The 72,089-nt window shown below is 40.3% G+C and overlaps 1 protein-coding gene across 3 annotated transcripts; it reads left to right on the forward strand.

The window, feature by feature from the left end:
* The first annotated feature begins 887 nt into the window (after positions 1-887).
* PAG1 (20S proteasome alpha subunit G1) lies at positions 888-41,231 on the forward strand. 3 transcript variants are annotated; one of them, XR_015688112.1, is made up of 12 exons: positions 888-1,045; positions 8,716-8,798; positions 8,992-9,031; positions 9,151-9,234; positions 28,267-28,340; positions 28,437-28,523; positions 28,641-28,725; positions 29,054-29,100; positions 30,127-30,192; positions 30,329-30,419; positions 40,457-40,593; positions 40,789-41,231. XR_015688112.1 is itself a non-coding variant. In XM_087664318.1 (12 exons), exons 1-11 carry the CDS (start codon positions 1,025-1,027, stop codon positions 40,529-40,531), a joined length of 753 nt encoding a protein of 250 aa, XP_087520444.1. In that variant the 5' UTR covers positions 888-1,024; the 3' UTR covers positions 40,532-40,542; positions 40,789-41,231. The 3 variants fall into 3 exon arrangements, 2 of the variants coding, with proteins under 2 accessions (XP_087520444.1, XP_087520443.1); XM_087664318.1 differs by having other exon boundaries at positions 40,457-40,542; XM_087664317.1 differs by having other exon boundaries at positions 40,457-41,231.
* The last annotated feature ends 30,858 nt before the right edge of the window (positions 41,232-72,089 follow it).

Raw genomic sequence — 72,089 nt, forward strand, 5'->3', positions numbered from 1 at the left:
ACCTAGCTAGTATATGGTGCCTCTTGAGTTGAAGCTCATGATGTTGGAACACTGTAAGGAAAAAAAGGAAAATAGCTTATTTTCCCACATAGGAAAATGTCAAAAACTTCTTGTGAAGGTCCTTGCCCACTACCTTTTTGACTCATACATGTTGTCCATTGGAGTTGGAGAAAGGATAAGAAAAGGGCATGAAAGTTTCAAATACACACCAAGAATTTTGGAAGCACCTTCCCAAGGTATTAATGATAACTAGGATGATCGGCACAACTTGTGATGAGTACGTGTTAGTAGTGAGAGGGGGAAGCTAAAAAAAGTCTATGACATTCTATCATAGGCGATGAGGGTGAAACTATTATGCTTGTTTCATATAGAAAAAGTTTCACTAATGGAATAGAATTCTCTATTTTCATGGGACTCATTTGTAGGCTCACCATGGGAAGGGGATAGTTTCAAGAAAATTTGTAGTTTTGGCCTTCCAAACTTCACGATAGGAGAGCCCTCTTAGAGAGGCTTTCCATGGGCCCTTTTCAAACAAGGCCTAAGAAACAAAAGGCCTTGCAACATAGCTTCCCATTCTAGGGGAAGAAGGGGTGTTAAATGCCAGAAGCACCATTAATGTAGCCTGCTTACCTCCAGTTTGTATGTTTATAGGCCACATGCCCTGAGAATGGTAAACAAACGACGTAAGTTTTGTAGCTTTTGCATTTTCACAAAATTTGCAAAATGTGCCAAAAAAGCCCGAAATCTGTGGCATTGTGTTACTTTTAGGGTCCAAGCGACTCATAATGGTCGTGGGGGAAGACCCTCTTAGTAGTTATAACTTGTGAAACCATAATCCTTGAACTACGAATGGTATCTCAGACAAAGTAAAGTTTCGAGTAAAGGAGACTTTGGGCCGAGACTATAAAACTGAGCAAACATAAAAACACCCTCTCCAAGTTTCCATTTTGTAACGTGCCATCGAAGTATTTGTTTGCTGCGGTGTCGATTTGCAGAACGCCGAGTATCATTCGAGCCCGCCATTATGAGCAGCATTGGAACAGGGGTATGGCCTCCTTCTTGCCTTCCGTTTGTGCGCTTGATCTTGTCTGTGATCGTATTAGAAAACAACGTTTAAGTCGATGGTAAAACACTCAGCTTTCACAGTGTCCGAAGCTTTGCGTGCTTTTAGATCACGTGTCAGACACCGTTTGCATCATAGAAGGTGTTGTCACCGAGCCATTCCACAGTGCTTTAAGCCATATGGTGAACCGCAGCAGTAACATTGCCTCTTGTTAAGTTATTGTTTCTGGGATGATCATTCGCAAGGATCCTTTACAAGGCATCTGTCACACATCCATCATGCCTGTTGCACAAAAGTAGTGGTTTCAGGCAAGGACGATTCAAAAGCAATCCAGAAGACTGCGTGTGTTTTGCTGCCTTGAATTGTAAATTGACTGGTTAGGCTGGTCACACACTTAACAGCAGACACCCACTTTGCAAGTATTAACCAATTAAAATACCTCTTTAGGGGTTAGGCGTTCGCAATCCTTTACACATTGGAGAGGACACGACCTGTTGTTTACATGTCAAACAGGTGAACTCCTTGCCCACTTTTGGATGGGGAGTCTCCCCCACCCAGTTTGCAAAGTGACAAGATTGAGTTTTTGATAGAAGTAATGTTGGTTACTTTTGGTCATTTTGTCCTTTGTCCCATTTTTGGGCCTTGTCCATATTTTTGGCCTCAAACATCACCCTAGAGGATCTAGTTTTGTTGTCCTAGGGATTTTGGGTTGGTCTTGTCTAGCTATGTGCCTCACCTATCAATTTGCCAACATCACTTCAATCATTGACTTCTTTCGTCTCTCGCCTTCTCTTCCCCATTGTCCTTGCTGCAGCTACATATTGTAGCATGTGCAAGGGCTGATCCTTGCATCAACTTCCTTTCATTAGTCAACTAGTTGCTATATTTCTCATTCTTGCCTCCATTGTTTCTCTCCTTGCTCATGTGCATCCTCTTTCGCGGTACCTCTCACAGAAATTACCTTGAGAATTATATTGAAAGTGAGACCTTGCAAGAGAAGATTGTCACTTTGTTCAAGTATATTGCACCATAATTTGATGCAAATGATTGTTGTGCGGAGATTACAACAAGAGAAAAAGACTAAAGAGTGCATGCCATGTAAACAAGAGCCATGATCTTTTCATATTGGGAAAGTTAAAGAAGGAACTTGCTGAAAAGCATTGAATGGAAATGAAGTATACCAGAATGGGGGAAAAAAGATCTCTTACATGTAAAGAGCAATGATTGTGCCATTGATTGGTAAGATAATAAAAAAGAGAGGGTAGAGGTGTTGGTAGTGTATATTTCATGGGTGTTAGGCGTATTTTTTAGACTGTTATTTGGGTGCTGGGAAGGTGGGTGGCTCTTTTATGGTTGGTCTATCTGTCTTGGGTTGCCTCCTCTCCTCCACTCTTATAGCATGAGATGACATTCATTTGGGGAGAGGAAGGTTGGAGGTACTGTTGGCACATCATATGTGCCATTACTTCTCATGTTCTTGGAGTTATGGATTCCATTGCCCGTTCATTCATTCTTTCAGTTCTTGTATTCTCTCTTTCATTGTTCGTTCTTCTTAGTGTTCTATGGTCGTGTTCTCACTCCGATTGCTCATACTAACATGGTATTAGACGACCCGTGCTGTTGGTTCTGTGCTTTGTGTGCTGCTGTTATTCACTATTTCAAGTCTCAAAGTGCTACATTTTACTCCTCTTGGGCTTGTTGCATACTTGGACCTGACTTGCTGATGGTATGAGCTGCTGAAATCTGCATCTTTCACTGCTAGAGCTCCTCTGCCATTCATTTTTCATCCTCATCTCTTTGTCCTCTCTTGGCTGCTTGTCCAGTAGTTGGACGACCTCTTTTTGGCTGTTTTCTGCCATATAGAAGGCTGTAAACTGTGTTTTTGGATTTGCTACTATCTTGGAGAGTTGGGACTGCTTTGATGGGGTTGCCACAGACCACACATTTCATCTATTGATCTAGGACCCTTTGGGACTTGCATTTTATGGCTATTGGCCGTGGACTTTGGCAAAGTTGGCGGTTTTTCTGATGTGATTATTTTCACACTTGCATTTTGCATCTTTAGCTGCAAAGAGAGTCTCAAATGTTGGTTGTGATTCTATTTTATATGTACCTTCTCATGCTTTGGTATATAGATTCCATGGCATGTTTTTCCTTCATCGAGTTCTTGTGTTCTTGCTTTCTTGTTCATCTCTTTCAATGTTTAGTAGTTGTTCTTTTGCTTTTGTGTTCGTATCACTTTCTCACATGGTATTAGGCAACCATGAACTTGGTCTTGGTGCACATGTTTTAGCTGTTAATGCCTTGATAGATGTGCTACAGGCTGTATTTGCTGGTTTTGACACTCCTTTTTCTCAGGGTCTTACTGGTGCACTTCACCATTGATTAGGTGACTCATTGCTAACTTGGCATTTGTGTCAAGTGCTATCCCCCCTCCCCCCCATTGTGATTGCTGCTTGACTTTTCATCTTGCATTTCTAGCTTTGCCAGTTCTCTGTCTCACCACTAACAACTGTTGCGTCAATGATCTTGCTAGCTATAGCTCAACCCATCTACTTGTCTTCATCTATTGTGTTGTGATTGTCTTGCTTGGCATTAGCTTTCTCTAGTTGTAGTGTTTGGTTTTTCAGCCATTGCCAATTTTTGCTAAGGTTGGTTGCTTTAGTTTTAGTTGATGCTACTTCTTTAAATTATTATCTTTTTCTTTTCTTTATCTTTTTTAAGAGAGGATTTATGTGTTGGTTATCATGCTCTGTATTGCACACTTCACTTTCTTTCTAACTCTTGTGCATATTGAAACTTTTTTTTTTCCTTGAACATTTGAACCTTTGATTTTGGGTGTGTTGATGATAAGTGACCCAAGCAATACTCTTTTCTTTTCTTCTCTCTTCATTTCACTTATTTAGTGGGTCTTTTGCATCGCAACATTGATGATAAGCTCAAAGGCCCTAAGTATCTAACTTGGAGTATGGCTATGAAAGCTTGATTTGTATAGTAGCAATTGTGTTACCTTGTTTTGGGATCAACTCATTGTCCTTGATGCCCATCTCCTCTCCCATGTGGTCAGGATCAAGACAATCTTGAGGAAGCAGTCCTTGATGTGATTAATGATGCCAAAGCATATTTGACACTCCAATTTGTCTCGAAGAAAGTCCTATTGTTTATCATTGCGTGCAAAACATCTTCTGAGGTGTGGGAGAAGTTGAAACTTATATTTGAGGCTCTATTGATCTATAACTCTCTACGGTTGGCTTGAGTCCATTCAATTGGAGTCTACCAACACTATTCAATTATTCCTTCTTTAAGTCTAGATATAGGACCAACATGTAGGTTGGCATAGTTGAGGCTAATTTGGTGGGCATTATCCTCCACAAGTTGCCTTTAGAGTATCATGGTGTGGTAAAGGTCTTATGAGCCCTAATGTTCTCACTTCAATTAGTTTCTATTGTCCAAAATGACCTCTATGTTATTGGAACATGATTTTGTGCTCGGGTTTCAAGGGAGGTTGTTTTCTCAATCTGGCCACATCGTTGATTGAGCATTCATCGCTTTAGAGACAAGTGATATGAAGAAGGGGTAGTGAAACTTCTTCATTAGTAGGCTACATTTATGGACTTCATCAAATTTGGCACTTCTTTTGCCACCCTTGGATCCATTTTGTCTTCTTTGCCCTTTAGCTACATTGAGGATTTGAGGGGGTCTTAGCAGTCATGTGTCTTGCTTAGTCATCTCCTACTTGTGAGCGTTAGTTTGAGCTAGATGGGGACATTAGGAGCTTTGATACTCAGTTTGTCATGTGTTTTGACGGAGGAGGCAGCTCTATTTAGAGCACACATTTCTTTTTCAGTTGGGTTTTAGTTGTGTTCACTTTGGTTGAGATTTATTTCTAGCCTTGCATTCTTTTTTAGTGGGGTTGGAAGGTGTTTTCATACTACATTTGGGGATTTCTTTTTTAGTCGAGTTTTAGTTGCGTTCACTCTGACTGAGATTTATTCTAGCCTCACATTCTTTTTAAGTAGCTGAAGGGTGTTTTCATATCGGACTTGGGGTGATCAATACGCTTTATTTTGTGCCAATGTTTCCTACATTGATTATTGAAGGTCAGGTAGCATTTAATGCATGGCCTGATGTTGGTGGGCCAATTTTTGGCATTGAATTCATGGCTTGATGTTAGTTGGCTAGTTTTTGGCATTTTTAGCTATTCATAGCCACCCCATCTACCCCACCACACCAAAAAAAAACAAACCACACACACAGAGTTGGTTGGTGATTTTACTTTTTAGGTTTCTAGACACTCTTAACGTTGGGACAATCCTCTATCTTTTCGTATCGCCATGAGTCATCAGGTTGATTTGGTGTCGTCATTGACACTTTGGGCTGCGTGCTAGGATTGACCAGCCCTCATTGTATTCCACTTTTTGGAGTTTAGTGCAGATTTTCTTTTTCCATTCTCTTCTTTCCTTGCAATCTTTCTCTTCCCTTCTCTTTCCATGTTTGTGTTCTCTCCCATTGCTACACTCTTATAGAAAGATCTCACTAGAAAGTATTTCTTTTTGCATGAGGCAACAAATTCTATGATACTTAATGTGTGTAAATGTTATGATAATGCGACATAGATACACAATGCTACCATGATAGTCTTGGCAAAGTCCTTGAAGCTTGCATAGTGAACTTGAAAAGGCTTATGCTAGTTGGTATTATTGGATGCCAAGGTTGTAAAGCATTGTCCACAAGACGAAGTTCATAATTGGATGAGGGGTGTGCTTGGACTATTGTACATTGAACTGAATACATCAATGGCTAAAACTTACAAAACAATTTGATTGATAAGATAATCAAGTCAAACTTGACATTCAAAAATGTCCCCTAAAAATTCCTTAACCTAATTGGGAAACAATGCCATCTGCCAAGCTTGCGATTCTTTCTCAACCAACATTGCAAGTTGTATATGGCTGCAGCTCACAATACTCTTGAAAAGTATGAGAAATGTGTTGGAAATGCTGATTTGTTTCAATTTGATATTCTAATTGAAGTATCTACTACTATTCGGAACTGATTAGTATTGCTAGAATTGAGATTGGAAAGTGGAACTTTACAGAAGGATTCCATTTCAATGTTTAAGGTTGCATAAGCATTTGATACTCATTGGTCAATTTGTTGTCTAGCTCTCAAAAGTCTTTGTATTCTTGAGATTGTTTGAAGTGGAGATTGTTAGAAGTTGGTTTGGATCTCCAAGAAGTTTTTTGGAGGTCGAAGCATCAAGTGTTAGTTGTGGAAAAGGCAAAATATGCTCCAAGTCTAAGACTAAGGGAGAGAAGAGTGAAAAGAGTATATCAGTAATATTACTTGATGTTAAATAAACAAGAATTAGCAGTAAAGCCATTTGGCTTGATCAATAGACAAAGACAAGCAAAACGCAAACCCTAAATGCAGAACACAAAATGTATAACTCAAAACTCAAACGCAGAGAGAAGAAACTCTGAAGTGAAGAATGCTGTAAATGAATGTAAGAGTGTGCAAAATTCTCAAGGGCAGAGCAATGTAGTGTTGGAGAGTGATGTCCACCGGAAATGGATCCCAAGTGTTGTGACCACTAGTTGGAGTGCAGAGTGTGGGAAACACCAAATGTTGATCACCACTATCAGGGAACAGAGGTGATTGTATAGGATGATGCCCAATGATGAGGGTTGCAATAGAAGGCTGCAAACGCAGTAGTGGAAGGGCCACATGGAGGAGGAAGAACATAACTGATTGTCGCTTGCAAGTAGGAGGGCCAAATGTAGGGTGCAGAAGGTTGCTTGATGTTGTGGAAGGGAATTGCCAATTGTCGCCTAGCTGTTGAGGGTCAAACGCAAGCAGGAAGAGGTAGTTTGATTGTTGACAATGGTTGATGGGACTGATTGCAGCAGGAGGGAGGGCGTAAAAAAGTGGGCGACAGCTGTAGAAGAAGGCGCCAGGCACTGGAAGGGCTAATGGAGAAGTGGTAGCAGTTGTGAAGGGTAGACCGCCGCATGGGTGAAGGTTAATGGCTGAAATCTGCACTGAAAGAGTGAGAAACCTGCATAAAGAGATTAGGTTGAATGGTGGGCAGCCCATTTATTTATAGATGTTGAAGGGTGCCCCAAAAAATTAGGGTTTTGGGGAACCATTGAAACTCTCTTGATTTGCGTACCAAATTTACATTTTTTATTAATTAAGCATGTTTTGGGGCTAATCAGCTGTAAAGTGTGTTCTAGCTTAACAATGGAGGCATCTTGAATTGATAGGGATTGGCTTTGGTTTTGGGATCTAATGATGAAGCTTAGAATTTGCTACTAAGGTGGGTACAACCTACATCAGACTTTGATTGTCTTTTGAGAAAGACAAGTTGGATTGGTTGCATGGTTATGCTTCATGTGCCCAATGATGTATATGTTTGCCACTTCAAAGCCTAACCCTAGGTTGTGTCACACACTAAAAATAGGTGGTTGTCAAGATTGCAGTTGACTTTTGAGAATCGGTGGACTTGGAATAATGACAATCATTGGAACACACCAAATCCTAAATCTAGAACAACAAGATGATGACACATGTTGAGTGTAGGCACTATGAACACGCAACCATGTCATTCGTGAGAAGAGCCCAAAGACTCAACCTCCATGTGCATAGAGATATCTCTATGAATATGTATGGCAAACCATGAGGGTTAGGATTTGGGTCGACTCATAGTGATGGGTCACAAAAATTGGTAGGTGCCCACTTTGGCGGCTAGTTTGCCTACTCATCTTCATTATATGAAGGTGGCATGTCATAGTCATTCGCACAAAGTTATTAGGGAGCTCTGCATGGTGTGCAAACTCACACATGCTGTGCACTAGCTAGGCCATCATCTTTAGGCTCCTCATGGTGGTTTGGGACATGGGTAGGTCATGTATGAGTACAAGGACACATTTAGTGACAAGCGTGCAGCTTGTGGCCTGGTTTGGGAGAGAGAAGGCATGTTTTTGTTTAGGCATGTTTTTGTTTGTCATGGAAGGGGAGATGAGTCAGGCCAGTATCCCTTTATGGTGTTGTGTGTGTGCGTATATCAGTGGAAATTGAAAAACTGGGATTTCATACCATGTTGTAGACACACAAGATTTAGAAGAGAGAGGAGATGCCAGTTTTACGGGTTTCTCAAGAGAGCAATATGGGGAAACAAGGGACTCATAGTAGCTGAACATAAAGTGTGTGTAGGAGCAAGTTCCTTTCTATGGTGAAGCTTTGAGTACAACCAAAGTACAACCAAAGGAACCCTGAAGTGCAAGTGCATGATCGAAAAGATTGCTGAGCGCCTGCCAATGAAAGAAAAAAAAAGGCTCCCCTATTGTGATTATGTAAGAAGTCCGTCCTATTTATGTGAGGTGGTAGGGGCTGTTTGCAAGTGTACGGTTATGGACTTAAACACTGTGGTGCTGTTCTGCCCATGTCCACCAACAGTTTGGAAGTTTGCACCAATTATTTTCTCCTTAGTTTAAGTATGTGATATGGTAAATTGCAGTTGCAGGAAGTGATCAAGTGCATGCTTGCTTGGTCTTCATGTGACCCGGAATGTTTGTTATAAAGGCTTTGTGAACAGAAGTAAGATTTGTATAACAAGAAGTTTTTGTCTTATAAGCCTGGGTTGAATGCAGTACGATTTGTCTGTAACGACATTTTCACCAGATGGACGTGTGTTTCAAATAGAATATGCAACGAAGGCTGTAGACAATAGCGGGTGAGATGTTATTTTTTCTTGTTGTATGCAAATGGTTAGCTCACATTGTTCTGTCAGTTTCTTTCCTTCATATGTTTTTTTGTGGCTTTTCTTAGATATACTGCTAATACTTTATCCTAAGGAAGACAGACTCTTATAAATCCTTTTTTGGGTAGTTGTGCTAATTTGTTAACATAGAGCTGTCATTTTACAGAACAGTTGTGGGGATAAGGTGCAAAGATGGAGTAGTCATGGTATCCCTTAATTGTGAATTTTACTTTTAAGTAATATGCTCATAGAGTATGATCATGTATTTCCCTGTAGGCTTTTTATTAGACCAGGACATCATGCTTATCTCATCATGATGGTTCAGGGTGTGGAGAAGCTAATTGCTTCCAAAATGCTACTGGAGGGTTCTAACCGCAGGATTCATTCTGTCCATCGGCATGCTGGCATGGTATGATTATCTTTATGCATGTTTTTCACCTTTGGGAGCTTTCCCGTTTTGGTGTTTGTGTGTAAGTTTGAACTTCTAGTTTTCTGTACCCATGAACTAGTTATTCCCTTCTGTCTTGCAGAATTGAGTGTTCTCTCTAGATGCTATCACTTCCCTTCTTGTAAATTCTAATCCCAATAATTATTAATGTGGCTTGGATGGTCAGGCCCAAGGCTTGATGCATGACAACTACTTCTCTGGCTGGTTTTTCATTTAAAATGACCATTTCATCATAGCCACCTTGTATTTTGTGGAAAATGGTTTTGCTTGACCATATTGTATGCTTGTTTGGTCAAGCTGGTCCCTGAGATAGTTAGGCAGGAACTTCTTGACAATGGCACAGTCAAGTCTTGCTCTTGCCGAGCTGTCAGCATTGTCACAGTCAAGTCTTACTCTTGCTGAGCTGTCAGGTATGGGTGTCTTATCAGAATCTTTGGCTACTAGCATGCAATCTTGCTGACCCATAAAAAAACATCCTACTTTCCAGCAGAGTAAGTGATGCACAATAGGAAACAAGAAAATATGTATCACTTTAAGGAGCCAAATGTTGTCTAGAATATAGAGTATTTGCCTAAACTGGTAGCTTGGAGTCTGTACCATCAAGAATGTGGTGACACACAGGGGATATTGCTGCATGTGATGGCTGATTACAAAACTACCCCACCATATGCATATGAGGAACAGTGCCTTGCTGTGCAAATGCTGACACCTAAAAACTAGGGTGTTGTAGGGCTCTTTTGCAGTATTTGAGCAGTGTGAGCTAGATTGCTTATTGCCATGTAAATTAACATGCTAATTAATGTGGTACTTTAAGGAGCTACAATTGTGCATATATTGTAGAATATACACATCCAAGTTTCAGGGGTGCATGACTATCAGCACATGTGAAGAACACTTGTGACCAAGGGCTTAGGTCGTTTAAAATATGGGGCTCTAGCCAATTAATTCATGTGCACAGGGCTAGAGCCAAGTAGCATGCACACACTTGCTAAGACTAGTGCCAATAAAACATGGTTTTGCTGTGGCGGGGAGGTGAATCTTGCATTTCACACACTCATTTCTTTTTTTTCGTAAAAGGTAATTGTATTAATTACGGAAAAAAGGTACAAGATTACATGATTACATGATTACAAGAGGCACGAGGGCCCTAGGCCAACGTGTGGGAAATCCCCGTCCTAATGCACTAAAAAGGTTACACCAATCATGGCAACGACCCAGAGGCAATTGCCATATGCCAGGGATGCAAATCCTCCCGAAGGAGCAAGTCGGAGTGCCGGATGAGATCTAACTGCCAATGCAAGAGCCCTTTAAGCCTGGCAATATGTCTCGGTACATTAGAGGCCGAATCAAAGAGAAAAGCATTGCGCATGGTCCATATGTGCCAGCATCCCCAGTATCTGAAAAAGTGAAATAAGATCTTCATATGTAACTGTGGCGGTGTGGGGTACTTTGGGTGCACAAAAACCCAATCGAAAGGAGTTAGTGAGGACCCCACCACTGCGCGCCAGATTTGCGACAAGAGTGACGAGATATTCTTGGCGAGCGGGCAAGAAAGAAAACGATGTCGGGCCGATTCCGCAGTAGTGGTGTAGAAGAAACAATTGCCATTCGAGATTCGACGCTTGGAAAGGGCCGAGGCAAGAGGAAGACCACCAATCATTACCCGCCAAAGAAAGGCCTTGCATTTGAAAGGTGCCTTATTCAGCCAGCCCTCCATCAGCGTTGCTTGCCACCATGACAACGATTTCCGCAGTCCCCAAACAGTATTAGCTTTCACACCCAGCCATTGGTGATCTTGAATGAGAAGATGATACACCTGATTAGTAGAGGCCTTTTCCAGACGCAACCGGCCTGCAAGGTCCCAGTCCTGCCAAGGACGATCCACAGCCAAGGCAGGAAAGGGTTGCCTACCTTGAAGCTCTGACAAAAGTTTTCCCCATAAACCATGGTATTTGTGCGGGATCCTGAAAAGTCTCCTAGCAGTCCGAAACGATGCGAGGACATTGCGAGTGGCAAGGGTAGCATCCGCAATCGAAGTCACACCTAAACGGGCCATGTTGTTGAATCTCGGTCTGAGCTGATGTTTGTCTTCCCATGAAAGTAATCTCGATACTGCCAACAATTCCAGCTGAAAGGAGTTAGTCTGCAAGCGGTCTCCCACTGGATGCCAACGAGCCTTTTGGAGCACCGCTTTCCAAGAGCCGACCAAGTGCAGTAACAAAGAGGAAGAGGGACTGGAAAATCGAGAGTCAGCATTAAGGACATGCCACCAGGAGGCCCGAAGTCGTGTGTTACCATGGCGTAGCCCGTTGTCCTCAAGAAAATAACGGGATATGATGGTCCACGGGTGATGATCCACACACATGGCACGAAAAAGAGACCAACGAAGAGCGAGCATATGAGTTTCTGCATCCAAAATCGCTCCACCACCCATGCATTTCGGGGTACATGTATGTGACCATGAAATCCATGAAATGCCTGCCTGCAGTGAATCCTTCTTCCATAGCATGAAACGAATGGGATGAGTGAGAGCCTTCAAAGTAGTAGGCGTCCACGGCAGCAATGGCAGGAAATACGTTAGCATTGGTAGCATAATTGTCTGAGCCACTTTGAGGCGGACATGGAATGGCCACACTTGCGACTTCCAATACATAAACTTCGCCGCCAGTTTTTGTGAAATCCACTCCAGTAGGTCCTTTGGCCGTACATCCATCCCCAATGGGTATCCAAGCTGCCTGACAATGGAGCCACGGGAAACCACCTGGCCCTGCCAGCCTAATGACTGTAAATCAGGCTCCGTGCAACTGAGAATGGCTGACTTAAAGGCATTGATGCGAAGACCAGAGGCCTGACCAAAGAGCGTCCAAACATCTAATGCCTTTCGAATGTTGTCCCTGTCCGCCCGCAAAATCATAAAGGTGTCATCAGCCAAAGATTGGCTAATGAAGTGCTGCCCCAAAGGAAGAGACAATCCTGCCAGCTGAGCAGAAGCCGCCATTGAAGATAGCATTGAAAGGACCGGGTGAGTCGCCAGGGCAAAGAAGAGAGGACTCAAAGGGCAACCCTGTTTGACCGAGCGTGCAAGGACAAATGGCTCCGTAACCCCACCATTGAGCATGACTCTTGAAGAAGCCGCAGCACTAATGGTGTAGATCAATCGGGACATCCGAGTACCAAAGCCCATAGCAGACATGAGATCAGCAATGAAAGACGAGTCCACATAGTCAAACGCCTTTTCCAAGTCCAATTGAATCAATACCACTTCCTGACTGGAGTGCTGCGCATAGTCAATAGCCATTTGCACATTTAAGATATTATGCAGAATGTTGCGGCCCTTAATGAAACTATATTGGAGAGGATGCACAATAGCTGGAAGGTGCTTGTGAAGCCGATTCGCCAGCACTTTGGAGAAGATTTTATACATCGAGCCCATCAAAGAAATTGGTCTCCAGTGTTGCAGCATGGACGGCAAAGGGACCTTTGGAATCAGTTTGATAAGGCCTTCTTTCCATGAGGAAGGCATGACCCCTGTGTCCCAAACCTGTTGAAACATGACCGCCAATGGTTTCACCAACTGCGTGGCCGAGTTCTCAAAGAATTCATTAGTGAGACCATCCCAACCAGGACTTTTATCCTTAGGCAGGTGCAACAAAACATCCATAACCTCCTCCTCGCAAAAATCCGCCTCCAAAGTGGCTTGTATATCAAGTGGAACCTGCTGGCGGACCAGATGATAGAAGACCGAGCGGGCATGCGTAACCTGGCTAGAAGGCGAGGGAGAAGAACCAAGAAGTTCCATAAAATAATTTCTGCACATATTGACAATGGTCTGCGGATCAGTGACCATGCGACCTTCCGAATCCTGGAGTCTAGTCATATTTTCGCGAGCCGGAGAAGCATGCAAGGCGCGAAAGAACTTATGAGACTGGCATGCGCTATCTTGCAATGTGTCAGTCAAGTTATGCAGCTTGGCCTGCTGATAAGATTTCAATTGAAACACTTGAATAAGATGGGCCAAACGCCTCTCTAGTGACAGCAGAAAATCATCATCAGGGGAATCCACGAGCAAGGAACGAACCAAAGCCAGTAAGTCCTCTGCTGCATGTCGACACCGCCGACAAAGAGAGGCATGATGAATCCCATACTGCCGAGCAACCCGCTGCACATTAGAGAGCAGTCGTGCAAATGAAGCCAAGCCCTCAAGGCGAAGTCCAATAAGAACCTCTCAATTAATTGCTGCATATAGCCCTGAAAAATTGGATGCTTCAAATAAGAGGAGTTGAAACGTAAAGGGAGCCTATCTAGCAACTGCATAAAAGGTGCAATAGGTTGTGCCCGCATCTCAAGCTGGAGGGGGAAATGGTCCGACAACGCATATTGCTGCAAGACCTTCATTTCCAGCATCTCGGGAAGAAAATCATCCCCTTGCATGATATACATTCGGTCCAACCGCGACCAAGTAGTTGCATATTGGGGGGAATGAAAAGTAAACCCTGAAAAAGAAGGGTGAAGCCACGACCAAAGATCTTGCTTAAGTACGCGCAAAGCAAAGGAATTCCACACCCGGCTTTCCGGCGTATCCATTACCGAATGCCTTGAAGTGGACTGAGAAGAGTCAACACACACATTGAAATCTCCCATCAAAAACCCCCTTCGGCCAAGTGACATGGAGCCCTGCAAAGTCGACCAAAGATCCCGTCGGGATGCGGGATCATTCGGAGCATAGAGGCCCAACAACCATAAAATCTCTCCTTCAAATAAGACTTCCATTACCAGAAAGCAGCCCTGCACATCATTTTAACAAGAACAGGCTGGTATTTCTCACGGACAATCATCAGCACGCCCGAATAGTGCGTGGCATGTGTCCCTGCATAAAACAGACTGAATCCATGACAATCCACAACTTTTCCTGCTTCACCGTGACTTTTGTGCTGAACTGCACACAATACATCCCACTGGTTCTCATGCAAGACAGTCCACATGGTATGTTGCTTATGGCGAGAGCAAATGCCTTGCACATTCCACGTGGCTATCTTCATATATCTTCAAAAAAAGGAAAGTCAGGAACGAGGCGCCTGTTGCCTCGATTTCACCTTTTCCGCGAGAGCATCCAGGACACCCTCATCCAGAAAATCAGCCAATGCTGCAAACGAATTCTGGCGACCTGCTTTAGAGGTAGAAGGAAAATCCACTGCCTTGGGAGTGGGGCGGGGATAACGCCGATCCCAGGGTGTAATCACATTACCTTTTGTATCAAACGCCAGCTTAGCAGGTGGGCCCTTGGGACCGTCTGTACAGACCACACACTCATCTCTCTCTCTCTCTCTCTCCCCCCCCCCCCCCCCTTTGTTCAACTGTAGGAGCCTAATTTACAGATCAGAATAACAAGCTGATATATCTAATCTATCATTCACATCAAAGCAAAAATACCTTTGGGATTCAGGAAATGATAAAAGAAATCAAATTTTTATTACCAAAAGTAAAATGAGCTCCCAAACTGATCATGGCTGCCCCAAAAAGTGCTCGCAGCTCAAAAAAACTGCCATGATTGGCTGAGGAAGTCAATTGCTGCTGTGGCTTGCTTGAAAACAACCATGAAGTCATTCAAACTGCAATCTTGACTGCTGTGGGGAATAAAATATCTTCAGGAGGTCAACTTTTTGTTCCTAGACAGTCCAACACTACAAGAAAGGAGAACCGCAATAAATAGGAAAATTCCCATAATTAATGGACTAACAGAGCTGCACTCCTTAGCAACAGAACAACAAGAAAGCTTAAGTTTCTTGTCCTAGCTATGTGCGCTGATTATCCCAGCAGAAACAATTGTTGAAAACAGTCTTGAATCTTCAAACATAAGTACGTCTTAAGCTTAGAAAAGGGAAAACAGCAAGCTGGAGAAAAATTGGTATTGTATGCAGCCCAAGGCGAGCTGAAACAATCAAGGATAGCAGCATCCAATCGGTTTTATTAAGGAGAGATGCCAATTTGGATTTTGTTTTTCGTTTTGGGCTTGCCTCTAACTATATAGTGTGTATCAGATGAGACAGTGTGCCGAATTCATGCACAGATGGGAGAAAATCAAAAGAAAGTGTTCCAGCATCTGTTTGTTGAGCTTATAAAATCAGCTTTTCTTCCTTGTCCAATTCCAGTGTAAAAAAGTAAAGAAAGATAAAAGAATCAAGGATAGGGATGAACCTACAGAAAGCAAAAAGGTGAGCTTATCGCTGATCTAAAAATAGAAATTGGGGGGGTTGGGGAAAACTGGAAAGATTCTGTAGCTACTTGAGGAACACATGAGTTTAATGCCTCAAGTAGATAACATTGTGATGCAGTTGTATGTGTGTGTGTTCATGCAGCGATGCACACCATAAAATTGTATCTCAACGTTAGTGGAGTTAGTTGAGCTGAGCAAGGTCAAAGAAGAAGAAATGCAGGAGACTAGGTCTAAGCCTAGACCCTAATACACCTTCAATATCAAAGGATGGTGGTGGTGCAATTAGGGATCCCATCATCATATCCATTTATACTCAACCTATAGAGCATCCACTAAGGGTGAGGTATAATCTTGTCTTAAAAGATATGCAAGCACGATAGTTTAATGGGGAAGAAAAAAGATTAAATAACATCTCATTTGTAATAAATCTTTTGTATATCAATTGTTACCAAGACATATTGGCTCAATGATTCCAAATTAATTTGATGTTCATATACTTTGAAAGGCGATTTGTATTATTTAAGTGTTTCAAAATATGATTAAATATTCATTTTTCTTCTAGTTTATAATTAAAGAAGTTTCTATTCTTCTTATATTTGTTGCGTATTCTCTACTCTTGTCTAAGATTTTGTTCGTTGTGCTGTGTAATTTCTATAGATAAAGGTGTTGATAAAAGAAGGAAAAATAAAGATAATCAAATCCACATAGTGTAGACCCTTGGAAATTTAGGGACATGAAAAGTATAAATCCTTAGGGGTTTTAACTAGTATATCACACATAGGTGCAATATGTCTATCTCAACGTGGTAGTTCTCAAATTGAGACCGAAGGGGTATAAAGAGAAGTTTGATTTTCAAAATTTTGAACATGTATAGGGAAAATATAGCTCTTGGTAGATTTTTTTAACTTGCAATTAGTTTTTTTTTTTGTTCTTTTGAAGGTTGTGAAAATAATATTGAATTAGCACAATTGTTAAATGAACTTAGAGGTGCGTTTTCTAGTGGGTTGTCTACTTGTTTGCCAATATAGAGGGGTTATATTTATCATCCTATAGAGTTAATTATGGATGTCCACACAATTTCAAAACCACCTTATAAGCTTAGTGAAACCCAATATCAAGAAGTGGGAGGATAAATTAAGGTGTATTTGGAAAATGGGTTTAATAATCCCAATAATTCATCATGGCCTTCAAGAGTTCTATTGGTGAAAATAAGGATGGCTTGGTGTGACTTTGTGTCGATTATTGACCATTAAACAAGATAATGGTGAATAATAAATGCCTATACCTAGGACTAAGTTCCTTTTTATCAACTATAAGAGGTAAAAATTTTCACTAGAGATTAGTCTATCATCAAGTTAGAATCAAGGTTGAGGATGTTCTCAAGTTGACATTTAGAACTAGATATGGGCATCTTGAGTTTTGGATAATGTTGTTTGGTCTTACCACACTCATGTGTAGCTAATGATATGCTCGTATGAAGTTGAAGATAATGTAGCATGAAGATCTATGTTGCCTGTAGAACCTCCTCTATGGACATATTGACATTTTGACATTGGTCTTGGTCTCCACAGGAACCTATACTTAGATCCTACACAAAAAAAAGAGTAATAGAGAAGGGTGGTTTTTGTTTATACAAATCAAAAGGATTATACAAACTTGACATTGGGCTTAGTTGTGATGAAGACGAGGGCTTGCTAGTTGTCTTGAATGTGGTGCGTCCTTCATGAATGGAGAGATCGCCAACCTCAACAGTAGATTGTGATTGATACGTACCTCCTAATAGAGAGCGGATTAGAGGTACCAGTGTATTAGCAGATTAGTCAGTTCATGGTTGAGTTTGCACTTGTGGTAAAGTAGGTTGGGCTTAGAGATTATTTAGGCATTTTATTTGCCATTGTTTATTGTGGTTTAGGCATTATTTGCAGCCAGTTGGCCAACATTTAATGCTGGCTGACTAGTCATTTTAGACATTTATTTTGGCCTATTTATTGTCAGCCTCCCTCCTCCACATTCATTCATCACTTGACAGTGTTTGGGGAGAGGGAGTAGGTGCCAGTGCCTCCACAGTCGGTGACTCACATTACTTTTGTACTGTCTCAGGTCTTGGTATATGGATTCCATTTTCCGAGCATACTTTTGAGTTCTCATTTGTATTGTGTTCTTTCTTTCCCTTTCTTTTTTGTCTTGTGTTTCAGCAGTTTATTACAACTTATGTTTATGCTTCCATTGTTGCACCACTTTTGACATGGTATCAGATTTTAGGATTTGTGTTTCTGTTGTGTTTTCTTGCTGATTTCAGGCCTGTTTTCACTCTTGCTCATTAGGCAGCTGCTGCTCCAACCAGGCGCCCTGTTTTGCCTACGTTTTTTGCTGAAGTCAGTATCTATACAGTCTATGCATTCGTTTCAGCCTGCATTTTGGTGTCTCAGCATCTCCTCTTGGTCAGGCGCTTGCATTATTCGATCGTTTTTACTGTTTTTTGCCAGTTTTTAAGAGATTTTTTGACTTTTTATAGCAGCTTTTGTCTTATTTTGATCAGATTTCATGTGAATTTTTGCTTTTGTAGTCTGTGCTTGTGGTTTGGTTGTGTTTCCTCTCCCAATCCCTTCTTTTCTCTACTTTTCTAAATCCTCTCCAGATGGCTCCTCCATGCACATCCATTGATGACAAGCTCCATGGACTTGATTATTACACGTGGAGTGCGGTGATGAAGGCTTGGTTTATCGAGTAGGGGTTATGGTACGTGGTTGGCGGAGCTATGGCACGTCCGAGTCAGTAATCGCCGTGACTTTCCAATTCGGGATGCACAAGGCCACCCAAAATGTTTCAACTACAACCAATATGACCATATTCCCAAGCATTGTCGACGACTACAAGCAAATCATCAAGTATAAAATCCTTAAGTCCAATTAGTTGATGTGGCAACCTTAGCAGCACTTTCGAAAAACATCTGAGCATGTGGTTGATGGAAGGGCACCCCTCGCAGATTCATGCTTTAGCAACTTTTGGACGCATGGTGTGTTCAATGTTGGTCTAGATCTCGGACACACCCCATGAAGCACTTTTAGATTCAGATAGCACCATATCTTCTATTAGCCAGAATTTAGTAGAGCATTTAGCTATTTCCACAAGCAGAACAACTCTTGTCTCTATATTATTTGGAGATAATAAAGAAGTATATCACTCCCACACTATAGCCCATTGCACCTTTCATGTATCACACAAGATATTCACACATGATTTTTATGTATTGCTGTGTCAATTATTTCTTGGTGACAGGTTGGTCACGTATGCTACATCAGCAACATTGTTGACAGACATTGAGAGCGACTATGATCTTCTCTATTTTCAGGAGCTGGTATGATCGACATCGATATCAGGTTCTCTCCGAGGCACCTTGGTGGTGGCTTGCGCACCCACTACTTGGGTATCATGGTTCCACTCTAGTGGACATTGTTGTATGTACTATGATGCGACATTATCATTGTATACTGTATTGTATCATATCACCTATGATTTGAGAGAGGGTGTTAGCAGATTAGTCAATTCATGGTTGAGTTTGCACTTGTGGTAAAGTAGGTTGGGCTTAGAGATTATTTAGGCATTTTATTTGCCATTGTTTATTGTGGTTTAGGCATTATTTACAGCCAATCGGCCAGCATTTAATGTTGGTCAACTAGTCATATTTTAGGCATTTATTTTGGCCTATTTATTGTCCACATTCATTCATCACTTGATAGTGTTTGGGGAGAGAAAGCAGGTGCCGGTGCCTCCATAGCCGGTGACTCACATTGCTTCTGTACTGTCTCATGTCTTGGTATATGGATTCCATTTCCCAAGCATACTTCTGAGTTCTCATCTGAATTGTGTTCTTTCTTTCCCTTTCTTTTTTGTCTTGTGTTTTAGCAGTTTATTACAGCTTATGTTTACGCTTCCATTGTTGCACCACTTCTTCCAGAGTGTAGTCAAGGTATTTGCTATACATGAATTTGTTGAACTCTATCATCTATGTCCTTTATTTGCATAACATCTAGTAAGGAGAATGAAGATGAGGGAGAGGGTGCATTGTTCTCCTCAATGAGTGCACAAATACTTCACCTAAGGGTCATCAAGTTGGAAGTATTCAGTGGTTTTGATGGGCTAGCTCCATCTCCATGACCCCACCTCACCACCTTAGGTTCCTACAATGAGGAAGAAAATTTAGTGACACCATAGCCTCCCAAGAGGAAGGTGTCTTAGCCATTGTGAGTTGGTTATGCGTTGCTTGTGTATCTTGCATAAACCAAGACTCAACGATAGCTGTAGGATTCTCTTTAGTAGAGCATTGGCTCTAATACTATGTGGAAATATCCTAGGGTTTGCACGAAGAAAACACATAATATACGAACATGACTAAATACAATAATTTAGACAAACACGCAAAAACAAAAATAGAGTAGAAGAGAAATTGATAAAATCGAATGAATGATGAATGTCAATGAATGTGTGTACGCAATGTCCAACGTGAGTTGTCCAACAACCGATGGCTTAGTATGAAAAAGTGTAGTGCGGGTAGGATGGGGGAGTGGGGTACACTTGGGTATGGGCCCCAGAGTGCCCACTAGGTATGCGGTTAGTGTGCAAGGTGGATCCGTAGGTAGGGATGGGGTGACTAGGCATGGGCATGGTAGCCACATGAGTAACCCAAGGAGGTGGGATGGGAACACGGGGAGTAGATGTGGGAATCCCTGTGTAGGTGTAACCCAAGGAGAGTGTGAAGATGTACCATAAGCTGAGGATGGAAATCCCTGTGTTAGAGTGGTCATGTGAGATGGGAAGTTGGGGATAGTGAGGGGGATGCCCATCACAGTTGTCCTAGGTGCTATGAGTGTGCTCATTTGGTGAAAGGTGAGGCTTTTGCAGGTAGAGTGATCTATTCTTTGGGTGATCTTTACTCAGGGTATGATCAGTTTCAGCTTGTAATTGAAAGCAGGGATATCACAACCATGAAGACTCCCTTGGGATTAGTACGGATGTGTACTCTCCCGTAGGGTCATCTATACCTCTTTCAACCATCCTTGCCTGGTGTGTGTGTGTGTTGAGTGCGCATGACTGTGTGTATGTGTGACGAGGCACTTTGTTAAAGGGTGGCATCCCCCTAACGAGCCCAAAATTTGGGGTTTTTTCAGCAAAGATGTGGGGCATTGGACTTGGCTGCAATGTCCCCAATTTTGGGGTATTTCAGATCAAGCATTGCCCCAAATTTGGGGCTTTTTCAGCAAGGATTTGGGGCATGGCATTGGTTGCAATGTCCCCAAATTTGGGGCATTTCCAATGTGTTGATTGAATCACACACACACACACACACACACACACATATATATATATATATATATATATATATGCCGTTCCCCTTGTTCCCGTACCCCAATCCTAAGCGTTCCCCCCGTTCCGGGGGTTCTCGTTCCTGTTCCCTGTTCCTGGTAACTATGGTGCTCCTACTGTGGCATCACGGGATACACCATCGATACTTGCCAACTTCGACCTTTGCTTTCCACCCCCTCGGAGTATATGCGTCTTCCACCAAGCACTTCTTGTGCCACCTCTCTCTTTTCTAGGCCACAGAGATCGTTCTGCATCGGCTATCAGAGTACTATGCTCAAGGCAATAAGACACATTCAATGTGCACTAAGTCCTTTCCAGCACATGGAGAATCGATTGGTGCTATGACCTGGAGATCATCACAATGCTAGTAGCAGTCTTCTCCCACCTATTTTCGAGTATAGTGGCTACCACATCCCGTGGTTCTGTAGTTTGCTTCATCTAGAGATAGTAATGGTTGATACCGTCTCCTCGTCAATCCGCTTCTTCGAGAGACAGTGGTGGCTGCTCGACTCCTTTCCTCTTCTTTGGCTTCCTGGTCCGCTCCATTGAGAAGCAGCAAGACTGTTGCCCACTCATTGCCCACCCTTCACCCTCGCCTGCTCAGGTTCGAGAGGCCACCTCTGGGCATTCTTCACCACCCTAGATACCTTCTTCGGTACGATCAACGACACTTTCTTCATCCTCAAACATTTCGGAGTCCGTGATCCATGAGTTTTTGGATTCTCTATCTACCTCAGAGAGGGATTCAGAGAGGGATGATCTTTCTTTGCCCTCTGAGGGGGCATCTACATCTACTGCGACTTCAAAGGGGACTCCTATTCCTCCAGTTTCAAAGGGGGTTCCCACCCACCGCTCAATCCTTTGCACACCCTAGCGGAGGCCTTTTACCTTCTACCCTTGGATGGGGTGGCTTCCTTCCAGTGGTCATCTCACCTATTGATTCCCAGGATCTCGAGGATCTGCCTAGATCAGGGCCTTGGAGGTTCGGCCGCGACTTGGTGACGAGGCCTTCGTATTCCTTCTTGCATGGATGCATAGAGGTAGTGGCTTCTCTTTTGGGGTTGCGTTTCAGGTTCTCCAGTTTCCTCTGTCTACTGTTCTTTCCTATAGGTTACCTTTCAGGTGGCAATCTTGGATCTTAGGTGATAGATGACTCAGAAGAAAACTATGAAGCCAGAAGAAAACAGTCGGGATGGATCAGCACGAGTACTTTTTTTTCACCTCCCAGCCTTGCCTAGTATATTGCTGGCCAGACCATCGTGATCCGATTGCTAGCCGTCAAACCTTGGTGAGTCCTACTATTCTTGGACTCTCTTTAGTTCTAGGCTCCCCTTAACCCCGTTCGGGCGCCCAAGAGCCCGAACGGTCATCCTCGTACGTGTTCCCCTTGATTTACCTTAATGTCACATTAAATGTCACTTTAATGTCACATTCAATATTTGTGACCTTAATGTCACATTAAATATCACTTTAATGTCACATTTCCTTCCCCTTAAGAATCGGTTTCATCCTCGAAAATGATACTTGGAAGGTCTAACTGTAAATCGGGAAACCTTTTCTTTAAAGTACTTACTCGCTCCCATGTTGAGCTTTCTTTTGAACAATCTTTCCACTTAACCAAATATTCTTGATAAATAGTATTCCTTGTTCGTCTATTACGAACATTTAACATTCTTTCTGGTTCATGTGGATTAGATTGGTCATTGAACAACTCCTCAATGTCATCATTTAAGATTAGATTATCCAAATCACCCAGCTTCTTTCTTAATTTACTTACATGAAAAACTGGATGTATTTTACTACCAGCAGGTAGTTGGAGCTTGTAAGCCAATTCTTCCACCTTTTTAAGTATTATGAAAGGACCACAATACCTTGGTGAAAGCTTTGGACATTGTCCCTTTTTCATAGTTTTAGTTTGTTCAGGCACCTTAAGATGGACCAATTCTCTTTCTTCAAAGGAGATGTCTCTTCGGTGAGGATCTGCATATGCTCTAGCTCGATTTTGAGCTTTTTTAATATTTTCTTGAGCAAATTTCAACATACTATTCATATCCTCCAAAAAGTCTTTAGCTGCCTGAACCTTTTCCTTATGTAGTCCTACTGCAAAAGGAGCTCTAGGGTGAAACCCATACATTAACATAAATGGACTATATCCAGTGGAAGAGTGCTTGGCACTATTATATGCAAACTCTGCTATCGGTAGATACTCTTCCCAATTAGTTTGCCTTTTACTTACATATGCCCTAAGCATATCTTCAAGAATTTGGTTAACCCTTTCAGTTTGCCCATCAGTTTGCGGGTGATCCGCCGTACTCATGCTAAGTTTAGTATCCAATTTCCTAAATACCGCACGCCAAAATTGGCTATCAAATTTTCTATCCCGATCAAAAACTATATTTGTCGGAAGGCCATACAATCGGTATATGTTCTCTACAAACAATCTAGCCAATTCTGGTGTTTTAACATCAGTTGAAGTTGGAATAAATCTAGCCATTTTGGTTAACCTATCCACAATCACCCACACAGAGTCGTGCCCCCTCTGTGTTCTGGGTAAAGCAATAATAAAGTCCATGGAGATACTCTCCCATTTTCCCGAAGGAATCTCTAGTGGATGGAGAAGTCCTCCCATTTTTAATCTTTCAGCTTTATTAACCTGGCATTTATTACATTTGACCACATAGTCAAGGACGTCCTTATTCATTCCAGGCTAATAGAACTGCCTTTTAATAAGTCTATAAGTCTTATTAACTCCTGGATGTCCCGCGCTAGGGGTATCATGACACTCAAAGAGTATCTGGCGCCTTATTTCTGTATCTTTCGGGACACATACCCTACCCTTGTAGAGTAAATAACCATTATCAATGGTAAAATTCTTCCACTTGAATCCAGTTTGAGCAACCCTTGATGCTCCATTTCCTTGTTGAACATCCTCAAATATTCATTCCTCAGTAGAAGCACTTTCATTTGGATCCCCATTTTTTACAGCTTCCCATATGTTGGAATATGCCGGATCAACTTGGCATTTCCCTTTTAAAGATTCAAGCAAGTTGGAAGTGAACTGAGTAAAACTCAATTCATTAATGATGGGCATTCTGCTGAGTACATCAGCTACTATATTATACTTTCCTTTTCTACATCTTATCTCATAGTTGAACTCTTGAAGGAGTTCGGCCCATCTGGCTTTACGCCCGTGCAAATCCGGTTGATCATTAAGCCACTTAATGCTTTCATGATCCGATAAAATCAAAAGTTTGGCACCGTACAGATAGTGCCTCCATTTCTTCATTGCATGTACTATTGCATATAGCTCCCTCTCATAAACAGAATAATTTTGTTTTGCACGGTCTAATTTCTTGCTTTCAAAAGCAACTGGTCGACCTTCTTGTAATAAGACCGCGCCTATCGCCTTATCACTGGCATCAGCTTCAACCACAAATGGTTTATTGGGATCCACTATTAATAATACTGGAGCTGTAGCAATAGCTACCTTAAGTTTTTGAAAACTTTCATTTTGGTCTGTTCCCCAATTAAAGCTCTTTCCTTTCCCTTTAAGTTGGTATGTCATTGGAACAGCTATTTTGGCATAATCCTGAATGAATCTACGATAAAATCCAAATAAACCTAGGAAGATCTGCAGCTCTTCCAGGTTCCTTGGAGGTGGCCATTCAATAATTGCCGTTACTTTTTCTGGATCCATGTTGATTCCCTCTTTCGAGATAATATGCCCCAAATATTTGACCTTTTGTGCAAAGAATTCACATTTAGTTTTCTTCGCATAAAGGGAATGTGTTCTTAACAGTTGGAATACTAATTGTAAGTGTTCCAAATGTTCTTCTCTTGATTTACTAAAGATCAAGATATCATCCAAGAAGACTACTACAAAATGTCCTAGATAGGGCCGTAAAACACTATTCATCAGCTTCATAAAGGTAGCTGGTGCATTAGTGAGGCCAAAAGGCATCACCAAAAAATCATAATGCCCGTATCTAGTACGAAATGCTGTCTTGGGAACATCTTGTGCCTTAATTCTTACTTGGTGATAACCTGATCTTAAATCTATCTTTGTGAAGAATTTTGCCCCTTGCAATTGATCAAAAAGATCTTCCATTCTGGGCATAGGAAATTTATTCTTCACCGTTATTTTATTAAGTGCTCTATAGTCAACACAAAGTCGCATAGAACCATATTTTTTCTTTACCACTAAAATTGGTGTAGCCCAAGGTGAATTACTGGGTTGTATAAACCCTTTATTAAGATAATCCTTAATTTGTCTTTCAACTTCTTGATGTTGTGTTTCACTTAACCTATACGGTGGTTTAGAAATAGGGTGTGTATCCTTATTTATGTCAATTGGGTGATGTATATCACCCCTATCTAGTGGAAGGCCACTTGGTAAATCAGAAGGAAACACATCTTTAAAATCATCTAACAAACTACTTAATTCATTATTAACATTCAACTCACAAACATAAGAAAATTGTTGCTTTATATTACAGAAAGTAAAAGTGTTCTGTACAGGAAGAGACCATAACATATATACCTCACAAACTTCCTTCTTTATCAGCTTCTGAACTTCAGTAGAACACAGCAAAGGATTATCAGATACTTCATGTTCACCTTGAATGACAAAAGTCTTACCATCCCTTTCAAATTCCAGTGTATTATGATGGTAACTACGTTTTAAGGATGGTTCCAATCCCCATAGCCATTCCCTCCCTAGAGCAATGTCAGCTCTTTCCATGTTCATAATTTGGAAATAAAGTTTATCTTTATATCCTTGAATCTCAATTTCCAAATTGGATACCATTGTATCCCATATTTTATTATCTTGGCTTTGCATCATACGAACAACATATTGATGCCCACTCTTTTGTTGGGGAAGTTTCAATTTTTTGACAAGTGCATAATTTATAAAATTATGTGTGGCAGAGTCATCAATCATGACTCTAACCCTCTTTCCAGCTATCAATCCATGTACTCTAAGTAAATCATGTGGCCCAAAAGTAGGTTGCCACATAGAAGTTGACATACAACACTTATGTTGTACATCCATGTGAAAGACCTCTAAAGATTTGTACTTTTCATGCCCCTTTAATTCTAAGGTCTGTACTACATGGATTTGTTTTTCTTTTCGAAAAGCATGAAGCCAGAAGAAAACAGTTGGGATGGATCAGCACGAGTACTTTTTTTTCACCTCCCAGCCTTGCCTAGTATATTGTTGGCTAGACCATTGTGATCTGATTGCCAGCCGTCAAACCTTGGTGAGTCCTACTATTCTTATTAAGGGGAAGGAAATGTGACATTAATGTGATATTTAATGTGACATTAAGGTCACAAATATTGAATGTGACATTAAAGTGACATTAAGGTAAATCAAGGGGAACACGCACGAGGATGACCGTCCGGGCTCTTGGGCGCCCGAACGGGGTTAAGGGGAGCCGTCAAACCTTGGTGAGTCCTACTATAGCTCTTGGGCGCCCGAACGGGGTTAAGGGGAGCCGTCAAACCTTGGTGAGTCCTACTTTTGACGGCTCCCCTTAACCCCGTTCGGGCGCCCAAGAGCCCGGACGGTCATCCTCGTGCGTGTTCCCTTTGATTTACCTTAATGTCACATTAAATGTCACTTTAATGTCACATTCAATATTTGTGACCTTAATGTCACATTAAATATCACTTTAATGTCACATTAGGGATCCTCTACATCTTCTTGCTCCTGTAGGCAAGTGAACAATTTTCCCACGAGGGACATTGTCCAAGTGGCACTTGTTGCATGCGCATTCTTGAGCATGTAGCATTGCATCTCCACCTCACTCTTCTCTTGTTCCCCCTTTTTGGGCCTGAGAGGGGGTGCTGAGAAACCCTTCACCCTTCACCCGCATTTTGTGTTTAGGGTTTGGAGCCCCAAAAAGAGGCGTCACCCTAAATTGACTGTGCCTATTTATAGGCCACTCTCTCATTCATTTCTTATGGTTGATCCTTCAGTCCATCACTCCCACTCTCTCTCCGCTAGTCTTTTGATACTCTCCTTACATCACCTTCATCTCCTACCATTAGGCGCCGGCCTCCAATATCTTTGGAGCTGCGTTTTGGTGGCTGCCCTCTTCCTCTTCCATCTGGCGCTCATCCTCTAGTGTTGGTGATAGCTCCTTTGAGCCCTTCCTCCTTGCGTTTGGTGCTCTCTCCACCTGGTGTCAGTCATCACACTCTTGGTGTCAGCTTCTCTCTTCTTGGTGTCACTCCCACAGCTTGGTGTCATCTCTCCACTTGCTGGTGTCATTAGAAAGCTGGCGTTTTTGTTCCTCTTCACTTGGTAACTGTCATCCAGTTGCTGGCAGCACTCCACATCTTGCGTTTGTTGATCTGGCACCTTGGCGTCAGCTTCTCCTCATCTTGGTGGCTCCACTACATTGCATTTTGGTTCCTGGCTGCTCCTACACCACCTGGCATCACTCGCAGTAGCTGGCGTCAGCTCTTCAAGCTTCCATTTGCAGACTTCAGAGGCTCCTCACCCTCCGATGGCAGTCTCCCTGCTCCAGGCGACACCTCCTCATCCTGTGTTTGCAAACTTAGAGGCTTTTTCAGCAGTCTTCCTGCAATCCAGGGCTTCCTTTGTGCTACAGCACCCTTGTATGAGATTCACTTCATCAGCATGATTCTCTTTTGTGTTTCTTTTCTCTCTTAGTGTTTGCCGTACACACACCGTGTTTTCCCTCGTAAACCCTACTGTCTCTTTGGTCACTTAGTCATTTTGACACCTTGATGGTCTTATATAGAGAGCCAACATGAAAAGCAATCAGAAAAAAAGTCTCAAAATGGTCAAAAACAGTTAAAAAATAGGCTTTCTTGGCACTATGTGAAAAGTCCAATGCCTTCATGTTTGTTTCTTGAATTTCTTAAAGACTGGACTGAAAAGATGCTGTTGCATTTTGAGACCAGCATCACTTTGTGGATTTGGAGAGGATGCAAATCGCTGCTTGTATATGAAAGAACTGTACTCCTTGTTATAAGTTATGGTGATCACGGCCAATTATCAGCTTTGGTCAGGCAACCTTCCTTGACCATCTTTCCCCCTAAAAGGTGGTCTTCAGTGTTGTCTGCTATCTGTTTTCTAGTTGAGAGCCTTTGAAGGGTTGACTTTCCCCTGTTCCATAGGTCTTACCACATGTCTTTCTTTGGCACTTTATTTTCTATCAGCACCTTGACTATGTACCTCAAGAAAGTAATTCTAATGTTTGACATGGAGTCCATTTCAATTGTTTGCTGCTGTTAACCTAAAAGCTTTGGAGTTCTCTTAAATTCCTCAGTTCATGCATGGAAAGTATATAGAAGAGTCTTTTAATCTTTATTTATTTAATGAGACATTTCGAATACCAGACCTTGTTAACTCCGAATGACTTCTTTTCCATTTTGGTCAGGCAATGGCAGGACTAGCAGCAGATGGTAGACAAATAGTCTCACGTGCTCGAGGGGAAGCTATCAACTATCAGAGGTCTCCTTGAGTTTGCTTACTTCTTGTTTATGAATTTATGCTTTCTTTAATGTCTAACTGAGTGAAGCTGAACACAGTATATTTTACTTCTGTCAGTTTCTATGGGGAAGACATTCCAATTAAAGAGCTCTGTGACCGTGTTGCCAGCTATGTCCATTTGTGCACTCTTTATTGGTGGCTGAGGTGTGTTTTGAGGGTGACATGTTCATTAAGTCCCTCTTCTAGTTGTTTGGTGTTTTAATCACATGTTAAAATCTGCTGTTGCTTTTGTATGATGGGAAGCTTTATTGTAAATTGCAGGCCATTTGGAACAGGTGCCCTTCTTGGTGGCTTTGATAGGGATGGTCCACAATTATATATGATCGAACCTTCGGGTGTGGCTTATGTAATGCTCTCATGACTTTTCTGTTATTGTTGTGGCTTAAATAGATGCCATACAATCGTTTTGAGCTTTTCTTATGAGTTCAGTCCAGGTCAAGAAGAAACATCAGAAAGTAATGGCTTGCTAGGCATTTGCGAGCAGGCAACTTTATTTTATCTTTCTTTTTAGACGATGAATTAACTGAGTTTGAAAATGATATATCATGGTTATAAATTTGAGGCGATCTCATCAGATTTGAAACCATTATGTCAGTAGCAGTTCAGTTTTTGTGTTGATCTTTGTTGGAGTATACTCTTAAGATAGGATGTTTGCAACTGTGGGTTTTTTGCAGAGATACTTTGGTGCAGCTGTAGGCAAAGGAAGACAAGCTGCTAAAACGTGAGCTACATGCCTTACATGCCTTGAAAATTCTGGACTTCTGCTTGATTTACCATGTTTTCTGGAACTTTTAAACATGACAAATATTTCTACCATTCAATTCATATAACAACTCATGCAGTGCCCTATAAAGGACATCTAATGGCTACACAAGAAGACTAGTTGGAAACAATCTTCATGTTGGAGCCATGGCTAGTTTCAGCCTTGGTAGAACCAGTTGAACATCTAAACCTGAATCTGCCCATGATATTATTCATAGTTCAGAGTGACTTTAGCAGCCTCCAGGGATAACACACAAGGGTTGGATCTTTTGTTCCAGGCTGCATCATTTGCTTTAGGAATAGACATAGCTCGGATTTTGAACAGAGACTATCTTGAGATAGAAGATGTCACATGAGTCTTTTACTATAGACTCATAATGAGAGAGTTTCTCAGTTTTAGTTCTTATCCTCTATTTTTGCAGTCATATTAACTGTCTTGGAGACATTGATAGTTGTGCACTTATCAGTATCTGCATGCTTGTGGGCCATTTTGCTACAAAAATACTAAAAGTGTGAAGTGTATGTGAAAGTATCTGTATATGTAATGAGATGCGTGTCTCCCTTGTATGTGGGTTAGTAGTTGTGTCATGTATGATAGCTCACAAATTGAAGTCAGAAGCATTTAATGTGAAGAAGAAATTGAGAGACCTTGAGCCCTTTGCCGAAAGACACACTGAAGCAGAAGACAGATGTGGGGCTGGTGGTTCATTGGATCTATGTTTATTTAGTCCTTACTTGCTCGCAAACTTCATGAACCCTTCACTTACATTTCTCCCCAGAGTAAATTGGATTTAAGTAAATATGTCTGTGTACAGTTTTGTGAGATGATGTCCTGATGCATGCAGAAATTCAGGTTGAATTGAGATCCAGTCACTTGTATCAAAGATTAAGAGATTTTTGAGCTCTTGCACACAAAAAATATCATACATGTGCCTAAAGTTGGTTGTTCTATCTATGGGAAATAAAATGTGTTTGCTTGTGTCAGGGAAATTGAGAAGCTGAAACTATCAGAAATGACTTGCAGAGAAGGTGTTATTGAAGTGGCAAAAATGTGAGTACCATTAGTAATCTTGATAAATTGTACCATTCTGAAAGCTGTAATCTTGTTATTTTGATACCAGGACTTGAAAGGAAGTTACTGTGATAGTGTCACTGATTTAACATATGCACATGGTCCTTATCTACAGTATATATGGTGTTCATGATGAAGCCAAAGACAAAGACTTTGAACTCGAGATGAGTTGGATTTGTGAGGAATCAAATCGGGAACATCAACGGGTGAGCAGACTAGGACTAAGGACTTTATATAGATTTTTGATTGTGAGATTCAAGAATCTAGATACTTGCCATTGTTACGATATTGATTGCAAGAGATCCAAATTTACAAATTATATGCAATTAAAAAAGGTCAGCAATGCACATGTGGTACTTGACGTTCATCATCATTATAATCCAGCCTTTACACGCTATACGATTGATAAGCAGCAAGCACCCTTTAACAGTAGCAGTTAGGTGTATCCCTGGCTGTGATGTACGGCTTTCTGGGCTTTTCACAGAAAGTGTTCATCTAAAATTTTTGAAGTAGGAGATACAGCATGTATGAACTATGACTATAGGTGCCTGATGACACAGGCATGAATCAAGGACACAGTACAGTGCCACGTGGTTGGACAGCATGAAAGACAACTAGTTCCAGAAAGGAGGAGGTCTGGAGGCCCAGATGGCAGAACTTTAGAGGAGCTCCATGAGGAAAGACAGGTGGCATAGCTTTCTACAGAGACCTGTTGATTGTGACCAGGTCTCTCACATAGTGCTTCAAGCTAGAGCTTCACTATGTGCACGACCAGGTTTCTCATATACTGTACAAGCCATCGCCTCAGTTTAGGAGTGCACTATGAGAATGGTCATTCACCAGTTCAACACTTCCCTTCTGACTCCTTTTATTGGGGAAGTTATTAAGAGCTGTCCTAGCACTTCTGCACTGGAAATAGGAGAGGATGGCCTTCTTGTAGACTTGTTTCTGTGGTTTTGGGAGACTTTGCAATTGAGGATCCTTCTAGCATTTTAGGAGATACACGGACATTGGTAGCATGCTGGAGGCCTTAGCTCAGGGTTCAATTTCAACCCATTTGGAAGGACCTCAAAGATAGATTCGACGTTGAATAGTACAGGCCTAGTTAGGAACAACAAACAAAATCCTAGCCATCTTCTAGACCTCTCTGAAATGGATTATTCAGGAGTGAGTATTTGCTAATATATTTACTTTTTGAGAGAGTATGTATTTTGCTCGGGTGAGGCATGGGAGTCTTGTATGTGCTACTTGTCGACTTTGAAAATCCGTGTGACGACAAGGCTGGTGGACTGCTTGAGAGGGTGTATGGAATTGGTGGGTTTTTATAGGTTGTGTATTGGAAGAGTTGTGGTTTGTCATTACGCTGCTCCTTACCCACCTCTTAGATTACATGCAAGTTGGTTTGATGTTACTGTTGCATCTCTTTAAGTTGAGTTTGCAGAGTTGCCACAAGCGATGAATTTGTGTTGGATGTGAAGGAAGGAGATGCTTGAGGACGATGTTCATGTGTGTACTCAGGATTGGGAGAAGTTGAGCGGATATCCTCCATGTGTTGGGGTTTGTTGGGAACAAGAGCCTCAAATAGAGGTGTGTTATGAGAAGCCATGGTGATAAGAAGTAATATTGGTGAATGGTGAGAGTAGGAGAATGGTGAGATAGAGTGAGTGAGAAAGAAAGAGGGACAGAATCACAAAAAGTTGCTGTTATCGAATAATAATACAACACAGTGATATAGAGTAGGGTGCCAAAAAAATAGAAACATGGTGTCTTTCTTTTTAAGGCATTGGACATTCTAGGTGTCTCTAATTTTAAGTTGAGACTAATTAGTCCCTAAAAAAGTAGACACAATACAAAATCAATGTAGCCTCTCATGAGTTGGGTCCATGTGGCCTTTTAGGGCCTCATCACACAATTGAGTGATGAGTTTTCCATTCTACCATGTCGCATGCCAAACACCTTGATCCATAATCCCTAGCCGTCCACAACAATTGAGTGATGAGTTTTCCATTCTACCATGTCGCATGCCAAACACCTTGATCCATAATCCATAATCCCTACCTCATCACACAATTGAGTGATGAGTTTTCCATTCTACCATGTCGCATGCCAAACACCTTGATCCATAATCCCTAGCCGTCCACAACAATCTCCTAACTCCACCGTCTTTAGATTGATGCCTCGACTACTAACTCTTGATTGAACAAGGAGTTTTCTTTTAGGCTTGATTTTGTAGCCAGGGTTGTCCCCCATCTCTAGTGCAACCTTGTTGGATAGCATTGTGCCGCATAGGAGCAATAGAATGGGAGTGGGAATGGGAGGTCTTGAGGGAATGGGAGTAAGGCCCAAGGGGGATAGGAATGCAAGGGGAACGACTTGCACAATACACATAACTCATATATCTCAATATATTAATTTATATATTTTGTAAAAGCTCTTCAAAAGAACACATGTATAATTTGCAGACATGATTGTTAATTAAATTAAAATGGCACATAAGATCCGATATAGATGATAATCTAACATCAATCTACATAACAGAGTTAAGGAGCATTAAGTGAGAACTACATTGGACAAAATATGGGAGCTTGAAAATTGGAAGTCTCTTAAAGTAACCTATGGATCTCACAGGGCTGCTATCAGTAGCAAGACTTTCAAGAAGACTATCATCCATATTGTCTAAGAAAGACATATTCTCATCAAAATCAGTATTTGCAAGATTCAAAGCATCTTGATCATCGGCAACATTTGTAGCCATAGGTGTCTCCTCATCCTCATCATTTGAGGACTCCATGTCATCAAGAGCTATACAAATTTTTGTCTTGAAGAAAGCCATATGTTCACGCAAGTGTACGTTTAAACTCACAAATATCAAGTCAATCACTTGTTTTGTCCCAAATCTATTCATCTTTTTAGATACAATATGCCCAAATACACCCCATAGTTGCTCAATGGAATAATTGCTTGCACCTCGAGACAAAGTTTGCACTCCCAATTTTTGAAGCTTAGACATACGTCCCCCATAATCTTCCCACCACAAGGTAGTCTTGATCTTGAATTGATCTCTTTGTGCGTCAATGGACCCAAACCTTCCCATCTTGTTTCTATCAAAAGCAAGCGGGTCTTTCATTAATCTTCTCTTTGTGTCAATGGGCATCAACCTAGAGAGCATTGTGTTGCAACTTTGTATGATCTCATCGTCTCTCTTGATTCCACCCTTGGAACTTTGTCATATTAGGGGGATGCCTAAATTTTAGGAGTCTCGGATTGGTCTAAAAATGTTAGTTTTAAAAAATAGGGATGATATTAAAAAAATAGTAAGTTATTCCTATTTTTGACAATACATAGCCCAAAAAGGAAGTCTATAGAGAGGAGACAAGCGTTCGAATGCTTATCACACAAGCTTTCAAGTGTCCTTTCACTTGTCACACCTCATGACGTGTGGTTGAACACTTGTCTTGTACTACTACATTTTCCATTTTGCACTAGCTTATTCCTTCCCTTGTAAAGAGAGCTCATTTTTCTTCATTCTACATTAGTTTTCTTTGTTTTAACTCTTGTACAACAGCTGAAGATAGTCTAAAGTTGGCCCCATCCATCTAGGTCATTATTTTTCACTCCTCCACCATCAAATATCTCGATAGTCCTTCTTTTGCTTATGTTTTACAAGAGAGCAAGCTTGTAAATTTGTTACAAAATGTATTGTTGATCATTAATGGAAAAAGGCTGATTTTTTCTCTTTTTGGTCACATCTTGTAAATAAATTTCTTGTTTTAATTGCATGCATAGTAAATGATGCATGTGTGTATGTATAGTCTTGGCTTAAGATTGCACATAGACTTTTATGTAATTGTTTTCTTGAAGGATTTACCATTTTGGTACATATGTCTTTGGAAGTGCTAAATTATCATTTTGGTATCAATTTTATATTGGTTTGATATTTGGATAGCTGTTGATTGGCTTTGTGGGGTAGTTTGCTTGTAGTCCGTTGCTATTTTGAGCCCACAATTGGGTATTCCTACTTGGGTTTAGTAAAAATAGATTCCTTTTTTTTTGGGGGAGGGGGGAGCATTTGCCTATCTTCATCTCTCAATTCCGTAATTGTAAATTGTTATATTTAGCTTTTAGTATTTGTTCTCTTTATTTCTTATAATATTAAGCCTTGAAAACAAACAAATATTATAATTGTTGAGCATACTATGTTGTTCGGGGCTTTTATACATATACATTGTACGACGGTCTATACTAGTTGGATTTGTATTAGAAAAAAGCATCAAAGGGTGTCTTACAGGTTGATGCCACTACCATAGATGACATCAAGTTGTAGCATGCTTGGTTTGGTCATCTCAAATATGGTAGTTTGCTTCATTGAGAAGCAAAAATATGGTGTTTGTTCTTCCTTCGTTAAAAGCATCTACTTGTAATGTATGAGAAAGTTGTATACTTCGCAAATTTTATTGCCATATTTTTCAGAATTGGATCTATGTTTGCCGATTAGAAATTGCAACTTGCACATAGTGATCTTTGTGGACCCATGTACATTGACTTCATTGAAGAATATTTGTATTTGTGACCTTCATTGATGACATGACTTGTTAGTATCGGGTATATGCATTGGAGCACTATTGGAGGTGTTCGTATACTTTAAAATCATATTGGCCTTAGCTGAAAATATTAGTGGTTGCAAGTTGATTACTCTTTGTAGTGATTGAGGGAATCTATGTCAGTTGATTACTCTTCGTAGTGATCGAGGGGGGAATCTATGTCATGCAAGTCTAATACTTTCTTGGGGTTAAAAGAGGCATTCAAAATGAGAGTACTACACCCTGTACACCTCAAGAAAAGAGTGTGGCTGAAAGAAAGAATCAAACTCTTATAGATGGTATGTTCTATATTGTCACATGATAAGCTCCCACCAAAATTTTGGCTTGGTGACATAAGCTTCAGGATAAAGCCATCAAATGTATTCTTATTGATTATAGTGTGGAAAGTTAGAGGTATCATTTATATCAGCCCACTACAAACAAAGTTTTTGTGAATAGAGATATGATATTTGCTGAACATGTAGGTGATTCCTTTCTTGATTGCAAAAAATTAGCCACTTGTCGGTTTGATGTATATGTTTGACAGCTTATTGCCTTTATATCAGCAAGGTGCACTTAAAAATGGTCATTTACAACCATCTATTTAAGAGGTAAATTAGCAAAATCATCCACTTTTGCATGAAAATCAGCAACGTGATATTCAATCCGTTGATTAGGACATTGTTGCTGATGATGTTGATCATGAAAGAGCTGCTATTTGAGAGGTTAAGTACGTTTCGAGATTGCTATTAGACACTTTATGGGATAGCAAATACATGCTTCTCTTCTTGGTAAAACTTCGGTAGCCACTAGACATTCTTAGGATCATTTTGTTACACATGCTTTTGTTGCTACTACATGTAATGAAGAGGCCATATCTTTTGATGATGCTTCTTAGAGTGAGCATTAGATAACAATGGATTCAAAGTTAGATTCTATACATAAAAATGACACATGGTGGTTATGTGACTTGCCTCTTGGAAAGTATGCTATAGCCAAAAAGTGGGTTTACAAATTAAAACGTAGATTTGATGGTAGCATTGATCACTACAAGGCATTTTGCCAAAGAGTATACCTAGCAACATGGGATTGACTATGATGAGATGTTTGCACCCACATCACGTGTGACTACCATTTGCAATGTTATTGCGTTGGTTGTTCTTTTTGGTTGGCATGTGCATAAGTTGGATGTGAAGATTGCCTTTTTGAATGGTGATTTAAATGAGAATGTATATATGACTTAACCTCTTGGCTTTGTTTAAAAAGGGTCAGAGGGCAAGGTGTGTCAACTATATAAGGCCTTGTATAATTTGAAATAGGCACCTAGGGCATGGTACAAGAAAATGCATGCTTACTTGATTGCTTCTCATTTAAGTAATTCACACATTGAGAGCATGTTATATGTCCACAAGAATAGGGATAATCTCTTGATTCTAATTGTTTATTTGGATGATATACTATCGGCTAGACCTCACGAGATGCATATTGCAGCCTTGAAGGCTGAATTGCAGCATTTGTTTGAGGTTACCATTCTTGGCCATTTGCACTACTATCCATTCAGTTCACAACATTTAAGGGGGGCATTGTTTTGCGAATTTAAGTACATTGGGCAGCTTCTTGGGTATTGATGCAAGGTTGCAAGCCTATCTCTACTCCAATTGAGATAGGCTACATGTTTACACGAGGATATAAGAGGTCCATTTGATATTTCTTTCTATTAGTAGACGGTGGGATGTCTATTGTACTTGTATAATACACAGTTGGATATTCAGTTTGGCATTTCAGTTGGCATGCTTCATGCATATCCCTCGTTCTAAGCATTGGCAAGTAGTAAAAAGCGGCTTTTGTTATCTTAAATGCCCTCACTCATTTTATCTCTTCTACCTTGGAGGCACTTTTTGCTTGCATACCTTCATGGGCAGTGATTGGGTTGGTTGTTTGACATGTGAGTGTCCACTAGCGGTAATGGTTTCATGCTTGGTGATTCATGCATCTCTTGGTTGAGCAAGTAGTATACAGTGGCCACAACGAGCTGTGAAGTTGAATACATGGCAAGATTCCCAACTACATTAGGATGTGTATGGCCTAGATGCCTTTTGGTTGATTTGTGTGTGGACAATAGTTACCTACTTCTATCTATATTGATTGTTAGAGTGCCATTGTTGTTTTGAGAAACCTAGTGTTTCATGCTTGTACTGATCACAATCAGGTGTATAATTGTCAAAGAGAGGCTTCATGCAGGAGAGAGAGACTTGATTCATGTCCCTACACAAGAGGATTCAGCAAATATATTTACTAAGCTCTTTCGAGAAAATGTTTGAGGCCTTTCACAAGACTCTAGGCTTACTATCATTTGGGGATTGATATGCCATTTTTAATATACGTTCACATCATTCACTCCAAGAAGGGTTTGTCATACTTATCGTGGTCCCATTGTTTTAGTGTGAATACTTTATTATCCACAGGCTTGTTTTACCTTCTAGCTAGAGAGGAGCTTTTTTCCTATGTGAACATCTACTTTGCTGTCTTATTTTAGTACTTCAGGGATTGTACTTTCATTGTGTTCTTGCATTAGTGGACATGACATTCTAGCACTTTCTTCTTTGTTGATTTTCACCTAGCATCCATACCATCCTATTTGAGATAATGATGGACTTGCTAGACGTGAACCATCATGATCATGTGAGGGAATGATGGTTTTTTGTATGTTGTTGTATCTCATGACAAAGAGTAGGTTAACACTTTTGATATCAATGAAACATCCCCCCAGAATCCAACTCGTACTCAAGACAATATACAAGCCATACCCATGATGTAGAACCATAAAGGGAATGGACACAAGACTCACTTCTATGGGTTCAATATCATGGGTACAGCTGTGTTGTGTTTTGTGTGTAGATTGGATCCTAGGGGGATGTTTCATTATATTTCCGTGTCAGAAAAGTGAGGAGTAACAGAAGCAAACAGATGGAGCTGTTAGAACTATTGTAAACACAAGGAACAAAAAAGCACAAGAACACAATGAACTCAAAGAGACTAGACTTGGGAAATGGAATCCATATACCGAGGCTCAAGAGTAGGCAAAGGCATGGGTTGTGGGCAACCAACAATGTTGTAGTCTCCCTCTCTCCAATAGGAAGCAGAGCATGCATGTATTTGATGGATAAAAGTGGAGGAAAGGAATAGCCTTTGCATAGGCCAAATAAATACAATAAAAATAGGAGGTCAGCCAATTGCATCGAGTGCCAGAAATTCATGTGAGGTGCCATTAAATGCACTCGTCTCATAAATGAAATACATTCTGCCAAGCCAAGGCAGCCAAAGGGTGTCCGTCAACCCTAGAAGGGAACCTTCCCTGTAAATGCAAAGTAGCCTCATGTTCAAGCAACATTCAGATCATATGATCAAAACTGACAAGTGTTGATGTTTGAGCTCATAAGGTGTCGGCAATAGCATCAAACTTCAGAGGTAGCCTGCAGAGTTGAGTCCCTACAAGATGGGCTTTGGGGAAGGGTGGAGTGCATGTTGGGAAGCTAATTCTGGATCTGTCACCCTGAGTGAAATGATTGAATTATATCGGCCACATTGAACCAAGTAGTCTACAATTGTCCATAGAGGGTCACAGCTCACATGGTAGATGGAGCCTTGTACATAATTTGAAGCTTCTCCCACACCTTGGGAGATGCCTTGCAAGAGGTAATCTCTGGAATGGCTTTGAGGTGCATCAAAGGAGAGCTGAGTATGCCTTGGCATCTGCATTTCCTAGTCAAGGATTGCTTCCTCATAGTTATCTTCATCCCAATCTCATCTACAATGGAGGAGCCATTTTAGATGAGATGTAGAGAAGATAAAGTAAGGGGAGTGAGAGAGATAGGTGATGAACAGCCCAACACCAAGAGTTCAAAAGTTTAAGCAAAATAAAGATAGTTTGGGAGAGAGAGGAACATATGTAAAGAGTGTAGTGACTAAAGCATGACGAAAACACATACATGCTGAAAACATAGGCTGTACAAGCTGAAGCCTGTGTTAAAAAAATGAGAGATGACTACATGGACGGTCAAAAGGTCAGCAGCTGTGAGGAAAGCAATGGCCAAAAAGACTAAACGCAGGCTGGAATAGTCAAAATGCAGGTACAGCAGTAAAAAGGCAGGTTCAGCACTGTCAAACCTGGCTGCCTCGATGACAAAAACTGCTGCCCAGTTGAAAAAGGTGTAGACTAGGCCTGCTCAGATCAGGACAGACACAAAAAATTCAAAGCAGTCTACATGCATGATTAGACCCAAAACAACAGTCAAACATAATAGAGGACCAAGAGATTCGGGCTCTGATATCATGTCAGAATAGCGTGGAGAAATGGAAGCAAAGAGATGGAGTCGATAGAACTGCTGTAAACACAAAGAACAGAAAAGAACAACAAGAACACAATGAACTGACTCAAAGAGAGTAGACTTGGGAAATGGAATCCATATACCAAGGTTCAAGAGTTTGTACAAATGCACGGGGCTGTGGGCAATCGATAGTGCTGTAGTCATAGTGATATGGGATGGCCATTTTCTAGCTTCCCATCCTAGTTCCAGCGTGTCCTCAAACCGTCTCAATACCGTCCCCTTGTTAGAGCCCCCTCTGATGGTGACAAGGGATGGCAATTCTAGTCCCCATCCCTGATCCATTCTCATTCCCAAATCCTGTCCCATGTCACTATGGAGCTTGTGGTCTCCCTCTTCTCTAACAGAAAGCAATGTGCTTGTATCTGATGAATAAAAGTGGAGAAGAGGAGCAGCCTTTAAATATGCCAAATAGATACAATAAAAAGTGGCAGGTTGACCAGCTGCATTAAATGCCATAAGATCAGTTTGGCCAGCATTAAATGCACTAGTCTCAGAAATGAATACCTTTTGCTTGTGAACTTTGTCACCTAGGAAATGTACAATGCTAACATCCTGCCGTAACACTCCTCCATGTTGCTATGGTGTGGCCCAGCCAATCGGAAGTTGCATCTGGTCTTTGTTGTGAGCAACTTGGCAGAGTGTTGTTGGCAAAGTTGCTACTCTGATTTTAGATCTAGAGGAATCCGAGTTGGTCAACGATGGATTCCTTCATGAGGTTCTGATTATGGAGCATGCCAATCTTTATCATTAGAAACTTGGACCGAGTGCAAAGCTTCAGTATGTGTTTAAGGTTTGACCCTCACAGGTTAGACCAGTTTCTGATTACTGATTTTCTGATAATCAAGTAGTTGGCCTTTGTTTATCATATTAACCATTCACAGCCCATATATAGGCTGCCTTTGTGGCAATGTGTCATCATGATTCTGATTGCTATCATCACCATCCTGCTGCCTTGTTAGTTTACCTTTGTCAATGTTGGGGGTTCACTTGTCATGTTCCATGCTAGTGACCATTTTTTAAGTTTTTCACTGCTTGAGAGATGCTGTTAGGGGGCAGGGTGCAGTGTGACTTGATCCTGTTAAATCAATTCTTGGCTACAGAAAATAGATTTGAATTTTCAGGAAACTAACAAATTATGTGCAACTTTTTTGTTAGGTGCCTTCTTTGTAAGGCTTAATTTTTTCAAATTTCATTTAATTGCTGTTAATTTCTTGTTGGCTCTTGCATGATGTGATTGCAGTTAAGTAAGAGCTCAAATCTTATGGTGTGTGGCAGGTACCAGCAGAACTCCTAGAAAATGCGAAGGCAGTTGCCAAGGCTGCACTTGAGGAAGATATGGATGCTGACTAGTCATAAAGGAGGTACAGATGCAGTTCCTAAGAGCCAAGTAACTTACCGGTCATTATTTGGAGGTCCCTGAAAGTTGAACACCTACCTTTTTAGTTCTGAAAATAGATTTTTATCATTGCCTAAACTAGACTAATTGACAGTTTTGAATTGTTTGGGCCCATTCTTCTCTAGAAAATGGTGCCACAAGGCTTTCAAATTTTGGGTCTGAAACATAGCCAAACAAGCATGAACAATTACGGTTTATATCTGCACTGCAGGGTTAATGAGCACTGTACGAGTATCGGAGACTCTTGCTTGCACTTGTGCCAGGAAAAATTGAGTCAGGCAGTGTGAATGGCACAGTAGGCTACCTACGATAGTATCAAAGTAATTTCTTCCATTGAAGCTTTTATCCCATTAAAGGAATCATGAATCTCGTATAAACTTTAGCATTCTCACATTTCACATTGAGCATAGGATCCAAGAAGAGAGATTGTGTGTAAGGTCCTTGAAAGTAGGACATGTACTTGAGTTGTCTGATCAACCATTTCCAATGCGTATAGCTTTCTTCAAAGCAATGAATGGAGAAGGTGCTGAAAATTGATTTTTGTAAGATTTGGACCCAGCTGAGCTTCATTTAAACATCTGTATAACTTTTGAAAGTCAATGGGGTCTTATTGCTACAATAGAAATGTTGATGGGTAGGGGCCATTGTTTATTATTTATGTCCTCTTTCTGCCCGTTTGTGTCTGCAATAGCTTGCATATTCAGATCTGGGTAAACATCTTGAATCTTTGGGTGTAGGTGTATGACTAGATAGATTCTCTTGCAGACTAATGCTCTTAACAACATACTCTGGAAGCGGGTATAATCAGATTGCAGATGTTATGTACCTACTTAGTGTATTATTGAATAGAATTCAACTTCCATAGGGCTACCAGATGTGGGAGTTGTGGTCCATTTGACAGCAACCAACTCGTCCAAGCTTGACACCCACAGGTGACCTTTGGAAGGTTCTTAAAGTTCAGTAATTAGGTCTTGTGGCGATCCAATTATAGTCTCTTGAGCCAACGTTCTAGGCTTCAATCAGGTCTTTTGGTGAGTCAACTATAGTCTCTTGAGCCAACATTCCAGGCTTCCTTTAATAGCCTCTCTAACAAGGGAGCCTAGACCCTAGACATTAGTCAATGTGACAACTTAAAAGGATTTGATTATTAAAGGATCCTAAGGATGGATTCATGAAGCAATAATTCATACAACACAAGTTATTTTGGTGGTTCCCATCATTGACCTAAATGTTTCATGCCTGCTAGTGAAGCTAGCAAGGTAAGTAATGAAAGATGTCTTAGTGGATTGTTGATTTGGAGTAAATATCATGTACAAGAAAACATGAAAGTCACTAAAGTTGAGTGCGTGTGAACCCATTTATTTTGCAAGTGAAGATGGCCGAATGCTCCATGTGCACTCTGGTTTTCAAAGTGGACAATGCGTACTTGATGGCTCTTTGGCAGTTTTAACTATGGAAGATATCTAGTACTCAATGTTTTTGGGTAGACCATGGCTGTACAAGCAGCATGCTTATAGTGAACAGGTTTGGTGAAACATCAGGCTGTATTGAGGAGAGAACAAGTACAAAATTCAAGTGGTTATTGGTAGAGAGTTCTTGTCCTATTCAAGTAGAGAAATTCACTAACCCAAGGCTTGGACATGTATTGCATACCCATCTAGAACTACAAACATTCTTTAAAGTGGATATATCATATGTGCTTTGCATCACAAACAAGGGGCTATCAAGGCATTTTCATTTTGCAATGCACCAAACTTGAAAGGAGGAAAGGGCTATCAAGGCCGTCTGATTTTGTAATGCACCACCCCCATAATAAGTATCCCTGCAAATGTCAAGGTGGTGATGTCACTATGGACAGGTTGCAAGCAAGCTTTGCTAGGATCTAATTGCCAGGAATGGTTTCAAAATGCCCTTCACAAAGACTATCTATGATTTATATCTAGCTGATATCATAATGTAAGGATAAGTTTGTTCAAGTGTTCTATCACCCAATGTTTGCAAGGATAAGTTCTCTTATGTGTTGTATCTGTTGTTAAGGATAAATTGGCCCCAGTGTTTTATCATCTAGCGTATGTTATGCCTCAGGGTGAATGACAAACCTTAGAGGTGGTGGTAACAAGCATTTGCTCATTACTATAGTGGATGTCCGATGATTGATGATCAAGCTCCTTGAGCTGGTCTACATAATTTCTTTCTAGAGATTAATTCTTACAAGCAATTGTTGTAAAACAACAGTCATATAAAGTACGTAAACTTCCATTTTCTTTTAATCAAGCTTTTACTTCTAACTCTTTTTAATTCTCTAAATGTTATATTTTTGACATACCACAAAAAAATTTAATAGAGGGGGGAGTGTTCATAGTTTTTGATAGTGAAATGGTTGTGGATTCCTTGTTAGAAAATACTTAATAGTCAAAGTGAATGGATCTCCTTGTAGAGGATATTTGGCTCTAGCCTTATGGTGTTTATAGCATTCAAGTAGTTCTATGCTAAATATGTACTTTTGAGTAATCAATAAAGTGTGACTAACTTATTGGCACAGTTTTTCTTCTATTGGATTTGATAGTGATATAACAGCTTTCGTGATCACAACTTGCTTCGGATTGTTTTTTTCACCTCGCTTTCTTGTGTTATGGTGGGCCTTATCTTTATTGAGGTGCTAAATGATGGTGGGAAGACGAAGGGTGATGGGGGTAGTTTGGCTTTAGAGGGAGTGAGGCTTTCTTTTGATTTCTAATCCTCCTTTTAAGGGGGTGTCTTGTGGTTAGTTCCAATGTGCTATATCGCATCCTTCCTTGAAAGAAATAGAGATGCCTTCATCTCAAACTTACATGGTAGGGATAGATGGGAAACCATAACAAGGGAGGGGAGGAGTCAATTCAATGAGGGAGAGGTGAGGGTGGACTCCATATGCGATACACAGGAAGACAAAGTTGATGGGGGTAGTTTGATTTTTGAGGGAAGTAACTTGGCTTTCTTTTAATGATTCTACTTTTAAACTCCTTTTAAGGGGAGTCTTTTGGCGAGTTTCCAATGCGATATATTGCATCTTCCATCTTATTTTTCTTTTGTTAATGGAAATGGAAATGCATGTACAATATACACATCTTATTTGAAAGAGTATTTTGTTAATTTGTTCCAATTATTTTGGTGCATGGTATGAATGCTCTAGCGATATTGGTTACACATTTCTTGTAGTCAAAAGCCTCAATGTTTTATACTAATTTGACCCATAAGAGAAAAATAACTATTATTTTGGAAAACGTACTCTAGGAAAATTGTTCTAGTAATGTGGTGGTAGGTGAGCCATCTATTCAATGACAATTTAGATGTAAATGATGCAAGCTCATATATTAGCGGCTCTATATGGCAAAACGATGATTATACCTCATTTGCACATGTACATAAAACTACTAAAGGAGGTATGGGATGCACTTGCCAACTCTATCATGCACATCATGATGTAAATGGAGTTTATGGCACTTTGCCATCCATGTAATCTCATATATAGCTAGAGACATTGCTAACTAATAAGTTTTTGGGTAGAATAACTTTTGGATGAGGTGAAGTTGAAATGGGCTTAAGAAACTATTAAAGATAGTAAATGGGCCACTCCTTTGCTTAGCAAGTCACGCACTAGGACTTCTTTTCATGCTTCGTTTATGATGATCATGCTTTGATGCTTCTATTTATGATGGATAGAAATCGATCTCATTTGATGAAGCAAAAGGTGTTTATTCGATGCATTTCGTGTAGGATGAGTATGATTTGATTCCTTAAAAATGATGCACTGGATTTTCTTGATTTGCGTAAGGGTCAAAATGCCATTGGCATGAAGTGGGTGGACTGATGTTGGAGGAAGGAAAATGGTAGTATTGATTGCTACAAGTCTTTACTTGTTGCAAAATGTATTCTCAAAAGAAGAGGGTTGATTATGATGAGACTTTTCTTGCATCAACTTAACATTTGGCTAATGCTCAATCTCTTTTTGTGTTGGCTATAGATTATGGATGGAATGTACATTAAGTTGACATTAATAATGTATTTCTTATTTTTCATACGTCAAACATTGTCATGAATGTTAGCACACTCCAACAATCATTCTTAAGAAACTACCCCTATCATGTGCAAGACCATGTAAAGAAACCTCTTGTACATTAAGTTGACATTAATAATGTATTTCTTATTTTTCATGTCAAACATTGTCATGAATGTTAGCACACTCCAGCAAGGAACTACCCCTATAATGTGCAAGGCCATGTAAGAAACCTCTTGTACATTAAGTTGACATTAATAATGTATTTCTTATTTTTCATATGTCAAACATTGTCATGAATGTTAGCACACTCTAGCAATCATTCTTAAGAAACTACCCCTATCATATGCAAGACCATGTAAAGAAACCTCTTGTATATTAAGTTGACATTAATAATGTATTTCTTATTTTTCATATGTCAAACATTGTCATGAATGTTAGCACACTCCAGCAATCATTCTTATGAAACTACCCCTATCATGTGCAAGACCATGTAAAGAAACCTCTTTTGTTTATATGACTTGATATTAAATTTCCTAAGGTACAAATGCTATTTTAGTTGAAGGATCTCTTAGGGATGATTTTAGTGGTTAATATTTGCCACACCTAAATTGTTTGATACTTCCAATTCTATGCTTGAAACTCGAGTAGGCTCAATTTTAGTCTTGGAAATGGATATTTGCTCATATTTCTATGCATATCAAGTTATTGTATGTTCTTTTACTGTTGTAGTGAGAGAAATTACAAGAAATAAATTTGATTCTCTTGAAGATTTAGTATTTGTCAAGATATATCTAACAATTTCGCCACATTAAGTGGAAATGTAGAATCACCAATAGCCGCATATAGTTAAAAGATTCCCTTACATCAAATAACATTCTCAATCGTTGAAATAGATGTGAAGACTTTGATTCGAACTATAGGTGATTCACAAGTTCAAGATGAAGTTGAGTTGAGAGCAACATCATTTAAATTAAATAGTGAAAATGTTTAAAGAATCATCTTTAACATGAATGCCATTATTCTCCCAATCTATTCCATTTTGTGACTTCCCTATGTGCTATTGATGTTTTGGCCTTTTAGTCCTCATATTATTTTTCAAGTTTTAAAAAATCATTTTCTAGTCTTGGTTTCAATGTTCTACCTTTTAGTTTATAATTGGCCCCAAAAAATTGTTACAATTCTCAAAATTTTTAGTGAGCCTCCATTTTAAGATAGTTCAAAGCCTAGTCCAAAGCTTGGGATGGTCTCACAAGCCTTGTGTAGCCTCCTCCGCTGTAAGAGCTTGATTGTTCACTTGAAGCTCCAACCTTCACAATGAAGAAGAAGAATATGAACATAATGAATAAGAAGATGGAGATGGAGAAGTCAAGAAAGCTTCACCCTTGTTCCATTGTTTTGTTGCATACCTTGTGATTGTTTCTCTTTAAAATCTATTTTCATGGTTTGAGTAGTGGCACGAGGCTATTGCTATGCTTCACATTTGTGTTTTGGTAATAACAACATTGACTTAGGAGTCTTCAATGATTTGACTAAAATAGCATTTGTGGTCAGCATTGACTTAGGATAGTTTAATGATTTGGTTGAAATAGCGTTTGTGGTCAATGGTTACTTACCTTCGTCTTCAATGTCTCTCTCATCTTCTTGCTTCCTTTATTAGAGTGAGTGGACTTGCTAGGATTGAAAAGTTGTCTCTTTATCTTGAGGAGATGGTCTCTTGGAGGTTTCTGATGTCACCTTGTCATTTCTCTCAAGGAGAGGTTGTTGGTTCTTACGAGCATCCTTTGTTGTATTTTGTGCACCCTTCTCATTAAGTTGAGTAGCTATAGGAGGTAGTTGTTGCAAATTTTGTCATTTCTTTTTAGATGATGAAGGGACTTTCACTTTGGTACACTTTAGATACTTAGAAGCACTTAGAGCTTCCTTGGGCTACTACTTGGCAATACTAGGTGAATTGTTTCTCTCCTTCCTAGGGCATTCCTTTTTAGTTCAAGCAAGATCATTGGAGAGAGGGTGCTTCACAAGCTCTAATTGTGTTGATGGCCTTTCAAAAGCCATTGGCTTCTCTTGCGGGCTATCAACTACCTTAGGTGGTTGCATCCTAGCCAATATAGGATCAAATGTCTTTTGTGGATTAATAAGATTTGGCTTGGTGGTCTCTAACTTGATCGGCTCAGTCTCCTTTGTATTTTCATCCTAGAATTTGATCCACATTTTAATCATTTTCTCTTTTTATTTACCTTGGGTGAGACTCAGGTTGTGGTTTTGGAGGTGGTAGTGTGGGAAATTCAGGCAACCAAATCTATTGATTTTTCATATAGTACATTTGAGCATGTAGGAACACTTTGGAGAAGCATTATAGTGTTGTACCAACTCCCATCCAATGTTTGTGGTTGTATTCCCATGATCTCGTTTCCTACTACGTGTCATCTTTTCCTAGCTGGCTCAAAGGTTATATTGTAGCTTTTAGCAACTTTGACTTATATTTCTAGACCATGAGAATTCCTACTAAGTGGTACTCACTTTACCTCTTGTGCCTTTTGAATTCCCTTCTCTTAGGGATTGACAAGATGGCCTTTGTTGAATGATGCAATTTTCTTGACATGTGGTATGGTCAATAAAATCTGATATGCTTCATAGTCCACTTCACATTTGGTTTTGCACTTGAAGGGTATCCTAAGCAAAGCTTTTGTCCCTACATTATCTTCAGTCTCACAAACACGTAAAACATGATGGGCAAGCTTTCACTTTTCAATGTCATTAAGACCTTGTATTTTCCTAGGAGCAAAGATGGGGATCCTCCATAGAGTTTGATTGTCACATCAATAGGTACAAGTTTGGTTTGATAGATTGGGATCCACACATCATCGGTAAGGGTATTATAATCTGCTCATTTGTCACTAAGAGCCTTAGTGACATGCTCTCATTTTGTGACTATTTTGAGCTTGAGATAGATAGGTGGCATGAGCTCTTCGTCTTCAGGATCAATGGTTATAGATTGACCATTCAAATTGAGATGTTACATTTGACCAAACCATTTTGTGGTTTGCTAGATGGTTAGTGTTTAGGGAAATCTTGATATATGTGTCCTTCCCTACATTATCTTGAGTTGCAAACACGTAAAACATGATTGACAACCTTTCAAATTTCAATGTCATTAAAATATTGTATTTTCCTAGGAGTAAATATGTGGATTCTCCATAGGGTTTGATTGTCACATCGATAAGTACAAGTTTGAGTTGATAGATTGGGATCCACACATCATGGGTAAGGGTATTATAATTTGCTCCTTTGTCATGGGATGAGATCTTCATCTTCAAGATCAATGGTTATAGTTTGACCATTCAAATTGAGATGTTACATCTGGGGCCCATTTTGTGCATTGCTAGATGGTTAGTATTTGGGGCAATCTTGATACATGTGAGTAATGCCACATTCATTGGATCTTAGGTCCACTTGATTTTTTGATGAAGCTCTTACTTTTTGGGCAATTGTTTGAGCTGTGCTCTAGTTGGTGGGAATTCCAACATTGAGTATTTGTCTTGAGTAGTTTGTTCCTTTTTCTCTCCCATGTCTTAGCATCGCAATTGAAATAGGCCAATGATCCATGAAGAGCGTGTTACCCTCTTCATCATATGCCATGTAAGGATTTAGGTGTTCCTCTTCATCGTACAATTCTTCTATCAAATGTGCAAAATGGTTGTTAGGGGGTAAGTCATGATGGGTCAACATGCTTGGGTATTCATGATGGATAAATTTTGGCTCTAGGAGTAGTTGGGTGGGCTGATGAAGCTAGCTATGGAACTTATTAGGGTTTTCTAAGGTAATTGAGCATCCAATTAAATTTTCTAATAGCTGTAATTTGGATTACGACTTAGGAGCTTTTGAGGAGCTCACAATTAGTGACTCTGTGCTCAAAGCATCCACAATTAGTACAAGTGCATGCTAGCCTTAAGCATGCCTAAGATGGTCTTTGCCACAATGAATGCACTACATGTAGTGATAAGGTTGGGACAACTTCAAGGTTTCAACCATCTTCAGGAGCTCTTACTACTACTTCTTTACATCTGCCATTAGGACTTGTGTGTTATTTGTCTCAACCTTGCCTTGGCTCAACTATGGATCCTATTAGTTAGGTATGGCACTCTTGTCCTTGCTTCTTTCCTTATGAAATTCATCAACATGGATGCCCTCATTAATCCTTTTATCACGGATGCCCTTGATGAAAAACACAGTCACACCCTTGGTAGTGGGTATTTTGCAAATGGAATTGGCTCAAAAGGATTTTCACTTTTGTCATAGTCTCGCATGCTCTTCTCTTGTTATTTTTGGATACTGATTAGTTGGGACGATGAGATTATCACCATAGCTAGCTTTCACAAAGCATTTGATAAAGAGATGCTTGAGTAATGATAATGATGTTTCTTTGGTGGCATCAACTTTGATGAACCAAGTTTGTCCCTTTTCTCCTAGGCATAATTTGAATGCCTTTGCTTGCTTATTAGCATCACCTATAAGGTTGTTCACTTCACACAATTTCTTGAATTGTTCAACAAAGCTATGTGGCTCATCCCTAGCTTGATACTTGTCCAATTTGTTAGCCGCCACAAGAGGGATCTTTACTTGATCCTGATTTCCTAGTGTATTCCCCATCTCAATCAAGAGGGTCTAAGCAATGCGAGTTTCTACTTGAAGCATGTCTATATGCCTATGGTGAAACATGCATCATTACACAAGATTCGATAATGAATCTTGCAGGTAACTTGTGGCTCTAGCATTCACAATGTCCTTTGCATACTATCCATTTCCTCTTGCATGGTTGCAAGCTATTGCCTTATATCATTGTTGATGTTTATAAATCGGTTAAGAGTGTTTGTGCCTTGGTTGTACAACTCTACAAGCCTCCATTTCATAACTTTAGGGGCCATATTCAAGATATCAAAGTCAACAACATGTTGACAGGTGTCAATGGTAGTATGGAAATTGTCTTAGGCTCCTTTCAGTTTTTGTTCTATCCACTATGTTAGGTACAATGCTTGTGGTCTCTAAGTTGACTTTTATGAGATCAAGAAAATGGGTGTTCTCAATATCAATTGGCCTACTAGGACTGGAGTCTTTGCCCATCATGGGAGATGAAAGCTCAAGTTCGCTTCTTAAGTGCATGCATCCATGCTGAGGTTTTCAAAGTCCTGGGTCTTTCCCTCAATGATTTTTTAAAAAAGGTTTCTGGGTTGCCCTTGTCTTATCTAGGCCTCGTTGTTTACTATTCAATCAAGTTCCTATGGATTTCCTTGATTGTTTTGTATTAACTATCTTAAGCAAAGATTTCACAATTTTGATTTTTAAAAAATTACATTTAAGTGCATTAAAGTGCTTAGTAAAAAAAATAGGCTTTCCCTCTTTATAAACAATTTGTGAATTCACAACTTTAGACAACTTTTAGACAATCAAGATGCAAGTTAATGACATTGTAGTTTTTTGTTTCAATGGGTTTGGTTGATTTTTTATAGTGAATTCTCTTTTGGTTCTCTTGCCTGTTGTGGTTCGGCTTCTTGGTTTAGACTCAATCTCATGTTTCTTCATAGAAAATTGGCTTTCTCTCATACACTATCTCTCTCACATATTCTCTCTCTCAATAGTACATGATAATAACAAAGTATCACCCTCAATAATCTTCTCTTGGTCGTGGATACTCTTCCCAAGTGTTGATAAACACGGGATCTAGAGCATGGTAGAAGCTATGGAGGATGGAAGATGAATGTACAACTCATAATGACATAGATTTAAATAGACTAACTATTACATAAGTGAATTAGGTTCCAAGATAGATTAGCTTGGACTCATAAACACATTCTTGTGTAAAATGGACAATGACACTGATAGTGACTCAAACTGATAGTTCCATTGCCTTGTTATGAGTGTCAACCAAGTACATGCCTTTATAGCCTTTTGGATAGTACCATTCTCCTCACTGTGCATATGGGATTTTGAAATCTCTTCCTAGATCTTCTAGAGCATACATATTTTCTCATATCTTCCATACAAAGCCACTTATGGGCAAGCCTCTTTTGGGCACACATTCAACCTCTATGGGCATACATTCAACCTCTATGGGCATACATCATTTGATTTCTCAACACCCCCCTCAAATGATGAGTCTCTACCCTTATTGACTTTTGCCCCCCCTACATGGTGACATGGCCTGGGAGACTAGCTCTTTGGCAGCCTAGTCGAGTTGAGGCTTGAAACTTTACATTTTTGGTAGGGGTTTTACAACATCAACTATGGGAAGACAAGATCCACTATAGGAAATAAAGATCCACTATGGGAAAAATTCTTTGTTGTCAGTAGTGGAAATTTCTTTATCTTCTTTATGCTTCTTTGGCATCCTTTACTTTTCTCGATCTTTTGGGTGTCTTTGATCTTCTTGGACTCCTTGGTCTTCATGCTCTTCATCTTTGACTTGTTCTTCATTATCTTGTGCTCTAGTCTTCTTTGTGAGGTCCTTTTGGTCTTATTTCTCAGTGAGTTTGAGATGGGTACATAGCTGTGACTTGACATGACTCATTGAACTATTACACAAATGTTGGGATACATAGCTTTTGGGATTGACTCATGGCTTGACATTACATTGGATTTTCTTCTGAGATCATACATCTCGTCCTTCATTTTGCTTACTTTGTCACTCTTTACTTTGCTTGCAGCTTCTTTGACCTTGACTTTGCTCTTCTTGTCCTTCATTTTGAGTCCCTTCCTTGTAAATCACTTGAATGCTTGCTGAAATGAGGTTGTGTTTGTTGAAGACTGAGCAATTCTCAATAGAAAAGGATCGAGTTTACCAAGGCTGGGCCACGAGGAATGGAGTTTGAATGTTAATGGCTATGGTGTTGATGCTTGAGGTCCTCAAGGCTTCAAAAACTTCAAGAACTTCCTCTCTTTGTTGATTAGATATTGCTGGAGAATAAGTAGGCCAGTGAATTAGAGTGGAAAGAAATCTAGTGAGCTTGGAGGAGTGAGAGAATAAAGTGAAAAATGAAGCTTTAGGAAGTTAGATATGGCTGCCTGTAATTAGGGTTAACACGTTCGATTGGTTTTTCTCCATTTCCAGTGCGTAGAGTGTTTGTTCTAGGGGCGAGTTTCTTGTTGAGTATGAAGCTCTTTTAGTGGGCTTCCATTGCCCTAATCTCATAGAAGCAATGGCATGCTGTGTGTGTGGCAACAACCATATGACCAAGACAAACACATTTTCAGAGAGCGAGAATGAAATCATAGAATGTTGAACCGATGAGTGGCCAATGTCATGATGCAACCTAATGAGAAGTTGCGCCCTATGCTTGGAAAGAATCCCCCAGAAGAAAGCAAGTGAAGATATGCCCTATTTTGAGAGAATCATGGGCTCTAGTCTTATTCTGGCTATGGCAGACAGGTAGAGAGAGTGTGATTCAAGTGAGGAGATGAAGTTAGATACTCAACCTGAGCTTGGACTGAGCTGGAGAGGGACTGAGAGTGAGAAGAGACTAGAGAAGTAGTGCCATGCTCAGGTGAGCTCTAATACCATGTTGATAAACATGGGATCTAGAGCATGGAAAAAGCTATGGAGGATGGATGATGAATGTATAACTCATGATGACATAGATTTAAATAGATTAATTATTACACAAGTGAATTAGGTTCCAATATAGATTAGCTTGGACTCATAAACACATTCTTGTGTAAGATGGACAATGACACTGACCGTGACTCAAACTGATAGTTCTATTGCCTTGTTATGAGTGTTAACTAAGTACATGCCTTTATAGCTTTTTGGATAGTACATTCTCCTCACTGTGCATATGGGATTCCGAACATCTCTTCCTAGAGCTTCTAGAGCATACATCTTTTCTCATATCTTCCATACAAAGCCACTTATGGGCAAGCCTCTTTTGGGCACACATTCAGCCTCTATGGGCATACATTTAGCCTCTATGGGCATACATCATTTGATTTCTCAACACTAAGAGGTTTGCTTGATATGAAGAGGCACTAGAGCCACTACAATGTCCCTTGAGAGCTCATTAGTGTCATTGTCACTTCAGTATTCAGACTTGAGTGATCAATATACATATTAGCATTAAGGCACAATTTAGGTACTGGCTTCTAATCATTATAAGAATGATTGTGCATGTATACGTAGTACCAAGCAAAATGAGCAGCCAATCTAATTGAAGGATTAGTAGATTGATAATACATTTGGGCAAAGTGCAAATAACTTTGATAAGCTTGTATAGAAGCCTTTCATTCCCCTAAAAGGATTGTCCAATTAATATGGGGACCCATCAATAAATCTTTCTAACTCCATCCTTTGTGTCTAGGTGTCAACAAATCAAAACTTGAGTGGCTATACTAACCAAGTGAGGTGGATCAAAAATAAAAGATGTGGAAGAAGGAAGAGGAACAAGCATTAAAGGGATGAAGTGATGCATATGTAAAATCATAAAAAGAAGAATGGCTTAAAGATGGAGATTCAAAAAATTTAACAAAATTTGATAAGAAAGGAGTCAAGAAAAATGCTAGAAAAGTAGAAAGGAGTGTAGTAGATGGTGGAGGACAAGGACGAGGAGGTAAAAAAACACAATCTTGAATGAACGAGCTATGAGTAAAAAGAGGAATTTGTGGATCTAATTAAGGTTGAAAAAGAAGAGGAGGAATAATATGGGGAGTCGATTGAAGTATGGACAAATAAGACTTAAATCTATGGGCCATCTGTTTATAATAAATGAGTAAAGATACTGATGGACCTAAAACAAATCGACGATTATAAGCTTCAAAGAAGAAGGTATCAAAAAAAAAATTGTGTAGAAATATGGGCTAAAAGATCCTCCCTCAATTGGTTACCATTTTGTAGAAGTGGAGAGACTTTAAATTATCAAGGATTCAAGACCACTTTGGATGAATAAGCTCGAAAAAACTCATCTATCCTTATCCCCAAATGTCGAACATAAAGGGTAGCTTGCAAAATAATATCCCCCATATACTAAGGCAAATTCTTACCCTTCGGAATCACAAGATCACCTTGAATATACATGTATGCTATCAACATGGTATTAGGTGTAACAGAGGCTTCAAATAGCATCCTAACCACTTCCAAAAAGGAGATCAATGGATCAAGCACCACTCGATCCATAATCTAGAGGATATAAATACATAGTGGACAACTTTATATAAAAGGCCAACTTTTGTTGTTGATAATGCACAAAAAAGAAGTAATATGGTGTGATATATTCCATAAATTGCTCAAAACAAGTCCACAAAAGTTCTATTTTAGATTGTAATCTCTCCATCTTAGCTTAAAATAGTGGACATAACATTGCACTATGTTGGAGAGCAACCAAGTCCGTATTTGACAAAGAAGGCACTAGAGGTATACTAGGACTTGGTGGAACAGAGCGCAACTGAGCCAACTATGCTTTCAATTTCTTGATCTGAGTATTCTGACTATCAATTATGGAGTTTTCTTGCTGTAAGTTTAGTTTTTATGCATTAATTAAGGCTTTGAACTCTTGATTTTCATGAGAAAGACGATCTCTTTTCTCAGTAACACTAGGTACCTGAGTTTTTACTTCAGTTAATTGGGATTGCAAAGAGGATAACTCTAGTTTCTAGGCTTCTAACGATTTAGTTTGTTGCTCCATTTATTTGAATATTTCTTTAGTAGAGACAAGCTCTGTAGTGGCCTTCCGTAACTTTTCCTTGGGCTGATGCACTTACTATTAGAGCTTGTATTCCACCATATATTTGCTATTGTATACCTTAGTATTTGTGTGCATGTAGGCTTGAAGGTTCAACATATGTAAAGTAGCCTTTATCTTTCATGTCAGGTTTCACCTGAAATACGAGTGCATGTCCTGGTGATCAGGTAGTTGTGTCTTTTGAAACCCTGCATAGTGCAAAAACATGGATATGTCAAGATAACACCAGATTCTTGTCGTTGATGTCTGATTCTGATAATATATGCTTGTTTCCTGAATATTGGTGTAGTCTACTTCAAGTTATTTGATTAGGAATGGCTGTGATGGTGTAAATCTGTGTGATATCTTTCAAGACAACAATTTTGCATTGATGGATATGATATGTATCTCATGTCTATGTATTTCCCTGAATATTATGTGTGTTTAATGGCTGTGAATTCATTCAAGAAGTTTCCTGCAGCAATAGGACTGTTTTGGTAAACCAATGTGTCCTGTGTTTCTGTTATGTCTATGCGGATGCATAACACTTTGGCGATCCTGCTAGTTTCGTGGGCAAAATTCTCATGATTTAGGCATCAGGCTTGGAACCAATTTTTCATGACGAAAGTTTCAAGATCTTTCAAGAATTCAAGGCGTTTTTGCATTTTCATCCATTTTTCTGCACTTCTACAAGTTGCAGGCATTAGGATATTCCTGCATAAGAAATACCTTGCAATCAAATTGTTTGAAGGAGGATATCTTGAAGTTATTGTTCTTGAAGAATTCACTCTCTTCAAAAGTTCTCAATGCTGTGGATTCGAGGCAGATTATTCAGGTTTTATCTTTCCTCTTGAAGATCTTGTTTTCAACTCATGCTGAAATTTTAGATGTGTGATTATTTTGGGAGTTTCAAGATGGAGTCATCATATCAAGATGTTAGGACGATATATTTATAGAGAAAGAAGGTTATGAAGTTCAAATATGGGAAATATTGTTTTGCAATTTTTAGGACAACATATTGTTATGAACAATTATGCTTTGTACATAAATGGGCTATAATATTCATGATAATGCATGCCTACAGCCAATTATGATGTTTGCTGTAAGGATAAATGGCATTTATAAGTTTATGGTTGTTCTTTTATTCAAAAAGTGGTATGTTGCATTATGGATATTTCAAGAGTCCTTAAACTCAGACTTGCTAGTGCAAGAACGGAGAAATCTCAAGATGTCTTGAATTTTTGGGTATAACCAGAATTGTAGGGAGTTTCAGGTTGATAACCTGAACCATAGGAAGTTTCAAGCTGATACTCTGAATTGCAGGAATTTTCAGGCTGATTACTTGAATCGCATGAGTTTCAAGTATAACCTGAAGTGCAATAGTGTCAGAGGGCTGCGAAAATGATAGGCATAACCTGAATTGCAACAAATATTGGAGATAACTTGATAAACTTGAGAAGTCTGGTCAATAATTTTCAGGAATTTTCAAGAAGTACCTATAAAGGAGTATTTCAGGCAGCCTGAATTGCTAGAATTGCAGAAGTACCCTGAGTATTATAGGCTGAAGGCCTATTACTCCATCATTGCAGAAGTTAGAAGGTTAGCTAAAAGAAAATCAAGTTCTTTTCAATATTTAGATATGCTTCATTATGGGTAAATCCAACAAGAAGGAAAAGAGACTCAAAGTATGCTTTGAGCATGGACATACGTCAAAGTGCTATCCATATGTTCATGAGTCCTGTGAAAGAGGGAAGTCTTGTAAGTATTTCTGCAGAGTTGATATGTGTAAGCAGTTTAATGGTATTCGCAAGAAGTTCTCTTCAGCCTCTTGCTCAAGTTTGAAGCGTGTTTGGAGATTGCTTAGAGCAGTTGAGAAGCTCAAGGAAAAGTATTATGATGCATTGGATTTAGATAAGGATTCAAGTTCAAGTGATGATGATGATTGCTATCCTTTACCTATGGTTTTGCCAGAGATTGAGGCTGAGGGAGTCAGAGAGGACAAGAACCAAAGCAGCCACGGATCCTCTAGTGCCCCAAACCCAACACAGGAGCTTACCAATGGGAGAGTGGAGCATCACACACCTTGTATTGACAACTTAAGGTATTTTCCATATTTTGGTCTTTAGCATACTGCCATAATCAATCTCGAATTAGCTTTCCTAAAGAAGAAAGAATTGATGAAGTTATCATCAAGGAAGTTGATCAGTCTGCTGATCAAGAAGATCAGTTACATATTCAAGAAGATGTTGTTGCTGTGGATGACAAGCATGAGATTAAATTTTTTCTCAATGAGGATGCTATTGTGGATGCTTGGTTCTCTTACTGATTTTGAGGAAGATTATGTAGCCAAGGAGTTAGATTTCACTGAAGAGGCTTTACAAGTACTTGAAATGCCACTACATGTAGTACAAAATCCATCATTTTAGGATGTATTTTTGCAGGATACATATATTTACATCATGCTGAATACTATTCTAGGTTATATCACTATTCAGCCTGAAGAAATTCAGCAAGTTACTATTGTTGTAAACTCTCAAGTTAATTGCCTGTATGAGCAGTTTTTAGGACAACAAGCTTTAGGAGGACAAGTGATTAGTTTTTGGCCAGTTTTAGGACAGCAAATGAACATTTTTTAGTGAGTATAGATTTACAACAGCAAGCTGAAAGTCGGGAATTGCATAAATCAATCCATGCATGTGGTTTTCATGAATATTTGCATGAGTTATGTCCTATGGCTCAATCTTCAATTGAGATGATTCAATGTCTTTCTTCTGAGTTGGAAAAGGAGAGGAATGTAGCTGAAATTACAGTAGTTGAAGCTTTATTTGTCATTATTCGGTTTCAAGAAGAGAAAGCATGGCTTCAACAAGAGGTTTCTCATGTCAAGAATGCAATGGATTTGCAAGTTTCTCATTGTTTTGAGGTTATTGATGCTCTTGAGAAAGTTGTTTTGTTGAAAGATAATGAAATTGCTAACTTGCATACTCAGTTGGGTTATTCCCGTATTCCGAGTTAAGATGTTATTCTTGAGGATCTGTATGCACAAACAGTTAATATGATTGAAAAAGTGAAAGAAGATGAGGAAGAATTATGCATGCAAGAAAATCTTTATGTAGTCCCTATCTTGGAGATAAATGTTAAGGGCATCATTCAAGAGAATCAAGGTTTTCCCATAATTGAAGGAAATGCAGTTTTGGAATAGCAAACTGTTCAATCTGCAGTCCAAAACTTATTAGGATAGCATTCAAGCAGTTTTCCTGTAGATCAAGAACAGCACATTCAGGCAGTTTTCTTGCAGATCAGGAACACCAGTTAAGCAATTTTCCTAAAGATTAGAAGCAGCCTGAATTTCAGGACAAATTAGGAAATGAGCCGAATAAATTAATTCATGACTCCAAAATAGGTTATCCTGAAAATAAACTCAATGGGAAACTTGAAAATCAGCATTCTACAGATTCTAAGCAGATGGATAACCCTGATATGCAAGAAGGGGAAGGACAAAAGGTTATTGTTCAAGTTGAGCAGAGGTATGAGCACACTATGAGACGATCTATAAGAGTAGTTGAAGATGAAGTTCGGAAGGTTAACCTAAATGAGCAGGAAGAAGGCAAGCCTATTACAATGAGTATCTATGAGAATGATTTTTTTCTTCAGGAAAATTTACCCATGGTGCTAATGTTTGGAATGGATATGGATATCATGATTCAAAGGTATCAGGAGTAGCCCAACATGGCTGAAAATGAAGTTCCTACACAGCAAATTGCTCTTTCTACAATTTATGATGATTCAGGACAACATCCTGAAGACTTTTTGGTTGAGGAGTTGTTTGAATTTTAGGGAAGTTTAGGACTGAATTGGATAAATTATTTCAAAATTTTGGATCTATACAACTTTATCTTGAGCAACAAGCAAAATCTCTAGATCAGGATATGGAAGCATCTTAGTCTATAGTGAACAATGTAGATGTGAATGATCAAGATAATGATCAGATTGTTGATATCTCAGTTTAGCATGATATTTCTGAAGTTTTTAAGTATTCTAATCAATGTTGAAGCCAATAGAATTATGCAAGTACATGCAATAGTGGAGATCTATGCAGTTGATGTTTTGGCAGGAATGGTTGATATTTTTCAGGATAAGTAGTTTTCGAGCATGGCAATGATGATTCTTGATGAGTTGGATGACATTTCCAAAAGTATATTGCAATTTTCTCTATTAGGAAGTGTTCAAGTTCTTTACCTGCAAGATGAATTTTCAGGTTTGCTAGAATTTTAAAGTTTTCAGCAGATTTCAATATTGTAGGAGTATTCAGGTTTGCTGGTAATGTCAGAATTACAGTATGGATTGCAGCAACTTGAATCCTTGCAAACCAAATTCTTGCAACTTGAATTCTTACCACACCAACCTAATTTCCTATAGCTAGAAATGGTATGGCAGCAGCCTAAAAAGCAGGAAATGCAGTAAGAAGTACTACAACAAGTTGACAAACAACAAGTACAATAGCGACCTGAAGATCATGAGTTTTTGAAACTTGAAAATAGATTGGAAAGCCAACAGATACATGCTTTATCAGTTTGGATTGATGCCAAGCAATATTTTTCAGGTGATATAGTGCAGATTGAAGCTATGGATGAGTATGATGTAGATGTAGATGCAATTTTTAATTGTTTTCTTTTACAAGTTTTCTTGGATTATCTTGCGTATTTCTTTGGAGATGCAGTTTCTTTTTTGAAATTCAAGTTTTGTGGTACATTGCCATACATTAATTATGATGCAAATGTTGGAGTGTCATCAACATGTTTCTTGATTATTGTTCCTACTCTTTACCATTGGAGTGGTGATTTACTGATTCAGTTATGGTTCTATATCTTTATTCTCTATGATTTAGTATGGATGTCATTGTACTGAGTTTTAACTTTAAACCGAGCACACATGAACCAAGCAGAAACAGAAAATGAGCATGCAAAGACCGAGCGGAGCAGTAAAAAAGAGCAACACAAAGAGAAGTGATAGAATTCGACCACTATAGAACCAAAACCACATGTCTTATCTACTCTAATTGTTTATTGAAAACTCTCAAACCTTACTTACAACACCACGACTTGAAGCGACAAAAAAACTCAATGCATGCTCACATTTGATAATTAAACCATATGATAGAGATTAAAAGACCCGAGGTTATCAAAATTTTCAAACCAACCCATACAATGCTCGTAGTCTTAGCACAATAGTCATGGTCTTAACACAACACCAAAAGCTCAATACACTTCACACCCTCTCTTCTCCACACTCATCATCTACAAAACAACATCCCAATCTTCTCCCTTTGTTGGTTTTTGTCTTGATTGTATCATAGGAGGCATCCTTGCTCATCTCCCTTGCAACTTCCTTTGCATAACATGGTAGTACACTACAATAAGAATTTTATAAACCGCATTTCATTAACATTTCAAAGTACATGGCACAAAAGCATATCATCCTAGAGTGCATATAATGTCCTAAATAAGTCAATAGTAGTAACCTTGACAAACCATGACAAAACACAAGTCAATAGTAGTAACCATACTAATCAAAAGGGCAGCCATATGCATCATCCACTGGCTCACCCTCTAAAATCTCATTGTCTGAGCTAGACTGATCTCTAGAACCTGCAGAAGGTCCCTCTACCAAAGGTTGTAGAATGCGACCAACAATGTCAGGGTCACTATCAAAAGAATAACAGGGGCGGCCAAATGCGATGCATGCACGCATCAAAGGGGCTGTACCACTACCCATCTCCAAAGACAATCCTTCGGGAGGACAAAGAGCCTCTAGAAAGCATCGCACAAATTCGACACTTCGCTGCACACCTGATCTCAAATGTGCCTCCTCGCCAGCCTCCAATATCCTCGCAGTATCTGGCAAATAGTGACGAATGACATTCGACGAGAACTGCACACCATGATCATGTCGTAATGTGGCACTCTCTTGAAGACGTAAATAGGCCATGTAGCCTCAACGTCGTAACATGTAAAAGTAGAAGGCATCCATCTGTCGCACAATAATGACAAAAAATAGAGACATGTCACAAACTAATTAAGAACAACAAAGCACCAAGAAAACTAAGTGTACAATAACCATGTCAAATACCTCTATGGCAATACCCTCAATCGTAACCTCATCCATGAAGTCTAAGTTCTCAACTATGAATCTATGCACAATCTCCAGTTCACACCACGGGGCATATTTCTCCACCCACGAGGGAGAGTCCCCTCACAGAAAGAAATACATTTTAAACATTGACAATTACCTAGCAATCTTATTCACAAGTACCTAACAATCCTATTTACATATTTCTGACTCAAAGAATCACGTAAAATGGAGGAAAGAAAAACAACTCATCTTGAGTCTGCCAAACAAGCTACTGCCACTCCAAGTCCATGCCGAACATGATCCTCTGACACCTTGTTCCACAATGGAACACCATCTCGTCCATGCGTAGAGTCCATGGGAAGATCCAAGAGCACAAAGTCAGCAGCCCATGGCACCATCTTTTTCTTTTTCTTATACTCCACCCCCAATTTATTGATTTCAGAAAAAAATGTATGGATCTTTGCATAATCCTCATTTCTAATAGAGGATGCTATCCCTTTGTGTTTCCTTGCCCCTTATTTTCTCACCTTCAAAACCACTTATTTGTTAGAAAAGTAAAGCTTAAGGAAAGAGAGGAGATAGTTGTGGAAGCCACTTTACCTTGACTCAGACAGCCACCACTTGTACCCTTTCCCTTTGATTTTTGCCATTCCTCAAACTTAGCTTTCTTACTTGGCAATGCATGGGGTGAGGGCATGTCTCAATCTCAAATGGTGAGAGACCAATCATATTCTCCCCATACATAGTGGACTCTTTGTTAGTGATATCCATCCATGTTTTACAAGCCTTGGGAAAATCAACGAACAGTTTGAGGTCTCTCAATGACAGATGATTTTTTATGCCGAGAAGTGCTTAAAAATAGCCAAAAATTCTGAATTTCAGGGGAAAAATAGACTTCGTCGAAGGCAACGGTTGCAATCAATACAATTTTAAGCGACAATGCCCGAAAATGCTTAAAAGACCCACTGGACGACAGTTGGTGAATTTTCATAAATTTTTGGCATGTGAGATAAGACCCTAGGAGATGCTCAGCAATGCAGGACTTCAAGACGAAGTGCTAGAATTTTTCAAACTTTGAATCGGGTACCGGACGATGAAATGGGGATGCCCAGGAGGCCAAGGCTAAATGTCCTGTGTGAATAGGACTTTAGGGGGGGCAAAAGACATGACCTTTGGGAGTGCCCTTTGGGGGACCCCTCACAAAATTGGAAATCATGGGGGGGGGGGGGGCATTATCAGGAAGAGGGTGCCATTATCACGTTTGATGGAGAGGGAGGTTGGAGAGCCTAAAAGCAACCCCCCCCCCCAACTCATCTTATGCCCGTTCTACACTCAATTTTCGCTCCTTATTGCTTGTTTCCGTTCGTCAAAATGTTGTCTAGTTGTGGAGATCAAAAACTAGTATTTCTCTCTCCTCCCTCTCTCTCCTACATAGAGCCACTTCATGTGGCAAGAATCAAGAAGAGAATCAGGTGATGGATGCTTGTCCGGGAGGCACCGGATTGTTCCAAGAGGCTGAGGAGGCTGAAGGCTGAAGATCTACGCTGAAATCCATGGCTGGTGGGTTGATATACATTCCCAATTAATTATTCAAAAAACCCAAAACACACAAAAAGGCGGTATGCTCTATTTTATTGAAAGAATTTTGCTTGTTTTTTATCGTTCATGGTCTAAATGGTGTGCGCATGGGCTAAAATTTATTTAAATGTTCCTTCCATTATGTTTGAGGGATGCAATCACTGTTATGTAGAACCCGTATTGATTTATAGTAATTATAAATTTTCAAAACCCAAAAAAACACTAATTTTGATGAAAATTGATAGTTTCTTTGATTTTGAGTGGAAAAAAATGAGTGGACATGAGATAAAATAAGGGAAAATGCTGAGTTTCAGTTCAAATGATCAGTCATTAGAAAAAAAATACCTATTTTCTATTAAAAATAAATAATAAAAATAAAGAAAAATGGGAAAAAATGAATTTTTTACGTTTAAAAAATGAAAAAATAAGATCTATGTATGTGAATGTTTGACGAGGCTAAAGCATGAGGTTAAGCCTCAGTTTGGCCTTGTCCTTTGTGTTAAAGTGCATATTTATTGCTTTTACATACAAAAAATGACATTAAAAACCCTCTACACATATGCATCGTAGAACAATTTAAAAGGTGAGGGGGAGTATGATGTTATACCATAGTTTAAACGCTGAAATGATAAAAAGTCTGATTGTTCTCTTCATGCATAACATTTAGGATGTGGTTTATTGAAAATTATGGATCTAGCAGCACGAGGGTTAGCCTTGGTGCTAGGTTCCTACAATGCAACATTGCGTATTAGCAGAAATTCGTTAAAAGGGTTGTCTTTGCACAACACATAGGTTGATTTTAAGCCATAATTGTTTGTGCAAAATCATACACCATTGCATGAATCATACACATGGTATCTATTCCTGGCATGCATAGCAATTGGTTGGATTATAAATGACCCACGCTAGAGAGAGTAAGGCACCCAAGCTGTAGGTCTAGACGGTGGGTCCAAGGGGACAAATAAGTGAGGACTAGTACATTCCTGGAACGATATAATATTGGTACCAAGAGCGGAGTTTATTTCGTATGTGTTATATGTGTTAGCGACGCATCGAGGGGCCAATCCCCAAGGTGTAGGAGGGTCGAAGTGGGGCCGTGGCAATCAGTCGAAGGGTGCCTCCTATGTTGTTCTACGTGGTGAATTACACCAAAATGTGTAGGGTCTCCCTCTGAGGAGTCTGAGAAGGTTAAGGGTTGGACTATAAAACACGATACAAATGCAAAACGTATGTATGATGGCAGGGAAATGTACCCTGTAGACGGTCCTGACCGTGAGGCCGTGGGGTTGTCTTGTGCATGTTAGAGGTCCGGCTAGTGCTATAGCCAATGCCGGCCCATTTTAGGTCCCAAAAGTGGTGCATCTGCCGAGAGCCGCCAACAAGTGGTGGTTATCGAATTTAGGGTTTTAGGGATCAAATATTCGATTTATGTTATTTGACAAGGACCGTCAAGCCGAGATACAAAAAGCAGAACATGCTAAGAGGGCTAGACGGCAGTTGGAGATTGTAAGACGCTATTTTTCTCAAAGGAGCATCCCGTTACGCATAAGCGGTAGTGGTTCTAGTAACCTAAGTGTTACGAGTAGCTCTTTGAGTGCAAGTAGAAGTCTTAGTACTTCCCTTCGGCCAGTTAATCAACCCACTTCAAGTGGGGGTGTAGTTGTACCTACACAAACTCCTGTTGTCAATCTGGTTATAGCCATGGCACAACCCATCGCAATTCCAGCAGGTACACCGAATTTACCGGCATTAAGAGCACCTTTGCCCATTTTCCATGGGTTAGCAGAAGAAGATGGAGAACTCCATATTAAGGAGTTTCAAATGGTCATGTTCAACTATTGGATCCAAGACAAAGGACATCTAATGATGTTCTTCAACATGATGATAAAAGGAAGAGCAGCAGTGTGGTATCACAGTCTAGAAGACGGAACCATAACTAGCAATGCCCAATTCTTTACGGCTTTCCGTAGAGAGTTTGCTCCTGAGCAGGGTGGACAGTATTGGTTGCATGTCTTGAATGTAACATGTCAAGAACCAAATGAGTATGTCTAGGCCTATGCCAAGAAACTAAAGCAAGTTCTTTGCAAATGTAGTGGGAGCTCACACTCAACTGCCAAGACCCACGAACCGCTTATTGCTTCAAGTGTTTCAAGCCGAATGCTAATGGCTACCTCTCACATAGCCTACGCGCTCTCATGCCTACCGGGTGTAGTGAGCTTACCTTCATGCCGATCGAGTTGCCTCCTCTCCCGCACACTCTGGTAGCTCCACGATCCAAGTGCAAGCTTCAAGCAAGCTCGATCCTCCTGCTCCAAGCTCCAAGCTCCATCACCGCGAGCAAGATAAGAGAAGAGAAGAGAAGAAAAGAAGAGAGGAGAAGATGGAGAGCTTCTCCACCCCACTGTCCCTCACCCTCACACACTCACTCCTCACACTCCCTCTCTCAAGCACAAGCTCAAGCAAGCAAGAACAAGAAGAAGAAGAAGAAGAAGAGAAGAGCTACTTTTGGCCACACACAAGAATGAGTTTCTCATTCCACTTTTTGGCTTTTATACATGCCCTACTCCTCCTTGGGCGGTCATCCCCTTTTTACATGACCGGCTATTGGCCTAGGTCCTCTTTTCCTATTTCCTTCCTATCCTTCTTGCTTCTTCTCCACTGCCCGTCTATCTTTACAATTTGCACAGGAGAGAGCCTAGCACCCTTTTACAAGATTTCAGGGTACGCCTTTGTAATTTAAAATGCACCTTTCCCCTTTTGCATTTGCCTTGGACTTTTAAGGTTGCCCTTGCGCTTTTGGCCTTTTCTCCTCTTCTTTCTTCAGTCGGGCTACCTTTTTTCTTCCTTTGCCCTGCGTCTTTTTTATTTCCTTTTGCTTTCTTCATGTTGCGGTTAACAGCAAACTTAATACTTATATTCCCATTCCAGTGGCTGCACAGTTGTAATATTTCCTACATGGATTGGATTTTAATATCCAAGTGCAGCTTAGTAGTGTCGCTTTGACTGACATTGATGCTGCTATTACCCAAGCAGAAGGAGTAGAGTCTGCTAGATATGCTCAATGCCCCACCCTCATAAGGTGCCACCAATGATTCATGGTGCTCAAAGTTGTAAGGCCCCCATTATGAGGAGAAGCCATATGTGAGCCCAGAGGACATTGGTCGAGTCTTGACTTGTATGTCAGATGAGGTCTATGTGATCGGATGGCATAAAGGTGACCGTTGTGATTCTAATCTTTGGGTTAGACAGAGTAGTTAAGCTGGTAGCAACTCGAGGCACATTGCATCGAGTTGCAGGGTAATAGAGTTATCAGGGGCCCATTCCAATGGTAAAGGGAATATTCCCTGGCCAACTAGTGGAGGTGCACATGGAAGGTCAACAGACACATGGGCACATGGAAGGTCAACAGACACATGGGGAAGGTCAACAGACACATGTGCATATGGAAGGTCAATAGACACATGGGCACATGGAAGGTCAACAGACACAGGTGCATATGGAAGGTCATCCATCATGACCCCCTTCACAAGCTATAAAAGCTAAACCCCTTCATAGCCATCAATTATCTATCTTTCACCCAGTTAGAGTTGTTCCAGCTAGCCTTAAGCTCTTCACCTATCTTTTGTCTAGATCGCCATCTAAGCTTCACAGTGGAAGTGCACGGGTGGACAAAGCCATCTTTGTATCAGTTGTTTGGAGATAAAGAAATTTTGTTATTCTCCTCTTATCTGTTGTGTACTCTCTATCTCTTTCTCAGATTCTTTTCATTGCGCCATGTAATTTTTACATGGTATTAGAGTACAGGGGTCTCTAGGGATCGAAGAGTGTGCAAGAGGCAAAGGCTTCAATAGCAAAGAGGAACGATGTCGTCTTTCGGAAGCAGTTTTGGTGCATCAGGAAGTGGTGCGGGAGGTGGTCTAGCTATTCAAACAATGAGGATTCGTCCACCAACCTTCAATGAAGGCAAGTTAGATGCTACAAACTACACCTTGTGGAAGTTTAAAATTACAACTATCCTTGATTCTTATGAGCTTTTGGAGACTGTGCTGGGGACTGACACAGAACCAAAGCCTACTCCCAACCCATCAAATTCTAGTGTGATGATTCCTCCGAATGCAGATCTTCTACGAGCTTGGAAACGAAGGAATGCAAATGCATTGTGTGCCTTAGTTACAAGCTGTTCTAACAGTGTTCTGACTTTGATTCAGCATACAACCAAAGCATCAGAGGCTTGGAATGTACTGAGGAGTCAGTATGAAACATGAAACCAAACAAGGATTCAAAACTTGGAGAATCAACTAGCAGCGGAGAAGTTTGCTGAAGGAGAGACAGTTGAAGCATTCATCACTCGGATTAAGAATCTATGCGACCAGATGGCTGGTGCTAGGATACAAAAGACTAGCGAAGAGCTAGCTCGGAGATGTCTGCGGATTCGTTCACAAAATTTTGATGGACTAGTAACTGCCCTTAATATTCAGGTGAGACCTCAAGCTTTGACTTTTGAGGAGTTTTGTATATTATTGATGGAGGAGGAGTTGAGGCTGAAAGCTCAAGAGAAGGAAGCAACAATGGAGATACTGCATTCTCTGCCAATGCAAAAGGCAAAGGTGGTTCCTCCACCAAAAATGACGGGGACAAAAAGAAGAAGAGCGGTAGGAAAAAGTTTCAAGGAGAGTGCTTCTACTGTAAGAAGAAAGGACATGCAATCGCAGATTGTCGTGTCAAGAAGGCAGATGAAAAGAATGGTACCCTTAAAAGTAAAGGGAAAGAGACAACCAATACGGCTGAAGCAGAGTTGGAGTTATTCATGGCGACCATTGAGGAAGTGTGCTCCTCGGCGCAAGAAGAATCTACCACTGACTTATGGGTGTTGGATAGTGGGGCCTCCTATCACATGACCAACAAGAAAGGTCTATATAGTTCTATGCAGCCTCTACAAGAATCCATCACTGTGATGGTTGGAAATGATGCAAAATGGCCTGCTGCAGGCACAGGTACTATTTCTTTTGTTGCTGCAAATGGTGAAGTCAAAAAGCTTTCAGATGTGTTGTATGTTCCTAAAATCAAGAGAAATCTATTATCAGTTGCTATCATAACTGATCTTGGTCATGAAGTGAGGTTCAAGAAAACAGGTGCAGAAATTCTTGACAGTGCTAGCAAAATTAATGGCAAAGGAGAAAGAAAGAACAACCTGTATGAGCTAAGTGCTCTTACATCCACCGTTGGAGTGGGCATAAGTAAGCTTTGGCATGAAAGGTTTGGACACATCGGATTTGTAGTGTTGAAGGAGATGCAAAAGCAAGGTATGGTTGCTCACCTACCTACAATGACTGAATTGAAGGAACCATGTGAAGCTTGTATGATGGGCAAGCAATAAAGAAAGGCATTTCCACAGGAAAGCAAGAATAGAGCACAGGCTTCTCTAGAGTTGGTGCATGATGACTTGTGTGGTAAGATGCCTACATGGGCCTTGGGGGGATCTTCTTATTTTATGTTGATTGTCAACGACTACAGTAGGAAGATGTGGGTGTACTTCCTTCGTGATAAGGCTCAAGCTTTTGGTAAGTTTAAAGAATGGCTAAAACTTGTTGAGAATGAAACAGGGAAAAGTGTGAAGAAATTTAGAACAGATGGTGGTGGTGAGTTCAACTCAAAGGAGTTTGAAGACTTTTGCAAGAGCAAAGGGATCAAGCGTCAATTAACGACGCCTCACACACCTCAGCAGAACGGTGTTGTGGAACGCAGGAATGGCACCATTGTGGAGATGGCAAGATGCATCTAAAGGGAAAGGGATTGCCTAACCATTTTTGGGCTAAAGCTGTTAATATTGCAGTCTACATTCTAAATCGGAGCAATATAAAGGCTCTCAAGGAAAAAACACCTCATGAGGCTTACACTGGTAAGAAACCATCTGTCTCACATTTCAGAATTTTTGGATGTGAATGTTATGCACATGTTCCAGATGAGAAGAGAAACAAGTTAAAAGCAAAAAGCAAAAAATGTATCTTCTTGGGTTATAGTGGTGAGCAAAAGGCTTACAAATTATATGACCAATAGGCAAAGAAGATCATCACGAGCCATGATGTGGTGTTCAAGGAGGAGCCACATACAGTGGAGAAGAAGAAGGCAAGTTCTCCCACTTTATCATCAAGCGAAGAAGTAGTCCACTATGAACCTGTCCCAATAGACCTGTCCCTATCCTTAAGGAGGAGGAAGCATTATCTTCAGATGATGAGGAAAAAGTTCCCACCAACCTGACATCACCCCACCAGAAATGCCATTGCCACATTGGGTGAAGTAGTTCTATGACCAAAATAATCCTATGCATGCATTTGTTGAGGAGAAGACAGACGGGACCAAGGAGGTCTCAGAGAATAGAGGAGCAAAGCACGGCTTCTGCTCACATAGTCAATATGGCCTTGATGGGTGAGATTATGAGAGAAGTAAAGGAGCCAACTAACTTGGAAGAAGCACTTGTAGATCCAACATGGAAGGCATCTATGCAAGCCAAGTATGACAGCATAATGAAGAATGATACTTGGGAGCTAGTGAATCGGCTAGCAAAGCGGAAGGTTATTGGCACCAAGTGGATCTGGAAGGTAAAGTACAAGGCTGATGGTACCTTAGAAAAGTACAAAGCCAAACTGGTTACCCAGGGATTTTCACAGGTTGAAGGGTTTGATTTTCAAGAGTCATTTTCCCCAACTGCCCGAATGACCACTATTCGCACAGTACTTGCAGTGGCCGCCCACAAGCAATGGCTAGTTTACCAAATGGATGTTAAATCAACATTCTTAAATGGTGACCTCAAGAAGGAGGTGTACGTGGCTTAGCCACCAAGGTTTGAGGCCCCCCATTCTGAGAAGAAAGTGCGTAAACTGAAGAAGGCATTGTATGGGCTAAAACAAGCCCCCAGAGCATGGTACCAGCGGATAGATAAGTTCTTTTTAAGCTTAAACTTCAAAAGATGTGCCTTAGATACTAACTTATATGTTTACAGGGATGGTAAAAAGTCTATAGTGATTGTCCTATATGTGGACAACCTTCTTATTATAAGTGACTGTGAAGATATAATCAACCAAACTCGAAAGGCTTTGAGTTCTGAGTTTGAAATGACAGACTCAGGCTTGCTGCACTATTGTCTGGGGATTGAAGTTTTGCAAGAGCCAGGAAGGATCTTCATCTCTCAGAAGAAGTATGCATGAGAGATCTTGAAGGCATTTGGCATGACCGAGTGCAAGGAGATAGCCACATCTATGGAGGTGAATGCAAAGTTATCCATTGAGGATACATCAGCACTAGTAGACATTGGGAGGTACAGGAGGTTGGTCGATAGTCTGATCTACTTGTGTAACACTAGAATAGATATCAGTTTTGCTGTTGGTGTTTTGAGCAGGTTCTCAAACAGACCTCATGAAAGTCATTGGAAAGCTGGGATGCAGGTGCTCAGATACTTGAAGGAAACTCTTGACTATGGTATCACATACAGTTCCGAAACTTCTCTTGTGGGGAATTGTGACTCAGATTGGGCAGGAGACAGTGATTCTAGGAAGTCTGTTTTTTGTTATTGTTTCTCTTTAGGTTCAAGAATTTTCTCTTGGATTAGTAAGAAGTAGCCAACAGTGGCATTGTCTTCTACCGAAGCAGAGTACAAGGCAGCTTGTTTTGCTGCATGTGAAGCAGTATGGTTGAGAAGGATCCTATGGCATATGGGAGTGCAGGATGAAGAACCAACTGTGTTGAGATGTGACAATCAGAGTTGCATCGCCATTGCCAAAAATCCAGTGTTTCATGCGTGCACCAAACATATAGAGATCCAATATCACTATGTGCATGATTTCATCGAGGATGGGATAGTGGAACTGGTCTACTATCCCCAACAGAGGAGAATGGAGCGGATATCTTCACCAAAGCACTTATGAAGGATCTACTTCAAGTTCACCTTCAGAGACTTGGCATTGGGCCGAGGATATAGTTTACCTATGGGTGGACATTGAGGGGGGGTGTTAGATATGCTCAATGCCCCACCCTCATAAGGTGCCACCAATGATCCATGGTGCTCAAATTTGTAAGGCCCCCATTATGAGGAGAAGCCATATGTGAGCCCGGACATTGGTTGAGTCCTAACTTGTATGTTAGATGAGGTCTATGTGACCGGATGGCAAAAAGGTGACCGTTGTGGGTCTAATCTTTGGGTTAGACAGAGTAGTTATGCTGGTAGCAAATCGAGGCACATTGCATCGAGTTGCGGGGTAAGAGAGTTATCAGGGGCCCTAGCCAATGGTAAAGGGAATATTCCCTAGAATATTCCATAGAATATTCCCTGGCCAACTAGTGGAGGTGCACATGGAAGGTCAACAGACACATGGGCATATGGAAGGTCAACAGACACATGTGCATATGGAAGGTCAACAGACACATGGGCACATGGAAGGTCAACAGACACAGGTGCACATGGAAGGTCATCCATCATGACCCCCTTCACAAGCTATAAAAGCTAAACCCTTTCACAACCATCAATTATCTATCTTTCACCCAGTTAGAGTTGTTCCAGCTAGCCTTAAGCTCTTCACTTATCTTTTATCTAGATCTCCATCTAAGCTTCACAGTGGAAGCGCACGGGTGGACAGAGCCATCTTTGTATCAATTGTTTGGAGATAAATAAATTTTGTTATTCTTCTCTTATCTGTTGTGTACTCTCTATCTCTTTCTTAGATTCTGTTCACTGCACCGTGTAATTTTTACAGAGTCGCGCTTGCAAGCGGCTTATGCATCAAGGATAAATTGGAATGGTAATAATTTGGCATTGACCAACGGGAGTCAAGGGGACCCCATGTCAAACACGCTTGGGAGAGGGAGTATCATGCCAAATTTGCCTATGTTACCAGCTCCTCCTAGTATGACTATGCCCATGGCTAGTTAGATGGGCCCACTGAGTGGTGGAAGCCAAACAATGAATCCTAATGTTGTCCCAGTAGGTCAACGGCCAATTCCTAATCAAGTGGTTAGGCCATTGGGACAACAGATAGATGATCGCGGCTATGAGTCGAGTGCCTCTAATGCCCTTGGCAAAGTTAAGGACATGATGAAGCACTATACCGATATGATTTCTAAACAATACAGACAAATAGCTGTGGACGCAAATTTTCTTAAGAAGGTGCAGAATTTGATAGGGAGTCAATGCCCTGAAGAAGGTGGCCCTTCAAGATTCAATTGTAAGTGATGCAGTGGCCAACATTTCCCTAGGAATTGCCCGAATGTCAAATGCGATATTTGTGGAAAGTCTGGTCACTTAGCTGCTACCTGTTGGAGTAAGATCAGTTCGCTCCAACAAGGGAGTAAACAACCAGGTCCAGTTAACCATCGCGCACAAGGCAATAATCTCTAGCAAGATGAGGGACCAAGACAAATATTTCAATGAGGAAAGGCTACTATAGAGGAGTTGCCTCATGGTAGTGGAGTCAGCCTTATTGAGGCCGTATGTGTCAATGATGCTGAAACTTCTAATCTACGAACCGTAACAAGAGGTCAAAAGATCAAAGAGGGTGACAAAGGAATTGCAAAACTTATCGAGGGAAGCCCTAAGCAAGATACTAGGGAAAAGCGAGTCCTGAATCCTGATATGGAAGGTGGACCTTTAAGACCTGTTGGTAGTAAAGTTGATCTCGAGAAGGATAAAGGCTTGCCAAGAAAGAAGGTAAAGGCTAAAAAAGAGGCACCAAAGTCGATTACCAAAGGAGAGAATGGTTTGGTATGAAAAGAGAACTTTGGCTAACTACCACGACTTTGACCTAGTAAGTTCTCTTTGCGAAGTTAAACTAGATGTGAATCTCCTGCAATTGATTAAACTTTCTCCAGGGGTACACAAGGAATTCAAGAAAATCCTGCGTATAGGGTGTAGAACCATTGGGCATAGCTAGAGTGGGAGAAGATTGGTTCGATCATGCTGAAAAGCATTGCCCTAGGGTTCCAGCGTATGTGGATGAAATATTAGTGGAGCACGCTATCATGGACACTGGATCCGCCGTCAATATCATGAGTTTAGATTTGATAGAGAGG

This window comes from Lygodium microphyllum, chromosome 23 (assembly GCF_053477565.2).
Source record: "Lygodium microphyllum isolate KBCC chromosome 23, Lygodium_microphyllum_v1.1.10, whole genome shotgun sequence".
Lineage (NCBI taxonomy): Eukaryota > Viridiplantae > Streptophyta > Polypodiopsida > Schizaeales > Lygodiaceae > Lygodium > Lygodium microphyllum.

Coding starts and splice junctions, on each gene's coding strand:
- PAG1 (XM_087664317.1), top strand. CDS start 1,025: ATGAGCAGCATTGGAACAGGG. Junction 28,524..28,640: donor ACTCTTTATTGGTGGCTGAG/GTGTGTTTTGAG, acceptor TGTAAATTGCAG/GCCATTTGGAACAGGTGCCC. Junction 29,101..30,126: donor GGAAGACAAGCTGCTAAAAC/GTGAGCTACATG, acceptor TGCTTGTGTCAG/GGAAATTGAGAAGCTGAAAC.